The 72089-nt window shown below is 39.7% G+C and overlaps 2 long non-coding RNA genes across 2 annotated transcripts; both read left to right on the forward strand.

The window, feature by feature from the left end:
• The first annotated feature begins 23834 nt into the window (after window positions 1–23834).
• On the forward strand, window positions 23835–32338 carry LOC139604211 (uncharacterized). The gene is made up of 3 exons (XR_011683912.1): window positions 23835–24335; window positions 31751–31856; window positions 32237–32338. It is a non-coding gene; the product is annotated as an uncharacterized lncRNA (long non-coding RNA).
• Window positions 32339–33810: 1472 nt separating this feature from the next.
• On the forward strand, window positions 33811–43798 carry LOC139604204 (uncharacterized). The gene is made up of 2 exons (XR_011683911.1): window positions 33811–34825; window positions 39449–43798. It is a non-coding gene; the product is annotated as an uncharacterized lncRNA (long non-coding RNA).
• The last annotated feature ends 28291 nt before the right edge of the window (window positions 43799–72089 follow it).

The raw sequence follows: 72089 nt of genomic DNA on the forward strand, positions 1-72089 counted from the left end.
TTTTGGTGTTGGTTTTTTTTTTTTTTTTTTTTTGTTCAGTTGTTCTTTTCCCCATGCTGCCATTGGACTAAATTTTGCTGCCTAAGGAAAAGTTGCAAGCTCAAAGTAGGAGACACTGCACAGAAGACTGTAAACAGCTCAACATGAACACAAGCTCTTTGGTATTATGGACCACTTTCATGGCCTCTTTATAACAGATTACCATTTTTTTCTTGATCTTTGTACCATTCACATTGTTAAGAAAGAGTACTCTGGGTGCTGTAGCATGTCACATGCAATTTTAATCTATCTTAAGAAAGCTTCATTAAAACCTGAGAAAGAGGGAGGAAAACACATCTCTTCTGATTTGCCTTCTAATTTGACAATTTCTTCCTTGACAGCTTTTGCAAACTCTGCTGGGAGAACAAAAAGAAGTGTACTGAATAATTCAGCCTTGAGAGTGAATTGAGCTTGAGGAGAATTGTTGCATTCCCAAGTCTGTGGTTTGTGGTTTCTGTTATTGACTGCTCACATGGATTGAAAGTCTTGTCTCTGCAGTCAGTAGTTTTTATCTCCCCTTCAGATTCTGCAATTTTGTCTGGCTTTTCATCCCTGAACACCAACTCTCTGTTCTTGCAAATAAACACACAAGAACCATTGAAGGACCTTTCTGCTTCCAAGGGGAGCCATAAATAGCCTGCTACACTAATAAATCAGAATTTAACTTTGGACCTGAATGTTGAAGATAGTCCAATGAAAGTTGATGAAGCCATCATGCTGAGTGTGAGGCACTCTTCCTACTATCCTCCCCTCAGGTGCTGGAATATCCAAATTCTCAAGGAAGGTGAAAGTTTGATGTCAGAAAAGAACCTCCTGAGAATGGGATATCTTAACTCACCCTGAAATTTGTTATTTATATTAACATGCTGATGGAAGCCAGACAATAACAATAGGAGCTGGTCCTGCATTTTATGCATTGGCAGCCAATAAATAAAAAACCCCAAGTTAATATCATTTAAGAATTTGTAAATGCATAAAATATAGAGCTCATTTTCTGCAAGGTGAAATACCTATCATGGAAAGTAGCTTGCCCAGAAAAATGTTATAATTCTGAGAATCTAGCCAGTATTCAGGACTCTATATAAAACCTGAACCATGCTCATCATTTCTTAAAGCCACTGAATAAAGTAAATGTTATTACCTCTAAAGCATTTTTTACCTAGTTCAAAAAGCAGAATCACATGCAGAAAAAAAATAAAATATATAGCCTGAAAATTGTTATCACGCTGTCTAGTAGAACTTTTATTTAATTAACTCTTATTGACAATCTCACTGAGTAGTATAGTTCATATAAGTAACTGTCTGAGCTCAGCCATAATGTGGACTGCAGGAAAACTCTGCTAATGTATTTCCACTCGGCTGCTTGCAGCTATAAATTAACATTTCCTAACCAAAAGAAAGAAATTAAAATGTTTGGTGGTTTTATGATGAATTTTTAAGAGAATGCTAAGGAAGTAACTTTCAGTGAGGAGGATATGGTCCCTTATCCTTGAACTTTAAGAGATAACAGAACCTTAACCTAAAAAAGGAAAAAACCCAAACCAAACCGAAGCTCAAACCAAATTCTTACTATCCAAGAAAAAAACCCTCATTTTTGATTCATAGTAAATTAATGCTTTACAGATATCACTAGAGTTTCTGTAGTCATGGACTTCTTTGAAAGATAGCTAAATCTAGAAAACTTTTCAAAGTAAGTGACAGGTAGATGGGATCTGCTTGCGAGTGAAACAAATCCACAAGTCTCCTTGTGGAAGGGGAAAGTTTTTATTCCTTTTAGATCTATCTTTAGTTCTGATTAACTTATAATAAAATAAACTGGAGTCCATCCAGAAGGCAGTTTTGGTTAGAAATAGCCAGTTAACTGCATCAAGAATATGCTTTCTGCAAGGTATTCTTGAGGTAGGAAATGTAGAAATAGTGTCTCTTCTGGGCTAAAAATCCTTTTTGCCACAAGCAGGAATTCAAATCAGAGTTGTAGCACATGCACACTGTTTTAAGTGCCCGAACTCTTCTGGTTTTAGTTAGAGGGAACAACCCATGCCCCGAAAGGCAGGTGCTTCCCAGTGTGAATCAGAGCTGCCCCTGGAGGTGTAGGGAGATAGAACATAAGTAAATAAAGGTAGTATAGAAAGTAATCTTACCCTCTAAAGAGTTGCAGCTGAGCCAATTATTAAGGATTAGGAGAGGCCTGATGTTAACAGGCTGCAGCTGTAGCCAATCAGAAGAGTGTTATAAAAGAGTGGATTGGTTGGCCAAGGGCGAACTGGAGTCAGTTGGCTGCTGTGAGGACAAGGAAGAGTCAGTGCCTGGAGGCGCTGCCTACAAGAACCCTCGAGGAGGTACAAAACTCTGGTAATATGGAACCCTTGCAATGTAGTGACAACACGGAGGAGTCCTGGAATGCTGCTGTAAGGATCCTGAGGCAGAATTCTTTCCTCAAATCACTGGCTAAGGGTGAAAAACTTACCTTTAAGCTGCCCAGCTTTTATAACAGCTGACTTAGGCACAGCCTTGTTTCTGGGCAAGGGAATGACAGGAATAACAAATCCCTCTCATCCAGGTGAAGGAGGAGAGGAAGGAATCCCAGGGGAACAATTAACAAATCCCTCTCATCCAGGTGAAGGAGGAGAGGAAGGAATCCCAGGGGAGCAGGGTGCTTTGGCCACACTGTAACTCATGGTACCTCGGTGCAATGTGTGCCAGCCTCCCGTTCCCCTGTTCCCGTGTACAGCCACAGCACCCAGGGCTGGGCATCAATCTGCACAGGACAGGGAGAATTTTATGGGCTCTTGGGCATCTCCTTTCCCAACAGACTAGCAAGTGACTCCTCTGCCCTATTGCAGTTGAAACACTGGGGGAATAAATGAACTTTACTTTTGAGGGAGAACCAGGTAAGCTGTTTCTTTGGCAGAGGCATAATTTAAACTTGTGACTGAGTCCCTTGTGTAAATGAGTTTTTTTCAACACACTATAAACACTTCCATCAGCAGAATTGTGTTTTTTAGAAATACATCTCTTCATGATTCTGAGGCGAAAGACACGGCAGTTTGCTTTATTTGTTGTAATAATTATAACCTATACCTTAGAACAGTTTTTTCTTCCACCCTGTGATCACCTCCCCAAACAGCTAGGAGCTATTTTTCCTTCTCTGTGGATGTTCTGATGAAGCTGATGCTGTGTGGTAGGTCCTGGCCACCTGCTTTACTTGGTCATGTGAATGTTTTCCTGAGTCATACTCCCAAAATACATTGTTGCCTAAATCTAGGGAAAACTGACAATTGGTAGCAGTTGAACTTTCATATTACAGCAGAATTTGTGTTAAAAATAAATTCTCACAAACGGTTACTTTCTGGAATACATGAGTTGCTTGCTAAGAAACTAGGTAAGCACCTAGTTCACCGTGTGAGAAGGGTTTCTCTTGCCATTAATTACTCCAAGAACTAAAGTCCACACCAAAACACTACATAGGAAATTGAGATTAATGTTCCATATTTTTCTGGCCATATATTGTAGCTGTCAAAGAAATGTTCTCCAGCCTATGTCAGCTGCTGTTAGTGCCTAAAGAAGAATGAGCTCTGAAAGCTGAGTTTTTCAGCTCTTTTCAACCCAGGAATATCTCTGCAGCCAGAAGAGTTAAGGTTGCTTTAGCAAGGCAGAGGGCACAGGCCTCATCTATAAGTTGTTCTCTGAGCCAGAACCTGTGGGGAAGAAATATTTTCTGTGATGAAATTCCTCCTGGCCTCACCTTTTCCAGTGTGATCTATGTGAGGTGCTGTTTTATTGAAATCCTGCTGTTCTGGCTACTATGGATTTTGATTTTGGAACAGTGCCTGCTTTTGGGAGAGGATTCTGAACAGTATTCCAGGTGGCTGCTGGAGCCCACCTTTGAGTCTGGAGGAAAGAGGGGAAATGTAAAGTGTGGTGTTGGTCCCAGTATTCTCTAGGGCTGTCTCTGCAGTGTTGCTTGGAGTGGGTTGATGCCAGCAATCTCCTTGGTCAGTGACAGCTAGTTTGAATTTTGCTGAGGTGTGTGCCTGACTCCATGGATTTTGTGTGAAAATCAGTGGCCTCTTTCCCTCATATTAGAAAATAAAAGGTGAAGAATGCATAATCCACCCTGTACTTGTGCTGGCTGGAGCAGGGTTTGGAACACAAACTTAGGCTCATGGGGAGAAACAAACAGAGTGAGTTGACAATGTGAAGCTATTGCAAAAAGAGATAAATGTGACTCTGCAGTTTATGGTGAGGAATATTGCATGAAAGACAAAGAACATAATTGTTCTGATTTGAAATTGCTGATGCTTCATCTAACACAAGTTTTGGATGCTGCAATTTCAGATATAGATGAGTTAAAGAGTCTCTGGAAAAAAAAAACAAAAAACAATCTTACAAAACAATGATTTGTACTCATTTCCTGTTAGAAAAAGCTAAGAGAAATAGGTTTTGTAAGCTGTTCTAGAAGAGAATGATGTTATGACTGTGGAAAAAAATAAAAAAATTGTTGATTTTGTAGCCAGGTTTTCTGGCCTCTTCAAATAGAAATTGAGTATGATTACACAGAAAAATGGGGCAAAATATAATCAACACAACATATAGGAAAGTAAATGCAGTTTTCTGTTTAATAAAAGGTGGTCTAACCAAATAAGAAAAGAATTTAAGTGAGAAGGCATTTTTGTCTCAAATGAAAATTGTGCAAAAGTATTTTACATTAATGTCTTCAAAGTGGTTTAGTTTAGCAAAACTTTATTTTTATTCAGAATATTTTTCTTGAGTGAATAAGCATGCCTTGCTGTTGAATGTGTATTGAGTTCAGAAAAAACATAAAGGGTTGTCTTAATTGTTCCAAATGCGGCCCATCTCAGGTCATTCAATATCCAGTGCAGCTCCCACCAAATTCCTTGGGAAGATTTGTGATGATTTTTTCCACACTGTAAAACAGTCTTTACTCCCGAAGTTGAGTAAAAGCAAAGGGATCTGTGAGGGTGCCTGTGTTTGGGGTATTTCAGTACATGGCAGCAGCCAGCTCTGAGATTTGTTTGTCTGTGTGGGGTCTGGGGATTTTAGTTCAAGGTGGATCTCATCTTGTCATCTGCATCTTAAGTTCCCTCTGTAAATTGTGGGCTCACTTCAGCACTGCAGTGTTGCATAGAACCAAGGGATTAGAAGATGAAACCTTTACAATTCTGTCTTCTGAATCACACAGTGGACTTAACTTTTCACACTTTCTCTTTTTTCACTTTTACTCCAAAAATGTGAAATGATTAAACCAGACAGGTGTGTCTACTTCTCAGTGTATACTTTATCAAAGCACAGATGTGAGCAAACTAAGGAATGTGTGATAGGATTTTTTTATTGATAGTTCTCCTTACTGAACTGTCAATGGTCACTTACATTTCTCTACGCTACATAACAGAGATGTTATTGGTAATAACTTTGCTCTTCCTTGGCAGATATGCCAAATATCAAGGGTACAGAAATTTAATCACATTATCAATAGCAACTAGACATTTTTAAGATATCCATCAAAAAGATCTTTGAACTTTTTGTTCTGTCCAACAACTTTAGACTCCAAAAACAAGGAGAAATTGTAATGAAATATGATCACCGTGTTTTTCCAAATGCTCATCTGTCTCTCACAGGAGATTTTAACCTTTGATCAAAGTATCTAAAACTACGCAGTAAAGACCTTGATAATTAACAAGTCAAGATTACACTCAGTTATGTCTCACAACATAAGCCATATTTGTGTGAATGTAGAAATAGTCTCTTCTGACTGGATTTTCTGCTTTTCACATTGAAACCAACATTGATTAATAAATTTTAATTAACTTGCTGTAGCCTTACATAATCAGAGGGTAATTTCTTAAGCTGAGAGTTTCTGACTTGAAAGTTATATTTACCATTTGTATCTAAATTTAAACTTTCCTTTTGTTCATTAACATGCACCCAGAGATTAATGAGAAGCATCTCTCCTATTATTTGAAATTTGGAGGACTTTTATGATAGCTCCTGTTATAGCATGGGCAGAAAACAAGCTTTTTTCAGAGTATTTTGGAGTTTTCGGTTTTGCTGATGAATGTGGAACTGCCTTCATTGAACCAAAGACTGTCATCTTGGGAAGAGAGCACCCTGAAGCAAATTCCTGATACCTCTTTCTGTATGAATTTCCTCCCATTGCCATATCCAGCTGGGAGGAAGGAACGAAGACTCACCTTTTAAATTCTTTTCTCCTTGACTCTTTCAGAAAATTTATTTTTCATATTAGCATTCCTGAACCAAATGAAGACACTGGGATTTGCTTACAGAAACCTGTTCAGTTTAAGCCTTCCTGGCAGTTTGTGTTGCTGTCTCTCGAAGGCTTTGGCAGAGCAAGCGGGGAGTGGGACTTCTCTATTTTAGTCCCAGCATCTGGATTAGGATTGGCTAACAGGAAGAATCCTTCTTCCTCCCTTGAGACCTCAGATGTCTTCCCATTTCTCTGTATCTTTTCTAATTGTTTTTTTTTTCCCTGTGGTTGTTTTTTTTTTATTTTTCTGTGGTTGTTTATTTTTTGTCTTGTGTAGCTCATAAAGTCTTTACTCACAGACATGAGGGATTGGATTACCTGCTTTCCCCAGGAGTCTGAGCTCTTCAGTCCAGACTCCTTGTTGCCATTAGGTCAGCAGAGTGGTACCTGCCTGCTTACTGCAGATTGCCCTCACCTAGTGCAGCCAGCTATTTTTCCCTCAAACCATGTGGAAAAGGAGAAATGATCCATAGCCAGCCACAGTCTTTGTTTTTTCCCTGCTGTTCTGTTTCTGTTCATGTGCAGGCTTTTCAATTTCATGAAGCAGCTTTACATGAAAGCTGAAATGTAATTGCATCCTCCTGAGTAAAATGGGCAATTTCTGTGCTAACCATGTTTTTAAAGAATAAGATGACAGCATTCACTCTGCTGCATGCTTTCTCTGCAAGTGAATCCCTTTGCTGATGTAAAGGGATTAAATATTCTAAGACACCAGCCAGACCAATTCTTCATAATTCCATAAGTGTGAAGAAGATCACCTTCATTATTTTTGTCAGGGGAAGAAAGAAAACATAACAGGGAGGCCTCTTTCAATACACCTTGCTTTACTCTAGCAAATACAAGTGAGGATTCATTTCAGCCTACATCTTGCTTGTTGTAGCCCTCAGCTCTCCATGTTAACTCACACTAATTTCCTTGAGGAGTTTTTGGCTTTCTGATATGCCTTTTAGAGCTAAGGCAACAAAATAAATATTGTGCAGTTTTCAGGTTTTGCTTCTTTGTTTTAAACTGAAGCCCTGGAGTATGATAACATTTCTTATCCTAGGGAAAAAAAAAGAAGGGTGCAGGGTTGCAAATGGAACAATTTGAAAAATCTCTTTATGCCCTACTTTTATAGTTTCTAGTACTCTTTGTCTTGCTCATAATATCTTTATATGGCTGTAGGAAACAGGTGGTTTTCAGTATTTTGTCTTTCATTGATTGCACTTGGTAAGATTTCCAGGCTCTACTCATGCATTTTATGTTTGACTATGGGCAGCCATAAAATAGTTTCCTTATAGTTATGTTGTGAGCATAACATTGGCATTGTATCTCGCTGTCTTGGAATAATGGATGGACTTCTCTTCTCCCTGCCAGATGATGTTGCAGACTTACCAGAAAGAATACTTGATATCAAGATTATGCAGTGTAGTTCTTGTTACCAAAATTTGGCTTCCCCATCTCAAATCTGCAGCATCCTGCCCTTAACATTTATTCTCTCAAAGCCATCTCTGATATCTTTCAGAGTGGTGCCAACAGCTTAATGAGGAGAGGTTAGGAAAAATAGCTCTCTGGCTGTTTTAGAAGAGGTTGTATTTGCAAAGGTGGGAGAAGTTCCTAACCTCAGAACAGCCTGAACTCAAGAGAGGCTGGGCTGTCTGGGGCAATACAGTTTCACTTTGGACACAGCAAAGATAATGGGAGGTATGGTTAAATTGTTATGTCTTGTAGCCTCTCTCCTTCTGGGAGTTGCTGGAAGGCTAATTCCCATTGATGTACAGTCCAGCAGATTCAGCAGATGTTCTCTGTCATGGGGTGAAGGGGGTGACAAGCTCTTTTCCTCTGGTTATTGTCATCCCTCCTTGGTGCTGATTGCAGCTGCTGCAGGACAGACTCTGTGGTACCACATCAGTGACTTTGGGAGCACTGTGTGCTCATCTCAGACAAACAGCAATAGCCAGGCAAACCCTAGGGAGCCATTAGAGCCTATGCCTATAAAATAAGATTATGTTCTGAAAGATGCTGAGCATCAACTGAATAAAACCAGTAAGAACGGAGAGTGTGCAGGGTGATACAGAGAAATACAGAGGAGGCCCTGTGAGTCTTAGAGTATTGGAACTATGAAAGAAACTGTTATGGAATTAAAAACAGTGAGATGTATTTGACTACAGTGCAGCAGATTGAGTTATAAACCAATGAAAACACTGCTACTTAGGGGCTTGGGAGAAGAGAATTTGGGTGGATCATCAGAAGAACTGGAAATGCCAAGAGAAAGAACTAAAACATCCTAATACCAGAATATCCTCATGTGATGTCAGATTAATGAGTGAAACTTTAGGATGGGTTTGTCATCATTGTGTGTCTGCTTCTGTATGTGGCAATCTAAAGGGTTCTGTAATTCCTTCTTTTTAAGGAAATTCTGTAATTCCTTCTTTTTCTCCATGAATGATCGTATAAATTTTCTTTCTGAAATGCAAGGTGCTACAAATGCCATGTTTTTTTTTCTTTCTCATTGCAAAGCACAAAAAAAAGTCTGCATTTTCAGAGAACAGCTGGCTGTTACTGTGTACTTACTTACTGTTAACCTTACTAAATCATGAGAGAGGTAACCGTGACTAACCTAATTTTAGCCAAATTGAAAGTAACTTACTCTTCAGTCTCTAACTGAACAAAAGCATGCATCAATCATCCTCATGAGTTCACAGAGTCTTAAGATTACAGGCAACTCTGGTGTTGTGTAACCAATGCCAGACATCCTTTAACAGTGGCCCCTGCCTAAAACAAAAATGGTTCAAAGCTGTTGTATTTTCTGTTTTCCTTTCCAAGGCAAGCAGTTCCCTTCTTTCTTCTTAGTACAAGCCTGTAACTACTTCAACCTCACATGGTCTGCCCTTCAAGAGATTCTTAAAAATTCCAGAGAGGTATTACTTGAAACCTGAAGCCAATGATTTTCCACCACCTGCACTTCTTCTGATGTATGAAGACCTCTGTTAGATGTTAAAAAGAAGAGTGCTTTATTGGAGACTCCTGGTGATTACTTGCTCCTTTAGGAAGCACTGATTTTGTGTGATATTTATGTGGAGCATTACTCGAGTCTAAAGTTTAGTCTTTGATGGCAGATATTACTGTCAGGCCTTTAGACCTTTCCCATTGTACTTGATTTTTGAGAAGGTAGAGCCTGTGCTGTTGGACAAATGCAAACTGAATTGGCTGTGCTCAGCACTCAAAGAGCAATAGCAGCCTTCTGGGGGCTCTTATTTCTAAATCCAGCCTTTTTTTGCTGCCATAAATTGGTATCTGTCTTAAACAGAATGATAGATAAATCCCCTCTCCTCCCTCCAGTCTTCATTTTTTTCCGTGTGAGGTTTTAAACAATCACCATCAATTTCAGCTTTCCAGCTCTGCATTCCTAACTTTAAACCAGCCTAACCTCTCCTTTGGATTATTGCCAAAGGCTCTGTACTTGCTGTAGCAGGAGTGGTAATTCCTCTGTGGTTTCATTCCTGTGTCTTCATTTCCCATTTTTGACAGTCCATGGCTGTTTTCACGTCTGGATTTTTTCTGTGCCTGACCAGCCACAGCCCAAGCTGCACCTACGAGTCTCACACCAGCTTTAGAAGGAGTGACATGACATTGCTTCCTGCTTCTTCAAGCTCTTATTTTAGCTGTGTGAGCATGTCAGGCTCTATCACTCAGCTGCATATACTGTGCTTTTCCAAGCTCTATCCTTAACCTAAATTCCATCTTTCAGCCTGGCAGTGGGACTTGCTTGCTTATACCTCTGTCCACCGTCCCCAGGTCACCTGGAAGGCTCTCAGCCTGCAGCACTCATATCACTCCTGCTTCTCTGCTCTCCTGAAGCTGCCTCCCAGTGCAGTTGTAGGGCTGACTTGCCTGAATTGGAGTGACAGCTCATTTAGCCCTGCTTCCTCCAACTCTCATTTCAGGAGCATCTGCCAGGCCGGAAGCAGGGCTGAGTCCTGAAGGGTTGGTAGGAATGAAGTGAGTGCTGTGGGCAGGACAGGAAGGCACAGCCCATTCTGCAGGGGTTGGGAGAGGCTCAAGTGCCTGCTGGATTATTAAGACCCACAGAGCTAAAATGAGGCAGGTACAAGTCATATTTCAGGTTCCACCTTATATATTTTTAACATAGTTTTACTTGTGGTCTTGCTTGTCACAGACATCTTTTATGAAAAATCCTTTCCTTAGGCTTTTTCCTCCTGAGAAGCTGAGAGGCCTCAGGAACAAAATGTAAACAAGGATTATCTGCTGCTGTGGAATGCAACAGGTGCATCTGGGATTGGCCCATGTTAGATGTTTCTAATTAATGGCCAATCACAGCCCTGCTGGCTCGGACGGAGAGTCCGAGCCCGAGCCTTTGTTATCATCTTTCATTTTCTATTCTCAGCTAGCCTTCTGATGAAATCCTTTCTTCTATTCTTTTAGTATAGTTTTAATGTAATATAGATCATAAAATAATAAATCAGCCTTCTGAAACATGGAGTCAGATCCTCGTCTCTTCCCTCATCCTAAGACCCCTGTGAACACCACCACACTTGCTTGTCTTTTATGATTTAATGCCTGTTTCAGCTTCATGGGCTCTCAATTCTTGAACCATCCCTGCCTACAGTCTCAGCTGTGACCATTTGTCTTCCCATGATCTAGTCCTGAAGTTTTTTTTTTCAAGCGTCATCTTAGAGCTTTAGCCCCTGCTTTCCAGATCCCTGTTCATAGTCTGAGCCTTATTCCAAGTAACAAACCTAGCCAAGTGATGCCAGCCTGATTCTCTAGGCAGCCAGTCAAGTAATTTTTGTCCAAAATAGAGGTCTAATCCAAAAACAGTTCTAGGTTTACAGGCCTTCCTGTGGTGATCCTTAGTACGATTTGGTCCACCTGCTCTTCTTCCCAGCCTTCAGGCAGCTGTGTATGGATTACTGAATTTATTTCTTTATTCTGTTTCCTAGACTTCAGACTTTCTGCTTGACACCTCTAGCTTAGAAATGTATAACTGTTAATTTCTATGCTGTGTTTACTTTGGTAGATAAACTGAGTTTATACCTAAGCAGGAGAAATCATAACTAAAATTTTGATTGAAAGCTTGTTGAATAATGCATTTACATGAGCAACTCAGTATACATATACACATTTTCACTCCCAGAGATGGCTATTCTCCTACAGAAAGCTATCCTATTCACTAATAGCACTAGCACTGTTTATGTGTAGCCTTTTCCTTTGCAATTAAATTACATGTAGAGAGTGTAAGGAGAAAGGTTCAAGCTCCCCACCTGCCCCCAGCCTTCCCTTTTGGGCGAGATTTTTCCAAGGAGAGCCTCTCTCTAGGAGAAGCACAGGGAGTACTTTGTGTGCTGTGCTCTCTTGAAAAATGTGTCAACCTGCTATGATCTCTCCCTGGCTGCAGATCTCTTGGAAAGCCTGGCTCCCATCCAGGTGAGCCAGCATGGATGTGTGTGGTGAAGCCTTCCTCACCATGAGACTATCAAAAAAGCTGTACTCGTGATTCTTCAGATTGATTAAATTCAGTCCAAGCAGATTTTCACTGCTGGACTCTGATGCTTCTCAGGAAGGGATGTCTCTAGGCAGCTGCCAAAGTGTGTTTCTTCAACCATTTGAATGGTAGAATTTTTAAAATATTTATCCCTTTTGATGATTAAGAATATTTATAAAAGATATTCTCTCTTGAAAAAATGAAATTTATCAATTTACAAAGGAATCACTGTGAATTTAATGCAATATCCTACCTGTAAATAGCAGAATGTTGGAAGGTTGATGTTGTCAAAGCAGACTGGGAGAAGAAAACCCAGATTAGAATGAATTTTTAAACACTATTTGCTAATACAACATCAGTAATGGAAAAAATCAGTTTTCAGGTCTTGAATTTTCAGAATCAGTTTTAAGATCTTGAGTTTTCAGACTGAATGAGATCTTATCAGAATTGAATGAAAACTGTTTTTTTTTTTATTTGTTTTATTAAGAGATTTCAGGAAATGCTTTCTATCAAGGCTAACTGCATGCACATAGTTTTTGTCAGCTTTAAGCTCTTTTTCCAAAGGGTATGAGGAGAAGAGTAAAAGAAGGCTGGCAACACATAAGATTCCTGGAGTGCTCCAGATGTTCTGAGTGCTGAGGCCTTGCTGGCATCCTGCTGCCTGGAAAGATCAGCAAGCTGGTGGTTGAAGACAATGATGTTCAGTGATGTTAAGCTAAGTGCTTACACCCAGCAGCTGTGAGCCACTGGAAGACTTCCTGCTGCAGGCACCCTGTGCTCTCCTGTGATAAATTACAGATAGAATAGCCAATTCCATAATAAGCTTACATTGTGGCAGGTGAAGTAGATCCTTTACTTCCCTCAAATTAAGATTGAGCAACAGCAAATAAAAATCACCTGTTTATTGATAAATCACAAAGGGCACAGACCTGAAGGGCTTTGATTGTAGTAAAAAAATATGAAACTCGTACACTCAGCCAAATTATACTGCAGCTTTTTGATTTCCAGCTCTTTGACATACTTGTGGTTTTGAATCTGTTACTTTGCTTTTAGTTAAGGACTTTTGAACAGTCCAATGCTTTGTTGTTCGCCAGCGGGAGAGAGAAGACCTTTTGTAAAAGCAGCAGTTTTAGTGAGAATTCCATGGCTAAGGTTCATAATAGTCAGACCTTTCTTTAAATTGTAAGCAGCAGTCTTTTTTTTTTTATTTCTGATAAAAAGAGAAGATTTGCTAACCCTGCTTAGCCTTTCTCCATGCTATGTGATTTACTTTAATAAAACACCACTTTGCCTTGGGCTTTCTGCTGACTGCACTGTAAGACTTGTACCCCAAAATGTCTTTGTCACTCACTGTCACATCTTTTTCTTATCTACCTTCATCTCTCTGTCTATTTATGTAACCTTCTGTATCATCAAATGCTTTTCAGCACAGGAATTCTGGAAAACACCCTGCCACAGAGCTCCCAGTGTGGGAGGCCTGTGTTTTCCATCTTGCTTCTGAAAGGATGCTGCGCACCTGTGTCACATTGTACCACACAGCTGGGAGTGCTGAGGGCCTTGTAATTAGGTGAGGAGAGGGAGGAGCAAGCACAGGACTGTGAGTGCTCAACACTTGATTTCTGATTAATTTTCTTTTCTCTTCCTGGAATGAGAGCTGGCAGCACCAGGAAGATGCTCTATGAATGAGCTATGCAAATTTCTCAGAGAACCTCTGAGATGGGGAAGCTCAAAAGTGTAACTTCAGCACTTTTTCCTCTAAAAATAAGTTTCTGTGTGTACTGACTCTATTTGTCCCATACAAAGTGAAAGCCCATCCTTTATGTAAACAGGGAATTACAAACCAAATGAGTGTAAGACATGCTTGACTGGTCAAGGGGTAGAATATGATAGAGCAGTGTGTATATGGCAACAAAAGGATGTGAAAATGTGTAAATATGTAGGAGAAAGAAGCCTGGATTACAGCTGATTGCCTGTAAAACTCATCACAAATAGGAGTGAGTAAATAACCTGAGTGACAATTCTGCTGTTGAGTTGGTAGTGGATTAAAGCCCTGCACCTGAGCATTCACCAGGCCCTTGCCATGTGGGTTTTCCTCTGTTGCTTTCTCTTCTGTGTATTTTGTCAACTGCAGGATCCAGGGGAATACAACAACTAGATCAATTCTCCAGCAAGGTACCGTTAGCATTGTGCATGTTGGAATTTTCTTTGGTGTTGGGATTTTGCTGGTTTTAAACCTTTTTCCTTGTTTTTTTTCTCTTATCACCAACTGTGCTCAATATCTGGTCTCTTAGTCTTCTCTGAAGATTAAGCAAAACAGGTATTGAACAGGTGTTTGGGGAGTTTTGCATTTGCAATTTGTCTTATTGGAGAAATCCTGGACTTGTATTTGTCTAGGTCTAGTTTTTTATGTTTCTTATTGCTATTTGTGTCTTTCCACAAATCCATTTCACACTGCAGCCCCCAATTCTGGCATTAAATGGTGATGTTTTTTCCCCATGTTTGTTGGCATCTGATGCACCTGTGAGTTTGACCTGGAGCTGTCTTGCTCCTGTTCAGCTTTTCTCACTTCTTATTTTCTGCAACATCATTGGCGCTGTCTCTCATGATCTCATTCAAAACACCTTCACACATTTTTATTCCCAAGCGCTTCATTAGTCAGGCCTAAAATAACAGTTTCTTCCACCTGATTGATTTTTTTTTTCTGTCTCCTGAATCAAAACTTTTCCCTCATTTTTCCTGAGTTCTTGGTTAGTCTGTGCCCAGGTAGATGTTTAGGATGCAGGAACTTGCCATCAACACTTGTGAATCTCTCAAGGGCACTTTCCCAGCCCTACCCCACAAGTAATACAAGGCTCTAAAGCTGATCTTGGAATTACCACAGAGAACCCATTAATCTGCTGCACAATTACAATGTAGAACTGCTGTCTAGGGTTTTCATATATTTTAGTGATTTTATTTTTTTTACCTCTTTTTATTGCTGTCAGCTGAGCTAGATCAGGACAGGCTGAAATGAGTCATAAGTTTCCCCAGGCATGCTCTTTGCTCCCAGCAGCACCCTGAGGTCCTGCAGCTCACCATCTCCATTTCAGCTCTACAGCATTCTGCCTGAAGTGAATACATCAGCAACAGCAGGAAAATGAGGGTGAGCCACACAAGGAAACCAAAATATGTGCAGGTACTTGGGGATGGATAGATGGTAAACTTTAACTGGAGGAAACTTGAAGCAATTTCTCCAAGAAAAAGCTGGTTCAGTGTTTCTCTAGTGTGTTCAGAATGTGTGAGTGACAATAGGGACATGGGGAAAGACAGGGAATCTCTTTAACTGTGCACTTTGCCAAAACAAATCTGCTTTTTGTAGATTAGGAAGGCATTGAAAATGTGATTATACATCCTGTGGGCTCCAGTAGGTTTCCTGAGCTTCTCTGAGGAAGAAAGCAGAATCCTCCAGAGATTCTGGAGTACTAAAATAGAGAATTGCTGACACAACATAAATGTTCGCTTCAAGGCGTTGCTGATGGGCTGTGAAAGGATGGATTTTGGAAGGAAAGGTGTGCCCCATGAGTGCTATAAAGTTAGATTATTGCCCCTGTTGTAATATACTCTCTGTGTATATAATAGGTTGTAATATACTCTCTGTGCTGCCATGTTGGAGCCTTTCCTGCCTGTTATTTTGCCTTGAAGTAAAGGCTGGCAATACCTGTCACAGAGAGTGCTCTGTTAAAAAGGAATCTCAGCAAGTGACACCAACAGCGAAGCAAACTACCCAAGCTGTTAAACTTCAGGTTTGAGCAGCAGATTTTCTCTGCATTGAGCTACTTTCTTATGGCTTTCATGGCTTTACTTGCTTTGATATGACTTTGATGCACTTGTTAGGAGAAGTCTATAGAGGTCACTTGTCTCCTTGGAAACCAGAAGATAAAATTACTCCAGTTGTATCTGTATTTTGATATAAATAAGCTTTTTCTTCTCCAAAGGATAGCTACCTAGACACTGAAGCATTAACGATTTTGTAATGATTTTCTGTCTTTTGCAAGGTTGAGGGGGGCTTACAGTAGAAGAACAATCACAGCACTCTTAATTGACCATCTCAGTTGTACTATTTGCTTCAAGGATCTTGCATTCTAATTAGAAATCAAAGCATTGCAAGATGTTCCCTTCACCTCTTGCTCCTGATAGTTTTTGGAGTTTCTCTGTCTTTTGGTGCAGTCTTCAGTGCAAGGTTATTTCTATGCAAATGCTTTAAATAAAAACTTTGTAGAATATGTTCTTTCTATAAAACTTAGACTTCTGTTGGTAAAGAGATCCTTTCCAATCCATGTCACTGAAGCAACTGTTATTATGGAGTTACTAGTGCTGCCCTGCAAGGAGGAGGAACCTGGGAAGGTGCTAAGAATCCACTAACTGTGGGTCAGAAACACTTTTAGCAGATAAAACAGAAGTAGTATATTTGCTTTAAAAGATAGATATAGTGTGACAAGTGATTTTTTACCTAAGGGAGTTGTGGTAAAAAGCAGCAACTAGACAGATGTGCTCTTAGGAGATTTAGTCTCAGCATTTTATTTACTGGACTATTTCTTGTACATTGCAGTGCTTAATGCAGGGAAAAATGACCACCTGCAGGGAGCTTAATTGATCTGTAGCACAACTGTTGACCTTATGATTTGGCTTCAGGCATTAGAAAGATGACAGTGTAATAGGAACTTTCTTCAGTACAGTATGTAGATATACATACAGTGTAATGCATGTACTCTAAGGCAGAGAATTGCTCCTGCTGTGCCAAAAATTCACTTTTTGATCCTGTGATGCATCTCTGATTCCTCTCCACGTGAATCTTCTGGGGTGTCACATGGGTTACAGCAAAAGCCTGAGCTTCTCAACTCCTCATTTCCTCTAAGCCTTACTTTCCTTATAGAGGGGAAACCACAAGGTTTGCTTCTGTACTTGGCTATTGCAACAACTAGAACAAATCCATTTTTGGGACTGAGCAGAGCAGTGCATTGGGTATGGATTTTGACCTGAGAAGATTCCAGGTGACCAAAAATCTAGTATCAAATTAATCTGCTCAGAGAAATCACACGCTAAGACAGCCTGAAAATCCTCCTGTTGAGCAAACTCACACAGAACCTGTGAATCTCTGTGGGAAAGGATATATTTTCTTTTTTTCTTCAGATGCATTGCTGAATGTTTTCTCTAGTAACAGCCAGTTTAATTGCCAGGAGTGTGTTGCACCATTCCAGAACAGCAGCTATGTTTTTGCTGTCCCATGTGCCTCCAGAGCTGACTCTTTCACACATTGCACTTTATTGTGGGCTTAGGCTGTCCAACTGGCAGATTATTTCTCCACTACTAATAACAGTTTTGTAATTACAGTAACATGCAATCCACATTGTCTCTTGTGGAAAATTCAGTCTCCAAGGCTGCTCTGTTCTGCTAAATTTCTGAGCTGCTAAAAATTAGGAAGAATTGCCTGCCTGGTACAGTGTGTGTTCCCTTTCTGGTCTTGTTGTGTGCCCTTATTTTCACTGGGCTCTTGGTGGTGAGGTTGTTGGTGATGACAGAGTTGGAGACACACTGCTCCCAGCAGCATTCTGATTCTCTTCTCCTGATTTTTCCCTGGTCAACAGACTTTCTCCTGTCCCCATGATCACCAACAGCAGTTCATCATCAAACATCTTGTGGCTGTGTCTGCTGAATTTCAGAGGTTCTGTTGTGCTCTGTTTGGGGCAGGTTGCTGTAGAGCTAGAAGTGATTTGATCGAAAACTGGATCTGAAAGTGAATTTGGGTAATGGTGAAGTTTGGCACATGTTAGATGGCAAGATGGTTTTGGCATTGGAATAGTTTTCAGATGTGTTCTTTCTCTGACTTCACAGCTCAGGAACTCATTTTTGGTAACCTATATGTGTCCTGATGAACAATGGCTGGAGCCCAACTTTCAGTGCTACATTGATTCTCCTGAAGGGAAGCTTTTTGTAATCTGAAACAAAAATAGGAAATAACTTCTTTGTGTCTTTTTGTGCAAAGCAAAGCTTGTTAAGGGATTTCTGTGTGTTCAGGTAAAATTATCTATGGAGAAATAGACATGAGTTTCTATTAGCATTTTAGGTTCTGCAGTATTTTTCTGTGGTTAACCATTAGTGAGTTTCAAATGGGCATGATAATTAAATTATGCACGGGGTGGTCTTTTATCATTTATATGAAAAAGTTACTACTTTTCCTGACTTATAACAAGGGATAACAAATTGAGTAGCACTATATGTAGAAAGATATGCCTGTCTAAAACGTTTCTCAATTTTTATTCTCACAGAATATTCTGAGTTGGAAGAGACCTACAAGTATCTCCAAAGAACAACTCCTGGCCCTGTGACCGTGTTCACAGGGTTCTGAGGATGAGGGAAGAGACGAGGATCTGACTCCATGTTTCAGAAGGCTTGATTTATTATTTTATGATATATATTATATTAAAACTATACTAAAAGAATAGAAGAAAGAATGATAACAAAAACTTGTGTCTCAGACTCTCTGTCTGAGCCAGCTGACTGTGATTGGCCATTCATTAGAAACAACCACATGAGACCAATCCCAGATGCACCTGTTGCATTCCACAGCAGCAGATAACCATTGTTTATTTTGTTCCTGAGGCCTCTCAACTTCTCATGAGGAAAAATCCTAGAGAAAGGATTTTTCATAAAAGATGTCTGTGACATGGCCCTGCACAGAACACCCCAAGAGTCACACCCTGTGCCTGAGAGCATTGTCCAAACACTTCCTGAGCTCTGTCAGGCTGGTGCTGTGACCACTGCCCTGGGGAGCTGTTCCAGTGCCCAACCACCCTCTAGGGGAAGAACCTTTTCCTGATACCCAACCTAAACCTCCTATGACACAACTTCAGGTTGTTCCCATGGCTCCTGTCCCCTGTGACAGAGCAGAGATCAGTGCCTGCCCCTCCTCTTCCACTTACAAGAAGTTGTGACTGTGGTGAGCTCTGACTTCAGTCTCCTCTTCTCCAAGATGAGCAGACCCAGTGTCCTCAGCTGCTCCTCACACAGCTTCCCCTCCAAAACCATCCCCATTCTCAAGGCCTCCTCTGGATCTTCTCCAGTACCTTTATATCTTTTTTCCATTGTGGCACCCAAAACTGCCCCAGCACTCAAGGTGGGGCTGTCCCAGCTCAGAGCAGAGTGGGACAATCCCCTCCCTTGCCCTGCTGTGATGCTGTGCCTGATGTCCCCAGCACAGGGATGTCCCTTCTGGCTCCAGGGCACTGCTGGCTCACATTCAGCTTGCCAAGGACCCCCAGGTCCCCTTCCCTGGTGCTGCTTTCCATCCCCTCATTCCCCAGTCTGTCTGTACATCCAGGGTTGCCCACCCTAGAATCCAGCACTTGTCCTTGTAAAAATTCACTCAGTTGGGGGTTGCCCAGGCCTCTAATTTATCAAGGTCTCTATGCAGGGTCCCTCTGGCTCAAAGGAGGCAATAGCTCCTCCCAATTTTTTATCAGCTAACTTAGTATCTACCAAAATCCTGTGTCCAAGTCACTCAGGATGTTGCAGAGCACAGGGCCAAGGATGGAGCTCTGGGGATCCCCATTAGGGGCAGGTAATGTGGTGTTTGTAGATTTTTAGATCATGTTTTGGTGCTCAACTCTGAGAAACTGTTGGGGAGATATTTTCAAAAGTAATGGATCTGAAGATAGCTAAGTGCATGGCTGCCGGAAAATGGTATTGAAGCTTACAATGAAAAAGCAATAATAAAGCAAAAGACTGCATGTAAATTGTACATGGTCCAAATAGAGTTTAAACCTCCACAGATGAAGTCTTATGTGCAGAATTTACAAGGCCAAGATAGAGACTTATCTTTTTAGGCTACTCTGGAAAAGAAGATCAAAAGCCCAAATTTTTTCACTAAATGCTTCCCAAAATAAAAAAGAAAAAAATCTCTACAAACTACTATCATGGCACCTAGATGCCTGTATCAGTTGGATTTTTCTCTATGGAAACTGGAAAAGACTGTTGTAGGAAGTGGGGATTAGAGAATTTTTTTCTTTAAAAAGCACACAGCATTGACTTGTTGTTGCCCTTTTTGAACTAGACACATAACTCCATGTAATTTAATTTAGCTTGCATGGAAAGCAATTGCGAATTGTCTCACTCTTTCCCAGTCAGTACAAAAGTGTTTTAATGGTTCAGGATTGATCTAATGAGCCCTGGAATAACTTATATCAAAGTGATTTGGTAAAGACTAATTTAATTTTTCTGACTAATACTGTCAGGATTTTAGCCTATTGGGAATAATCCTGAAAGCTGAACGGGTGCACTCAGTGGAGCTGAGATGGGCTAATAAAGCCTTTACTGGCTGTAGGTGGTGTGATGCTCCTTCACTTCCACATAAAACTCTAGTTTTATGCTTCTAAGTTTTTCAGCAAAATTTCCAGTTTGTTTCCATGGTTCTGATGTGAGTATTCAACAGCAGAAAGAAAGCAGCATCAATAACAGAATTAAAAAGTGTTCTGTACTGGAAGAGTGTTGAAATGATAATTTGAATTTCAGCTGAAGGTAAAATTTGTGCTGCTCCGCTTTCAGTTTGAAGTCAGCACTTTATGACTGGTGATAGATGTTTGCTTTGTGGAGGATCTCTACAGCTAGATGTATTTTAATGAATCTGTTTGTCTTTGGTGTGCACAGTTATATTAGTAACTAACTGCAGCCTGGCTTGAATTATTTTTATCCCACCCAGAGGGAACTGGGAAAAGAAGCTGAAAAATAAAAGCAAACATTTTGTTCTAATACTAATGCACAGTTTTCTTTGGAGTTTATAAAAGCCCTGGAACTTTTAAATTATTTCCTGCTTAATGCTGTGAATTATTGACATGAGTCAAGTTTACACGAAAAACTTATCAGTAAGGTGGAATTTTCAACATGAAACATTTTTGAATAGTTGGGATGCTTTGGGTGTTTTATTTGATTTGCCTAACACTTAGGTTTTGAGAGATTTTTCATATCTCTGAAAAGGCTTTCCAGGAGATTGCAAGTGAGCTCGCTTTCCAAAATGCTTGAGGTGGATACCGTTGAAATTAATTAGAATGTAAAATGTGATGCAGAACTTCTCAGGTTTCCTATGTAATAGATATAATGTGCAGGAAAGGCAGATTAGGAAGCCCTTGTTCTCTGGAAAGGTTTTTACTCTGTTGAAACTTGGTGACTTTGACAAACTATTCATAGATGAAAGGTGTCTTGAGCATATGTGCATTTTTAATATGACCCTAAGGGATACATATGAAGTTTTAATATTGTCTGAAAGAAATATATTTATGTTATTTCAGTCATCCCCTCTTACTGAATTTCATCACTTGATGCTGTAGAGTCTGTTAAACAAATTCTAAAACGAGCAGTTGGTTCCAAAACTTCTGGTTTTTTAAAACAATGTCTTTGTACAAATAGTATTTTCTTAGATTACTGGGGAAACCAGGACTCCATTGGGGTGGTTTTCCAAACAAAGCAATTAATTTCATAATTCTTTCAGTTTATTTGTTGTGGCTACTGTAGTACCAGAAGGTAATTTACTAACTGTTGCATATCCTGTTGACCTATTGATTCTGGAGGTTTTACAGAAACTTAGAAAATATTCTAGTTATTAGAAATATTAGATTTATCTTTCTCATTGGTTTGAAAAGAGAAGTAAGAATGTTGGCTGCATTAGGATATTGGGGCTGATTGCTGGAATCCATTTTTGGGTAATAAAAGTGCTAGATTAAGTTGCTATGTAAGAGGCAATGGAAGTGCTGATTCTACTGACAGTTTTTAGGGGAAAGATACAACAGATGTTCAAGAGGATGTTGGGAAACAGCCAGTGCATTAACATAGCATCCACTTTCTTCATTTGCCTTGCCATGTGAAAATAAATGTAGCAACAAGTACAGCTATTTTTGCTGCTTAACACAAATCTCCTAGAATAAGTTTGTTTGTGAGTTTTTATAATTTATCATGACTAGTCAGGAATCATCACATGAGAAATGTTAGTTGGGTAATATTATTTGGGTTTTACTTAGACCAAATCTGAGCAGTGCATTCCTGGAACATGATAGAAGACCTGCAGTAGAGCTGTTACATGCACATAGACCACCATTAGGCAAACATAAATATGAAAAGTAATTAAATATTAGAGCATTTGCTGAAGAGTCAGGAGAAATATCTAAAATACTTGGACAATGTCCTGGTTTTTAATGAATAAAAAAAAGACCTTCCTAAGGTACACTGTAAAATCAAGATCAAACCTCCCCATGCAAGCAGTTGAGTGCAGTGTGCAGTAAAGACCTAGCAAAAGTTGAAAGTCATCAGAATAAAGTGCTGCTCTTCATACAATGAAATTAGCCTCTTTTTTTCTTGTTCTATTTTTTTCCCATTTCTTGAAGGCAATTTCTGAATTAAACAGAAGTGGTTGCTCCCAGACATTCAGAAAGCAGGAATTAAAACATAGAATACGATAGCTATGTTGACTTCAAAGCAGACAATAGTCCTTGGAAAAATTTCATCTTGCCCAACTCCCTCTTGAGCTGTTGGCACCAGCTGTGTGGGATGCAAGCTGAAAAACTCTTCTGGGAGATAACTACTCAATGCTGACTGATTTTTTTTTTTGTTTGTTTCTTTATTTTTGTTTCTTAATTCTATCATTTTTAATATGTACAGCAATATGTTGAGCCATAGAATGAGGAGCATTGCAAGGGTCCTTAAAAGTTTTTTGTGTGAAAGGGTTTTTTTTAATACATCAGTGAACTGTCCTGGATGCTTATGGTGTGTGTTTCAGAAATATTCATCATTTAAGTGCATGTGGGAAAAAATATAATTAAAATTGAAAAAGACCATAACTTTTTTTGGCTCTAGCTACAAGACTTCTATCTCTGGAGTTAATAACTGGAGTTTTTTGTCTTCTGCGCAAGGCTATGCTGAAGTAGTTCTGTATAGATGTGCAGTGTAAATGTGGAACATAACCAAGCTTTGCCAGAATTCAGTGTCTGGACTTCTCTTAGTCTTGTTTTCAGTTTTCAGTCATCCTGAGAGCAGCAGGGACTTGGGCTTGGTGATCCTTGTAGGACCCTTCTAATCTGAGATGTTCTATGTTTATTTATGATATTTTTTATTTTTGTTTGGCAATGCTGCTTTTCCTGGGGCTTTGATATGAAATTCCTGGGCAATACCATTGCCACAAAAATTTTGAGCTCTTGAGGACGTTTTGTTTTGGTTTTCCTCTGAAATAGTTAGAGAAATGAGATTTACTTTTGCAGGATGCAATAGGGAACAAAACTAAGAGTTCAGAAAGAAAATTTGATAGAGCTATGGAGAAAAAATCCCCAGGATGATGTTCAAGAGGCTTCAAAACAGCAGATTGCCAGAAGCAAATTATCTTAGACAAGAAAACCCACCTTGGTTTTTGTAATTTGTTTCTTTGGGTTTTTTTTCTCAAAGATGCTCTTGGTCTCTGTTGGAGAGCATATGATGAAAATATAGAAGTCTGTGCTGAGGCCATCCTTAGCTGGACTGCCTGGCCGTTTCTAAACATCATTTTTTCATACCTTAATCTTTTTAACACTTACTGGATTTGGATGTAGAAGGTGTAAAAACAAAAGGATGGTGGGGGGAAGGAAATAGTGGTCACATGCCACACCTCCCAAGGCTGTCCTCTCCAGATGAAGCCATGGATCTGGCAGGCTCCAGACATCCTGCATCCTGCCATCTGCCGCAACTGGTTGAGTTAGAACAGTTTGTCCATTGCTCTGTCTTATTTTGAAACATACTGATGTGTTTACGGGATAATTTGCATAAAGTGACACCCGTGTGCAAAACCTGGTAACTCTGAGCCAGATGCTTTTCAAAATTATTTACATATCTGCTGAATAATTTTGGCAAGGGAAATACTGTATGACCTGCTTGTAAATAACTCATGACAGTATTTCTCATTGCAAATTTGAACTACCTGGATTAGAAAGAAATAAAATTGTGCGGCTCTCCTCCTTGATGGGATGAGGCATAACTCTTCACAATAGCAAGCAAATGATGCTGTTGGTTCTTTCTGCCACCATTTTAAGGCTGTTCCTTGCAGATGTGTGCAGCATCTCTGTCTTGTCAGTGGTGAATTCATGATTCCACATCCCTGACTTCAAAAATGCAGTGATAATAATGTTAATAATTCATCTTGGGAAAGAACACTGCAATAGCTATGGAAACGTATTTTGCAATGTACTGCTTTTGTAATTTTGTTATCACTCTAAATACCTACATTTTTTCTGAGTAAATATAATTAGAAGTATGTAATGGAGTCTTCTCAGGAAAAAAAAAACACTGTTTTTTTTTTCCTTCTATTCTGCATTGAAAGCTTCTCTCTCTTCTTACCCCTCACTATTTTCTCTTCCATGTGCAAGAAAGATTTAGAAATGTATGCCTTTGGGGCTGACTTGCACAGGAATCTTCAGTGTCTTTAGAGTCCAACAGTGACCTGCTGGACCACCAGAAACCATCAAAACATGCCTGCAGGTGAGCAATGCTTTATAAAGTGACTAGGAATAATTCAGTAATTCATATTTTCTGTACATTTTTATTTGGCTTGTGAGCAGCCCATTTATGGTACTGAAACTGGTGAGGACACTGGGCCCATGTGTCTCTAAAATATGAGTTTGTTGTGGTGGGGCAGAATGTTTTAATGGTCAGAAAATACCAAATGTTGTTAAACCACATTCTACACTGCTTCTGTCTTAAGGCAGTAAAATTTCTTCTGAGGTGTGTGTGAATTCCCATTAGGTTGGATAAGCATTGCAAAAATCTACTATTGTTTCAAACCTCTTTGATTCAGTGTAAGAACATAAATCTGTTACCTGTGTTAACACAGGCAGGGATTTCAATAGGGGAGGTGAGAGAATAATGCACAGAGCATCTTGTTCCAGTCCTTGCAGCTCAAGGCTTATAAAGGCATCTGTTAAATGCTGGATGGAGATATGAATGCTTGGGAAATGCTCTTTTTTTTTCATTTTCCAGACACCATCATGCTAAATTTCCTGGAGACATGTTCTCTTTGTCCTGATAGCAGAATTTCAAAGAATGATTGACTGATTCTCTTATTAAAGACTATGCCCAAGAGGAAAAAGCTGCTCAGTCTTTTGTCTGTCAGACTTTTTTCATTGCCTTCTATGTGTTTTTGTTAGTGTAACTGCTCATATTAATTACAAACTGTAGCTTTATTTCAAATAATGTGTTTTTGAAGGTTTAGCAATGATGAGTATTTGTAATGTAGTACAAATGTAGGGTCCTAATGTATGTTCTATTTTCTTCCTGCTGTTCAGCTGTGACCTGGGCTGTGTTAACCAGAGGGAAGCTGGCACCCTTCCCACCCCCTCCCCTCTGTTCAGGGCTTGCAAGATGTGGAGCACAGTTTCCAGTTTGGGGCTGAGGAGTGGGATTGAGCCAGGGGAGTGTAGAAATCAGTCCCTGTGACAAGGCTGAGCCTTCAGCCTAGAGAAGAGCAGGCTCTGGGGGTACCTAATTGTGGCCTTTCAGTACCTGAGGGGCAGCTGGAAGGTGGGCACAGACATTTTAGGATTGCATGCTGTGATGGGGCAAGGGATGATGGTTTCAGACTGAAAGAGGTCAATTCAAATGAGATATAAAGAAGTTTTGTGCAATGAGAGTGGTGAAACACAGGAGCAAGGAGATCTAGGTCTGAGCAAGCTGGTCTAGCTGAAGACATCCCTGAAGACAACCACTCCACAATAAATCATGGGTTTGGGACTCTCACTCTACAAACTGCTCTGAAATATTTTAGCTCCAAAATCTAAACACAACCCAAAACCCTGCTAACAAGGATAGTTGGCATTTGCTGCCTTTCTTTTCTGGATGGCATGGAGCAGGATAGCTGATAGTGCTTTCCAGCTGAATATTAGCCTGAACTTGGGGCATCTTAGAGTGCTTTGAGGCATAGGAGAGCTGTCAGAATCATGCTAAGTGTGCACTTTAGTCTGTTAAACTCTGTGCCCTGGGGACTTCAATCAGCTGAGTTGAGTCAGACAAGGCCTTGTGACTGGCCCAAAACATTGGGAAGAAATGACAAACCCATTGCAAATCTTTCTTGTGGTTTTGGTTTTTTGTTTGGTTTTTTTAACCATTCTCATGCATTTACCTGGTTAATTGGGGCCACTGCTTTGACAGCAGATTTGTTTTATTAGAATGAATTAAATAATACACTTGCTTGTTGCTCTGTTTAAAAGAGTCTGATTTATAGAAATGGAAGAATCATTTCTAAGCCTGGATAGCTTAAAAATAGGTGTGGGTGACTGATTCTCTTGTAGCAATATAATGTCAAAACATGAGTTGAAGAAAGGACAAATAATGTAAAGTGTTGACTGCATCTTGTAAAACTCTTTTGGTGAAGCCCCGGTGTCCTTTTCAGTGCAAGCTTAGTTTAGCTTAATGTTCTGTGCTCTGAAAGGCAAAGATGTTCAAGATGACTAACTTACTAAATAGCACATCCTGTTGTGCTGGATCTGCCAGGAAAGAGTCAAGCATGGCAAAAACATTCACCAGCAGTCTTGCAAAAGAAGTTTAGAGAATTAGATGTGCAGGCAACTTCTGAAATCTCCCAGAAAGAATATCTACAACATAAATAAACTCACTAAGTTGCTAACAGCTACTTCTGAAAGATGTAGCTGGTAGCAATTGGGTACTTTGAAGAGGGTACATCAAAGTTTCATGAAGCAAAATAAGTTTATAAAGAGGAATGTTGAAATATTCCAGTCCTTTCAAATCTTCATTCATGTGTTTGGTAGCTGCTTTGAAAATTCTGTAGCTAGTAAAGGAGAATAGCCATTAAACTCCAAACAAAGCTGTGTTATTTCAATTCCTGTTTCTATAAATAGCAAACCTACAGTGCAACTGAAAGAGTTCAAACTTAAATGATTCACAAAATGTTAGTAAATGCACCTTGAATTGTACATTTTCAAGAATGCTTTATATACTATTAATTATGCAGTAAAGCTTTGTAAGGCAATCTATGTCTGCTGATTAATTACTAAAATAAACCTCAACAGTTTGGGGGGAAATACTGTCTAATAATAAGCCATAACTTTTAGAACATAAATATTCATTTCTTGCTTTTTAACACAACACTTTGTCTACTACATATATGGTATCTGTAGAGGCTCAAAGAAAATTCAAGAGCCTGTGGAAAATTGCTCAGTTAGTGAAAGGTAAATGAAAGCAATGCTTTGGAAAACAAGCTATGTTTGGTCTGGAGAGAACTGTCCTGGGAGAGACTGGAAATAAGATTGTTTTAAAATTTTCTGTGCATACCATCTGCTTAAGCACAAAAAAAAATTCCCTTTGCTTAATTTTGAAAAACATTTCTTTAGTTTCCCCAGCTCCTGCTCTTAATAGGCAGCAGTGTACATCATCAGGGATGGGCCTGTTACATTAATATCCTGTGGCACTGTGTGGATTTAAAAGATGGGAGTACATTGTTAACTGCTTAGAAGTTTCTCTCAAAGGACAGATTTTGCTTCAAGTTATTGTACCAGTTGTAAGGAAGTTAGGTGAAAGTGAAGAACTAGCAAGGAGAGTAAATTTTCTACCCACACTCCAGCAGCTTTCATGCTTTTTTTATTATTTATATCCCATGAATATTCTAATGGAAGTAAAGCATGCTTATGAGCATCTGGGTGGGAAAGGGAGATGTTAGAGAAAACATTATTTTATACTCTGTCTTGCCACTATAACTATTCAAAGAACAGTGTTTCCACCTAGAATAGGTTTCAATAAAAATTTAAAACTAAGCCAAATAATAAGTAAAAAACTAATACAGAGGTAACAATCAGATGGCAAATAAATCCTGATGACTTCTTTTTTTTGTGAAAAAGGACCAAAAAGGAGTTTGAAGATGTGATCAGGGTGTCTGGTCTAACATTTTCCAGCAGCATGGTTGACATAGTTTCCATCAGGAGCATTTGTTTACTGCGGAAAAGCTGTACAAAAATAAATCCTTGGGAAGAGCAGATATTTTTGCTGGATGTGCTGCGAGTGCAGTGTGGCTGTGTTGGTGTTGAACTGGGGACAGGCACAGTTTATCTCATCAGCCCCTTCTCAGCTCTCCCTTTCTGGGTCAGAGCCCGCGTGCCGATGCGCGGCGCCCGCTCACCCGGGGAGGATGAGCTGCTGGAAATGTCACAGACACATCTTCTGAAAAATCCTTTCCTTAGGATTTTTCCTCCTGAGAAGCTGAGAGGCCTCAGGAACAAAATGTAAACAATGGTTATCTGCTGCTGTGGAATGCAACAGCTGCATCTGGGATTGGTCTTATAGAATTGTTTTGAATTAATGGCCAATCACAGTCAGCTGGCTCAGACTCTCTGTCCAAGACACAAGCCTTTGTTATCATTCTTCTTTCTTTTTCTATTCTTAGCTAGGCTTCTGATGAAATCCTTTCTTCTATTCTTTTAGTATAGTTTTAATATAATATTTATCATAAAGTAATAAATCAGCCTTCTGAAATATGGAGTCAGATCCTCGTCTCTTCCCTCATCCTTGGACCCCTGTAAACCCTGTCACACCCGAGGTGGCCCAGCCAAAGGGAAGCCCAGGGGAAAGCTGAGCCCTTGCTGCCCTGAGGTACAGCTGGGGCATTTCAAATCAGGGCATTCAAGACTTTTAGAAGTGCTGGGTGATGCAGTCTGTGTGAGCAAAATGTCAGCTGTTCTCCACATCCTGTTTGTGTAAGGGCCAGAGCTGCTGTGACTAGTGCCACATGAAATGAATCCACTTTTGGGGTTGGAAATCATATGCCTTTAAACCCACGTTTGAGACTTGTGCACATCATTGTTTCCGGTCCTGCAAAAGATATGGTTAGACTGATAATACTGCTCCAGGGTCCTGATTTACAGACTTTTGTTTGCTTGGAATTAAGGGATTTAATCAGATAAAGCCTAAATGGTCCCTTTCAACCTTAAAATTATTCTCTGATTTTTGCTGTTGGTTGGATATGTTAACTGGAGGAAATGCTGGCTGTAATAATCTGTAACATTTCAGGGACTTATATGCTTTCTGAGAGGCATTTAACATCTATCAGCAAGCACAAATGACTTACCAGGGCCTTTTATCCACTAATGCAAAACATTTCTTTGAGAATTCTAAAGCGAATTCAAAACAAACTCAAACCAGTTCTGCCATGGATCATCATCTCAGATCATTAGCTTGCTTAATTATGGGCTTCACTCAGAACTCTGCAGCTCTCTGTAATGCTTTTGCACTACCTGTGAGCCTCCAGAAGTTACTCGTGAATGATTGTTCATCCAGCAGCCAGGCAGATTTGGAAAAGGGCTTTTTCAAACTGGTTGTGTCCTTTGTTTGGGGACAGAAAGAGGCATATGGCTTTCTGCATTCTTCTGCACTGCACAGTTTTACTCTGTGTGTCAGATGAGTCTGGGAGGGCTGTCATGAGCAGCTGTGCTGTGCCAGGCAGTCCCTCACGGAGCTGCTCTGGGGTGCCAGGGCAGTGCTTGGGAACGAGCTGTGCTGCTTGCTCCTCTCTGTGCTGGGCAGCAGAGCCTCTGCCTTCACCCAGTGCCTCATCCTGCTGGCTCTGGGACTGAAGCTGCCCTGGGGAATCCTCCAGGAGGAATGTCTGGTCATGGTTTCCACAGCTGGGGCTTCTCCCTGGTGCTGCAGTGCAGCAAAGTTTTCAATAATGTTTGCACAACACTGCAAGTGACAGTCCTTGGTGTGAGGAGGAGAAATGACCAACAAAGAAGAGAACAGGTAATCCTCTGCTGAGCTGTCATTTGGCTGTTGCAAAGCATGCTGAAACTTAGATATCTTTAGGAGACACTGTGAAAACAGGTAATGCTATAAAATCCTTTAGATGAAGTGGAAGAAAATACCCTACATTTGAAATCTCTTGGCACCCCCAAGGGTATCAAGCACAGTGACGGTGTTCACAGGGGTCTTAGGATGAGGGAAGAGACGAGGATCTGACTCCATGTTTCAGAAGGCTTGATTTATTATTTTATGATCTATATTACAATAAAACTATACTAAAAGAATAGAAGAAAAGGTTTAATCAGAAGGCTGGCTAAGAATAGAAAGGAATGAATAACAAAGGCTTGTGGCTCGGGCTCTGTGTCCAAGCCACCTCACTGTGATTGGCCATTAATTACAAACAACCACACGAGACCATGCACCTGTTGCACTCCACAGCAGCAGATAATCATTGTTTACATTTTGTTCCTGAGGTCTCTCAGCTTCTCAGGAGGAAAAATCCTAAGGAAAGGATTTTTCCCAAAAGATGTCCGTGACAAAGCACTCCTTCTGTATTTATGATCTGAAAAAGAACATGCTTTTAGGTGTTGTTAAGGTTTGCTTCTCTCTTTAGGAAGTTGATATTCAAAAGTAGGAAAAAATATTCCAGCTGCACCATGGTTTTATACTGGATAAGTAGTTTAGTGCTGTAGGCAAGAAAGAATACAGGTAAAATAACTTAGGTTTTAATGGTTAGTTGTTTTGTGTCACTTCTGCCAAGGAAAACCATTCAGTATAAACCTTGGGAAGCAGCTCCTGTCTTGGAGAAAGAGAGGTCTAATTGTTATCTGACATTGTTCCAAAAAGAAGAAAGAAATTGGCCCTGGTGAAATGCTGATTGCATAGGTTCCTCCTGAGTGACATGTGGGGTGTGCAACTTTTTGTAAACGTTGTTCAGATGCCTGATGAAAATAGAATGTATGTGCAGCCATTCTAGAAAAAGAAAGCATTTGTGAATTAAGTTTATTGTTGTGTAATGACTTCTCGCTGGTTGTGAAATCCCTGTGCATTACATTATAAGCAACAGCTGAATGTTCTTCCTCAGCAGAACTGTTGCTTTAGGGGATGGTTTAGAGGTGAAAAGGGCCATAAGTATGCTTGCTTCATGGAGCTGGGTCTGTGGGAGCCCTGTGTTTGTGCCACAGCTCATATTTCTCTGTGTTACTTGCCCTGTTCTCAGTTAAATGGCTCCACCTCAGCCAGATCTTTCCCTGGCTGCACTGCCTGCCTTAAATCCCAGACCAAGTGGATTTCTGCATCCCTACCCTTAATTCTTCCAGTTTCATATTTGCTCCAGAAGAAAGATGGTGGCAGATTTTTGATTTTTCTTTTTGCGTGCAATTTTTAAATTGGTGCAGCTGAAACGACTTCTGTTGTAAGCAACCAATTGTGCCCACCACAATGTTATTTTTGGAGACATTCCTCCAGGAGGGAGCTCTGCCTTGAGCTGTGTTGCTTGCACAGCTGGGACACCTCCTCCCAGTGCTGGAATTTGCAGTTTTCCTGGTAGGGAACACCTGGCAGTGGAACAATGAACACCTGGAGGGATTCAGAACCAGAAACTGCTTCTCAAATCGTGTGCATGGACATTAGGTGCTATTGTAGAAGATACTGCAGTGATTTAACTTTGAGGTTATATTTTCTCCTTCTCTCTTTCATCTGGTGGTGTTAACCTCGTGTAACTTCTTCCTCCCGTCACTTGGTTGCTGTCTAGAGAAGCTTCAGCCTTTGCAGTAGCCACAGATCCTATTCCTACAGCTCACAGAGAATCTTTATTACATTCTCAGGAGGTGGTGTAATGATTAGGCAGCTTTACAGGGAGATTTTGCAGCCCTTTCAGCTCTGCTGTATCTGATCACTGGGTCAGGACCGTGCCCTGTGTGTGTTTAGAGGATGCAATAATGCATGCAGTAAATAGAATATTTTGAGAGAATTGAAAAATCCAGTATGCAGCAGTAACAATGAACCCCAACTGCAGGTTAAAAGCCTCTTCAAAACACAATACCTTAAGGAGTTTGAGTGAAAAGAGAAAAAAATGTGACACAATTCTCCTCTTGTTGATCATGAAACTTCAAGGAAGCTTTTTATATACACTACCATTTTCCTTGGTTTAGCTGCAAAACAGGTGGAAATGCAGAAGTCCATGTTAGAAATGATGTTTAACTGCAAGGGTGCCAAGATTGTTTGCACAGTGGGGAAATTCTGTCAAGACATTACAAGGTAATTTTTCTTAATCCTAATAAACTTATGGATGTAACTTAAAGGGTTGTAATTGCTCACCTGGAATAATTGTTGTGGGAAAATAGCTGCAGTATGTAGAATGTTTTTCTCTACATGGTGTATGTAGAATGTTTTTCTCCACATTTTCTCCACATCGTTGTCTAAACCAACAGTTTTCCAGTCAGTTAATCAACTCAAAAATCAATGTATGCTCTTAACCATTATTAGCAAACAGATGTCATCTTTTTGTTTGTATATGAGACTCAACCCCTTGGGAGTACTGTGGGTAATTATCTATGGATCAAAAATTGTCTTCTAACATGAAATGCTTTCATCTATTTCAAAGAGTACTTGGTAAAAACTGTTCTCTCAATTCACAGGATATTTAAAAGCACTCTGCAGCCTGAGAGACAAAACCGGAATCACAGTGTGGATCCTGGGGACAGAAATTACTGGAAAAAGTCCTGAAATAATGCTTTTTTCCAGGCAAGATGTTAATCCCATATCCTAAAATACTCCTCATTATGTCAGATTAGCATTACATGTTTTCCTTTCCTGAAACACTCGACACTAAAACATTTATTTAAAGTAAATATTTACCATATGCTATTAAATCCATGCATTTTCTCATTTAATAATTAATATTTTTATGACCAGCAGTGTAATTTCAGGAGTATTTAACAGTGCCAACTTTATGATGTTGATACACACACACATAATGTGCTGTGGATGGTTTGCCTAATTCCATTGTGGTATAACCTCAAAGGTGTGGGTCAGTCTTTGAAATATGAAGAAATCCAGGATGATATTTATAGAATTAAGGAGTTATTAGCAACTGTTTATCTTCACAAGTGGATTAGAGAAAGCAGTTTTAGTGGGGCCTTTATTGTAAGGCTGTTTAATTTTGTGAAGAAGCAGATCTGTGTGTGAGAGCATCATTAAAATTCATGCTCCTTCAGTGGCTTTTGGGGTAGACTGAATGATGTTTCAGACTGTGGATTGCTCTTCTCTGAGGAATTTTCTTTGTTCTGTCTGATGTACCGGACCCCATAGTGTAAAACAAGACCCAAGGTTATATTTGTAAGGACTTTTCTTTGGTGGGAGGTGAGCAGGCTCCTTGGCAAGCCCTGGCTTTGGGGCACACTGGGAGAGCCTCCTTCTCCCCAGAACATTTGGGTGGTAGTGGCAGGATGAACATTTCAACTTTGTTTTTAGGTTTCCTGGTTTAATAAAACCTTACAATGCTTCCTAACTTTTTGGCAAGAGTTTGCAGTGCTTTGCTCTGTTTGAAGTTGCAAATAGCCAAATGGTATTTTGGGTCCTGTAGCAAGTGCTATCTTGGTACCCCTAGTTTACTATGGGTGACATTTTAAAAGATTTTACAGTGAACAGCCAGATGAGAAACTGAAAGGATTGAATTCTTAGCCATTATGTACCATGAAATAAGAGAAAAAATCTAACTGACAAGTGCAGTTGTGTTTAGACTTCAAGTGGGGATATTTCAAAGCAAATCTCTGCTCAGCTATGCATTTAACTGTGATTTTTATTTTGTTTTCTTTCAACACTTCAGCCTTTCATATAGAGAGATATATGTCACAACACAGTGATTAACAGCTGAGTTGTGGAAGTTATGGCAAGGATTAGGAGTGATTTTGTTCCCAGTGCTGAGAAGTAACATCTCTTCAGAATGGCAGCACTGCTTTGATTGATATTGAAGGTATTTTCTGAAAATATTCATTGACATCCAAAAATTTATAATTTAATATGTACCTTAAGTCATCAAAAAAGCTTCTCTTTGTACTTTGCTTAAAGCCATAACTCACTGTAATCTCAAATATATATTATCTTTAAAGACACTTCTGAGGCTTGCTATTGAATTTTGGCTCTATTGGAGCTGGAAACACATTTCACATGACTGCACACTGCAATTCCAATCTCAGGTTATTTACAACATTCTTCATGCCCATTTGACTGGCAGGCTTTCTCATGTCCCTGCAGCCTGGCTTTTGAGCATGGCAGACAAACATTCTTTCATTTATTATTTTATTTTCATTTTTCTTTTATTTATTCATTTTTTTCTTTTATTATTTCTATTTCTTTGATTATTTTTCTTATTCTTCCAGCCTCCTGTGATTCTCCTGTGTCCTGGGAGAAGCTAATCAGGATTTGGCTACTTGGGTTTTCAAGTCACAGAGAGGTTTTCAACATCCCCCAAAAGAATATCAGGTGCAATGGCAGAGCACTCTCATTGTGCTGTGACATTTTTGTAATCTCTGTAAGAGGGAAGAGCCTTGAAACAGGGTGTTTTTTGATGTCAAAGACTGTAATCTCGCTTCTCCAGACACTGATGATCTTCAGGGGATCTCTGTTTCAGGTCTGCAGTCTCTCAGGAGTCATTTAGAGAGAGGAGGAGAATGAAAGAAAAGTGATGGGATAGCTGATAAAAGGGTCAGGCTGCATCACAGAAAGGAAAAAGGAATTAGACTAGAGAGAAAATCAGTAGATTCGAGGATGAAAAGATAAACTCCATGATAAAAGAGATAATGTAAGCATCTGGGGGAAGAGTAGATTCAGAGATGTGTTATTAGTATGAAAATGAAGAGAATATAAAGCAGAAATCAAATTAAATCAAATGGAGGATGTTTAAAGAAATCACCTGAAAACTGGGAAAAGAAAGCTAAAGAAAGGTGGTACTGTTAGGCACCAAAATGAGCTGTAGGAACTAGCTTAAAACAAGGGAATTAATTTTAAAAAATCCTCAGATGTGTATAAAACTTTGAAAAATTGATATCTTGCAGCTCTGTCTGCCTGTTCTCTGGAGCCAGCGGTCTTGATGAGTTGAGAACAGAGGCTAGACAGAATTAAAGAATTAAGTAGGGATTTATTAAAAGGCCTTCAAAGGACACACCTGGGGCAGCTCACGAGCCTGGCTGGGGCTACACCCAAGATGGACCCAAGATGGATGACAGGTGATGAGTTTTCACACTTTTGTAAGTTTTGGTCAATTTCCATGTTGGGGTTAATTGTCCAAAGTCATGAAATCCCATCCTTTCAATTTGCTCTCCTCAACTCATTTTTTTTTATACTTTTTGGGCCTGAAGCTGCAATGGTGTCCTTGGGCTGGAAAAGGATTGTTTTGTCTAACTAGACTGTGAAGAGAACTTGCTAACACTTTATATGAAGTTCAGAATTACATAATAAAGCAGTACAAAATCTGGAAAATGTGAAAATTAAAACTTCAGGCATCAGTCTCATTCCTTGTAAGCTCTGCTTCCTGCTCCCCTGTCTGCCACTCACTCCAGCAAGGATGACCTCTGTTCTTCCACATTGCATGTGTTCTTGTGAGTTGGAGCTGCAGCTTTTCCCCTTGTCAGTTTGTTCCTTTTGGCTTCTAAATATAGCTTTTATTCCTTTGAACATGCATTATTGGCCTCACGCACTGCCAATGGCAAGAAATAGATTGGTACATAAAGAAACTGTGGAGGATTACAAAACCACTAATGTTTTCTCAGGTTAATTGTGTGAGAGTGAGCAAAATACAGTGTCTAGGCTTAAAGGAATGCTGCTAGGAATACATTTTTTTATTTGTATTCTGAACAACTCTGCAGTGAATGTTCCTGGCTTCAGATATATTGGAATTTTATTTTTTCTGTATTAAGCCATTGACTCTTTGCTGCTGCACAAATATTTTTTTTAATTAAATGGACAAAAAGGTAAATTTTATTTCTTTGAGTTTAATCAATTCATAAGAAATTTTAACCATTTAAATGTATTTATTTGCACTCTGTCATTTTTAGTATTTTTATAGATGACCCCCAAGTTTTATTTATTAACTAAATATTGGTTAACATCTAGAACTGCTGCTGGCATGGGCAAAGCTCTTAAGTGTTTGAAGTTAATGCCTCAGACTTCCTCTATTTCTGTGCTAGGCTACTTAAGAACAAAAACAAGTTTTTGTGGGCAGCTTTACCCTGGGGTGAGTTTGTGGTACAGGAATATTTGATTATTTGGGGTTTAATGTGCCTTATCCCAAACCTGTGGATGCAGAGCTGTCATCCTGAGCATTTCTGGGCAACCAGAAATCAGGAGAAGTTTGTAAACATTATTAATAAACTTGAATATTGATACTGATAGCTCTAGGAGGCAGATTTGCATTAAGATAGAGGTTTTAGTCTCTATTACAATATAAGACATTATATGGGAATATTATAAAAAGTGTGATTCTTATAGGCCCCATTATGCTCACAGCTAGAACTGTTTACTCTGAAGTCTGTTCCTTACTGGTTGGAATGGAAAAAAACACTTTGAAAATCTCAATATGGATGTTAAATTCCTTTTCCAAAGACATTTTGGCTTGGGACAGCATTTTCTGGGGGAAAAATGACCATGCTGGATGTCACTTTGCTGCCTTCTTTGAGTTAAGGCTGCAGTGTGCAGCAGAGGAGGTTTGATAGCAGGGGCTACAAGCAGCAGCATCATGTTTGGGCTCAGATATCTGAATCCTGAGAGGCCAATGTGAACTGGGCTTCTCCTCTAGTAAGCATCCATGAATTAGCATGTTCTGCAATTAAAGCAAATTTAAAGAGCTGCTTTATCAGTTCTGATGGGTTTTGTCCTCATTTTCCCATTTTATGTTTGTGTTGGTATTGTGTGCGCATATGAGAACACATATTTCTTCCTCTGGCTCTTGAGGGCAAACTGGAGGGATTTTTATTTGTACAGTCTGTGACAGAATGTGTTAACCCTACTCAAAGATACATTTGAAGAAAAATTACTCTTTCAGTATTGGAGTTCTGGTTACTGAGAATTTCAGACTTTCTGTGCTGGCAGGCACTGACCAAGAGAACACTGCGTTTGACCTGAGGCTGTGGAGAAGGCTTGCAAAATGGAATGACAGAACTGGGATTGTGGGTGTGGAGTTTGAGTAGAAGGGTGTAATATCACAGGGTGGGAAACTTAGAGTTTAAGGTTTTAGAATATAACAATATATATAAAGCAAGATGGAGGTTTTAGGGTGGAGGCTGGTCCCTCTTCTTCACCTTCTTCTCCATGGGTTGGGTGGGTTTGTGTAATTGGATAAAAAGTCCACATTTTGGGCATGGGTGGTTGGTTATTGGGTTAAAAGTAAAAATAATTTAGGTGCCATTTCTTAATCGGACAGTTTATCCTTAAAAGGCCTTGTGGAGAGAGAGAGAGAGATACAGCTCCATTTTACCTTGTTAGAGTGAAGTGCTGTAGAACTCAGGGTTTGTGAGACTGTACCATACATAAGAACTAATAAACATCTGAGTCCCAACAAGAAATTCCATCTCACACATTTAATCCCAACCCTGGCAAAAAGAAGTTAAGACTCCACATTTCAGTTACATTCTTTAAAAAAAAATAGTAAAGAAACTCCTTGGTGAAGAGTGCATCCAGGTGTTTATGAGCTACACTGTCATTTTCATTGCAGTGATGATTTGGACATGGGTAGGTCCCTGGATGCCTGATTCAACTAAACATTTATTTTCTTCCAATTGTGATGAAATTGCATCCAATGTCAGTGCTGCTCTGCTGTTCAAGTTTTGGCTTGGGCTGTTTGCAAAGGTGCAGGGGTGAACCTTCCTATGAAGTAGCACTGAAACACATCCAGTGCTCATGGATTGGGGTGGATGAGGAGCGTGGGAGGCAAAAGTCTTCTGGTTGTCCAGAAAGCACATGGTGGATGCTGTTCTTGGTGTCCAGGTACAATTCTGATCCGCAGAGTTTAACAAAACTGAGAGTTTATTTGGGTCACATTTGCACCCTGCAGCTTTGAAAGGAAATTGTTGATGTTTCCCATTTAATTGAGGACAGAAATGTGCAATCTGAGAGCTGAACTGAAGTAATGAGTGCTGCTCAGGTAGTCAGCCAGAATGCTTTTGGATAGCTGCTTCCAGGAAATACCTGGAATTAATAATGAAGACTGCATTTCACTTGCTCTCTGAGTGGTAAAACATGTGATGTTCCCTAAGCCCTCATCTGGTGATGAAACTTTTTAGGGTCAGAAAGTTTAAAAACACAATTTACTTCTTAATAGGTGGAATTTATTGTCTGAAAATGAAACTCCTGTTTTTGTTCCGGTAGAGCAAGTTCATTCTGCAGCCTTCCCTGCCATCACTGGGGACTGCAAAGGCCTCTCTCCCTGAACATGTGATGGAGTTTATAAACACTTCCAATACCTGGGGATTTTTACATCTCCATTGCATTCAAGGAAAAATTGCAGATGGATTTATGAGTAATGCAGTTTCAATGCATAAATCCCATTTCCTTAAAAGATCTGGCTAAGAAAGAATTTTGGCTGTGCCTTAAGAGCAAAAAGTTAAATGAGAAAAACATTTTCATTTGTAACACTTTAATAGAAAGCACAGCTGAGCCTGATCCATTTAAATGGCAGCAGCAATTATTGTCACTGCAACAAATCCTGCTGCTCAGGTAAAGCCTCATTTGTTTAAAACTGTCCAAATGTTTTTGCTTTAATCAGAAATGTAAAAGTAGCCACTTTGTTAATCAATGTGTAATGAAGGCAGGAACAGGGGAATGTGGAACATTTGGGAAGGACTGTGCTGGTCTGTATTGAGGTACTGGGGTTTAATTCAAGTAATATTTGTCCTTTATCTATTTGGTGATAGTGGTCATTTGGGGATTTCTTTTGGGCAGTTTAGGAATACTTTTAGGAATATCAACAAAGCTTATTTGGTGAATTTTTATTTTAAATTAATTTAAGAATTGTTCTGTGTTGTGGTGTGTTTTATGCTTGTTCAGTTTTCCCTCCATTGTTCTCTCAGAAAGTCCTGTCCTGTTACCAGTTTGTGTCAATCCCCAAACCCCTCCCCAGTTGTCTTGGTTATCTTTCTTGTTCCCCACCCCTGGCAGCCTGCCTGTCACTCGACACCCCTGCCTCTTTTTCTAGAGAGTTCGGGCCAGGGTGTCGAGTGATTGGGTTAGGGGCCAGGGTCCCTCCCGCAACTGTGTTTGATGGGTTCTCCGATCATGCCAATCCTTAATGTATCCCTCTCTGATTTGCTATCTTTCACCCCTCCCACCCTCTGTAAAACCGAGGCTTTTTCCCTGCCTCGGGGCTCTCAGCTTCTTCCACCGAACCTGCACGTTTCCCTACCAATAAAACCACCCTCCCGAAGAAACTGAGGGTCGCCTCTTCATTTCATCCTGCGACTTCGGAGCTCTTTACTGCGGCCACACGTCCGCAAGGCTTGACATCGCCTTGGGCACAAAGCCCTGACTCCGGGTTGGGGAAGTGCCTTACTGGCTGGAGGTTGGCTGGACACTTATCTAGCCTGGGCGTTTCACTTTTCACCGGCCACTGCTCCAGTTCTGAACACAATTTTCCCTTTAAGAATGTCATCTGAAATGGAACATTAAATTAAAATACAGTTATTCCAATTCCTGTACCCATAGACTATAACTAAATTAACTAAATTATGTCTTTTCTAAAAAGAATTCCTAGAGATTTCTGCTGGAAGTGCTATATGTCTTTGTGATCCTCAAAATGCTGGATTTATAGAAGGCTGTTGTGATTCTCTATATGACTTTTTCTTCTCTAATTGTAACAGGCAGCATAATTCAGTTAATGAAAGGTCATTATTACAGAAGAAACCTCTCTCTTAACAAATCCCCAGCATCTGACACGAGAGACAAAATTGTCTGACGACAACATTTTTCTGTTGAGACACGAGAAGAAGTTCAGTTAATTTGGACCACTGGAGAGACGGACTCAGAGCTTTTGGGAAAATCAGTTCAGCACCACAGACAGCTCTGCTGCTTTTAACTCCACCCTGGGGCTGGGAGAGCCGAGCAGAGCTTGTGGAAAGTGCCTGCGGGTTTTCTTCTGGAAGACAGGAATGCTCTGTTATTAGATTGCTGAATCTCTGTTTGCATTGATTTTTTCAAAGCAAAGACCACTCTAAATGTAGAGTATTGGAGTGGTCTCTGAACATGAGAGCTGCTGACTGCTTCTCTCTCATAAACAGCACCTTTTTAATTTGGGCTTTTTAAAAATCCCCCCAGTTTTGCCCATATGCTCTCAGATTCTCCCTAAAATGTTAAGAGCTTTGTATGCTTGTCTCTTTTCCTTCTGTGGTGACATTTTTGGCCTGAGATTGAGCTTTTAAAGAATACTCTTTTGAAGGACTAAGCCTTGGTGCCTTGCCAAGATTTTTTAATTAAAGCTCTCTTCATCAGATATCTGCATTTTATTTGAAAAAATAATAATCTGCCAGAACGATGATTTCAAAACTATATTGGTGGAGTGTGCTTTAAATGTATGATTAGTTTGTAGGCACTTGAAATTTAATTTTACAGTTTTCTCCTACCCCATGAGTTCCCTGCTGTGGCTTAATTGTTACTGGCAGTGAAAATCTGCAATAATCTCAAAGACATCTGGTTCCCTTAGTTTTATTAACTTGAAGCAGACAGGAGCAGATATATTACAGCATACCTATGCCTCAAATACTTGCAATCTTCAAGAATCTTAATTATGTCTCATAAAAATGGCTCAACCTTTTGTTCACACACTGTTTATCTTTCTTAATGTTGGGTAAAAAGCATTTAAACCTTGTTTCTGGTCTGAGCTGTGAAAATAACCTGATATTAAAGTCACGTGGAGTTGGAGAGCTACAGAGGGAGAAGGTGAAGGTCCAGGAGGAATCTTTATTTTTGATTTCTGTAAGGTAATAAGAAAAGAGGAGTCTCTGGTGCCCTCTGGCAGAAGGAGGTGTGTGACTTTTCACAGGGGTTCTTGGTTGAGGGAAGAGACAAGAATGTTGACTCCATGTTTCAGAAGGCTTGATTTATTATTTTATGATATATATTACATTAAAACTGTACTAAAAGAAGAAAAGGTTTCATAGAAGGCTAGCTAAGTTGAGAATAGAAAGGAATAATAACAAAGCTTCTGTTTCAGAGAGTCCGAGCCAGCTGGGCTGTGATTAGCCATTAATTACAAACAAACCAACATGGGCCAATCCCAGATGCACCTGTTGCATTCCACAGCAGCAGATAATCATTGTTTACATTTTGTTCCCGAGGCTTCTCAGCTTCTCAGAAGGAAAAATCCTAAGGAAAGGATTTTTCAGAAGATGTGTCTGTGACAGAGCTGGACTCCAGCAGAGCCACTCTGAATGTGGAGGGGGGGAAATAAATTGCAAGAATATTTGATTGTTGAGTGCAACATGAACAGGATTTTCTGTTAGATTTGTACATTCTATCAGGAATTCAAGGTTCTCTAAAGGTGCTTTCAGAGGGATGTTTGACCCCTGTGATTGCTCATCACCTCCTGGAACAAGGCACCACTTCACTCAACATTCCCAAGCTTGGGGAGAGCTCAGGTGGCCTAAACCAGTCTGTGTGCAAGGATAAGCTGCTGAAATTAAGGAAGAATGTGGCAGCTGCTTTGTTTGCCAAACCTTGCTAACTTGAGTTGAGGCCTCACAAAGGTTTTTTGGGAATTTTTCCCCTGCAGACCCATCAAGAAATGAAAAACAGATTGTCAAGAAGATCTGCACTGAACCACTTGCATTCTCTTAAGTTGGCATAACCCTTCTTTTCTTCATCCTTAGCACTCTTTTGCAAAATCCATCTAATTTCACCCTCCTGTAGCTGCATTTTGTCTGCAATGCCACTACGTGTTGATATTTTCTGTAAATAAATAAAATACTTGCAGAAGTGACTGAATATCTAATGGAGACAGTTATGGTGAGCAAAACACGTCATTTCTTAACCACCTTTTAAGCATAGACACATATCATCATATAAAAATGTTTTGGCTTCCTGAGTTGTTGTTGTTATTGTTATTATTATTATTATTATGTAATTATTGTTAAATAATTGTGGGCTTCTCTTGCTGGAAGTTTTGGAGTGGTTAAATAGAAATACATATTGAAAGGAGCATCACATTTATATATATTTTTTTAAAAACTCAATTTTTTTTTTCCTAAGTGCATTGTAAAGCTCTTTAGACTAATAAAGCATTTTAAAGTTGTTCCACATTAGGAAAGCTAAATTTGTTATTTAAAATGAACAAATAATATTGAATGGCAGCAGAGAGTTGTATTTAGTCTATAAAATGCTGTGTTAATGAGGACTGTTGTTAGCACTCATGATGAAAACAAGCCTGTTTACTTGAGGTGTGAATCAGAAAAATAGGCAAAAAATGTCCTGAATTAAGACAGACTCAAAATTATTTGATTTACAGGGGGAACAGGACGCTTCTTCAGGAAAAAATTCCAAACAAGAAAGTAGGCTCATCATCAAGGCAAGTGGGTTAACAGCTCAAAGATTACTCTTTTGTTCTAACTTAGGATGAAATACCAGATTCCTTATTTCTGCAGTGCATTTTGCTGTACATGATCTCCTCTTTGCTTTTTTTGGTGTTTCAACTTGTATTTATTTATTGCTGAATCCTAGAAAGCCATAGAGCACAAGCTCTGCAGGAGCCATTTGGCTCTAGCACAGCATCTACTTGTGTTTCCTTTATGTTCTTTTAATGTTTTTTGAGAGCTGCCTAAGAAAATTTTAGGAAGCAGAAATTCTTTGAGCACTGTGGAAGCCCTTTTGAGTTTAGAATATTTTAAATTCTTTCTGTATTATGGGCATTATTCCCTGAAACCAAGTCAGGAATGGGAGAATTTAATCTGACTGTGCAAGTAGGGAGGTTTTGATGACTGCCCAGGTGTCCAGCTCCCAGCTTTGCCCTGATAGGACCCCAGAGATTCCCAGTCATGTCTTCCAGGACACTGCAATGGGAGGAAAGGTGGTTAGTAACATTTGTGCTTGAAAAAACAAGGTAAATCTCATGATAGTAAGAAATATGCACCAGTGCTGTGAAACTCATGGGAGGATGGAGGGAAAGGCATTGCTGTGCACAGGTTCAGCATAATTTAATGGTTTGGAAATCTGGAGCAACCACTGTAATAATTTGCTCAAGTTTGACAGGAATAAAGCTTAGGCAGGAAGTGTTACTGGCATTGCTCCTACTTGTGTCCACTAACTCAGGCCTTTAAATCAGAGCAAAATAAATAAAGTATAAAATACAATAGGATAAGAGCAGCAAAGCACAGTTCTGCCTACTCAGCTACTTGTTGCTGTAATAAAGCAGATGGAGAGGACAACTTGAATATTGAATTACTTTGTGTGCAGAGACTCTGATGCATTTCCCCCCATTTTTTCCTTTGTGTGGGTTTTTTTTTTGATAGTGCTACCTCACAATTGCCATTTCAGTATCTACCAAATGTTGCGTTTGGCTGGGAGAATTTACTCCAATTCTAATCCAATCACTGCTCACACATTGGATGTACCATAAGAGACTTTCTAAACATTAAATCAAAATCAATGAGAGCCCAAACTTTTCTTCCATCTTTTTCTTCATTTGATGTTGTAATGATTGCTTCAGGAAAGCACATTTGAAATGAATGTGAAAACAGCTCTGTTCAAAGCAGCAGGATGAGTTTGGGATGAGGAACAGCTGAATCAGCACGATGTCTATTACATAAATATATTATATAAGGGTATTATTATATTACAGTGTATTAATAATATAGTACATAATATACGATAATATTATACTATAATACATTATAGTATATTAATAATAAATACCCTATTATGCTATATTATATTATATTATACTATATATTATTGATATGGTATATTAACAATATACTATATTAGTACTATTATTATAGTATATTATTATATAAGTATAAGGATGCACTGTGTGTTTTTAGAGTTTTAAAGAAATTCAGAGCAATATTTTTAATAATGATCTGCTTCTGTGAAAGTGATGGTAAAGCCTCTGTTTTGAAACAAATGGAAGATTGCTTAATATTTATTAACATGGGGCTTAATTTTATTATTTATTATTTGCCATTGTGCTCCGTGCTGATTAAACTCCGGCATGAACTGTAGTTCAGAGTGCGATTTTTTTCTAATAGGCATCAAACTGCTCTTTACTCTGTTTTAGTTTCTTTTTTTCCCCATAAAACTGGTAGGTTGAGATTTGGCAGTGTCATATTTGGTGGACTACAACTCATTAGCAGTCCTTTGAGATAAATCTCCAGAAGCTCTTGTGGCTTGGTGGTTGGAAATAAAAAAGGATTAAGATTTGCTTCCAAAGGCAGGCAAAAATTGGCAATAACAGGTCACAACTCTTGGTGTCATGGCTTGAACAAACTCACCCAAATTATGCTACTTCTGCACTGGGGACGTTAATCTGGGATTATCCTGTATAATCAAGGGCCACTTGAGGGTTGAAATGAGATTTTCATGCTGTACTTGGCTTTTTTTCTGCAGCATTTAGCCTGTGGTTCCCTTTGGAGGCAAACACAGGTAAGGAGATGGAGCAGGAAAGATTCCATGTGCAGCTGGGAATGTGGGAGAGAGCCCATGGGGGTGAGGGTGTGTCATGGTTTGACACTGGCACAATGCCAGTGCCCCCATGAAGATACCCTCTCCCTGGTAGCTGCTGTGAGATGTGACCAGGAATAAGCAAAGCAGGCTCCTACTTAGGGAAGAAAGAAAACAAAACTTTATTAACTACACTACAACTACAAATAAAAAGGAACACACACACAGGGAAAATGAAAACCTTACAAATACATTTCCTCCTCCCCACACCAAATTTCCAACACAATACATCTATTCCTCAAATCACCAACTCTCGGTCCAGCACCACCCTTCAGACAATCAATCCTCAGTTCATCAAGAGGAGAGGAGTCCTTCTTGTACCATGGGCTTCTCCTGGAAACACAGCTGAAGCCTCGTGTGTTTCCGTGTCACTCGTGGCACCGCCCGGAGAACATCTGCCGTCGTGACCTCTTCCTTTTCGTGTCCAGTGCTCTCACCACTGAACATGGACCAGAGCTGCTTCTAGGGTTGTCTTTTTAAGGATGCTCTGTCCCGATCCAAAAAAGGCACAGTCTCTCCTTTGGGACACCTGTCCCCACAATCTCTCCTTTGGGACACTTGTTCCCCCCCATATTTTTTCACCCCTGGGGCCGAGGAGCACCAACACTGAACCCTCTTGGTTCTGTGGCCATTGCCTCCCCCTAGAATGCAGTCTCTGTGTCACAAGGAACATGGTTCTGTCTATGGCTATACAAAAAGAGTCCAGCAAAAGCCACTCCATCATCTCTTCCCACTAGGATTCTTCTCTACTCTTCTATTATCTCTCGCTTGCCCAGACCTCTCTCACACTTGCACATTTCCTTCCTCATCTTCCACTCTATCTTCTAGGAGAGGTCAATGATCTGTAAAGTTCTCATTCTCCGAAAAGGGGTTAAAAGCTCCTACAAGTGGCCGGCTGCACCGCCCCCCCCCCTTCTTCTCCTTCCCAGCCGTGCTGCCGGCACAGGCCCATGTTTATCCAGTCTCAAGGTTACAGTCCCAGGCAGCGGCTCTCTCTCTCTCTGTCTCTCTCTGTCTCTCTCAGGAGGGGCTGCCCGATGGCTCCCGGTGTCTCTCTCTCTCTCTCTCTTGCACCCTTCCACCCCTGGGCTCAGGCCTACCTCTCTCGGCCACATGGCTTTTCCCCTCCCCCTGCCCAGCCAGCAGCTGGGCCGGGGGAGAGACCTGAACTCTTTCCCTCCGGAAACCCAAAAGGACCCTCCCAGAGGAGATCTCTGCTTTTAACCCCGTGTTCTCAGAGGTGTGTCTAATGTCCCAATAGCCAGGTTAAATGCCAATATTAAAGCCTGAATATCCATTGGCCCAAAACACAGCATCCCAGAAAACACATTTCCTGTCAAACCACCACAGGGTGACAATTTCATCAAGGTTAAAGAACTCTCTGGAGGAGTGGAAGTCTACTCAGGGGAGGGACAGGCTTATCTGAATTCAAAAAGGTGATTAAAATGATGACACTTAAAATGATGTGGAATTGTTTTTAAACCTACGTAAATATCTTGCAGGCAGAATGGGGACCATCCAAGGATGCTGAACCAGAAAAACAGGGTTAACCTACTTATCAAAATGTTTTGAAAAGCAAACTCCAGAAATAAAGTGTCATTTTTAAAGAGCAGAACAAGGGAGCTGCAAGAAGCAGGAAAATACCCTGCCAAGAGTTGAATCTGTGCTCAAAGAGGAAGATACAATGGCTGGTGACTCCAGCAGGTTAAAGATAAAAGAACAAGAGAGGGAAGGGGGAGAAAGGTGAATAATAAACCCATATTTTTCAAATAAAGCAGAATTAAGAAGCTAGAGAGTAAGGCTGATAGATGATCAAGGTGTAGAAAGAACACTCAGAGAAAATAAGCCCGCAGTAGAAACCTAATCTTCATTTTTACTTCTGTGTTCTTCACCCAATGTTATCAGGCAGTGGAAACCTTTCCAATAAGATGGCATAAATTCTGAAAGCTTACACAGCTTTCAAGAGCAGCTCAAAGAAATGAATGGGCGAGGAACTCTCTTAGGGCTGATAAATACAAAGATGTTCTCTGCCTCGAAATTTGCCTGAGCTGCACATCACAGGATGCTGGGAGAACGTGTCACATTTATCTTATTTACATTTCCTGAAAATTTCCTTGAGCCCCCTCTTATTGCCTTTTCTCCTCTGCTTTGCCTGGAAAGCTTTGCTGAGGGACTTGGCTCCATCAGGATCTCAGGACACTGGTGCAATGGCAGGATCTGAAGTGTCAGAGTGTGGTATTCACATTCTCTGAACAGAGAGAGACATAATTCTCTCTCCCAGGATTTCTCCTAGGGAAAAGCAGTGAGAAGCTCGGAGAAGAAGAGAAAACAATTCTTATCTCTATTCGCTGCTTCTGTTTTGCACATGTGGAATGTGTTATGGAGATTGTTTACCCAAAGTGATTTGGTTATTGGACACTGGTGAAGGTTGTTTTGTTTCCTTGGTCAGTTGGGTCAAAGCTGTGTCCTGGCTGTCTCCAGACAGTCACAGCATTTTTATTTAGTATTCTTTAGTGTAGTATTTCTTTGGTATCGTGTGGCTGCCCTTCTTTTCTCAGATAAAAGCAAGGCACAACTTCCCAAGGATATTTTCTGGGAATCGCAGCAAGACATCTCTGAGAAAGAAAAAAACCAATTCTTATCTCATTTGCTGTTCCTGTGTTGTTCACGAGTGAAATGCATGGTGGAAGATTGTTTACCTGGAGGGTTTGGTGATTGGATTCTGGTGTGAGTGGTTTGGATTCATTGACCAATTGAATCCACATGTGTGCGTGTTGCGACTGTCGGCTGAGATTCTAGGCAGTTGAGTGCTTGTGCAGATTCAGTTTAGATATAGTGTATAGAAGTATAGAATATTAGAGGTATAGAATATTATAGAATAATATAATATAGTTCAATAGAGTAATTAATTAGCCTTCTGGTATCAGTGGACTCCTCCTTGTCATTTCTCTTTGCCACAAGGGTCGCTTTATATCCAATAGTATATTTTAGTATCTCTTTAATATAGTACAGTATGAGTGTAATGCAATATAGCTTAATAAGGCAGTAGTTCAGCATTCCTGAACCATGGAGTCAGAGCTCATTATTCCCTGGCTGGGGGATCACCTGTTTCTCGTCTCTCAGAGGTGTCCAGCAGCATCAGGCAGTTTGCTGTGTGCTCCTCTCCCAGGTGAGTGTTCCAGAGCTGCTGTGGTGGTCTGGGCTGCAGAGGGATGGCAGCAGCCACACTGGAAAGGAGCTATTCTGGGAAAAGGGGATTGCATTTGGGCTGCCTTGCAGCCCCCAAAGAAGTGGTCAGTTCTCAGCCAAAAAAAACCCTGAAAAATCCCAGGTGTTGGAATTTTGGGTATTGAGAGTTTTAGATTTTTTGTATTGATGGATGTTGATTTTTAAGAAAATATTGTATTTGATTTGAGGTTGTAGGAAAGATTTTCAGAATTAAAGGATAGAATTAAGATTAGGAGTCTGTAGTTTAAATAAAATGTGTAATATTATATGATAGAAAATCTAGAGTTTAAAAATTTTAGAATATAATAGTATGTATAATAAGATAAAAATTTTAAAGTAGTAATTAATCCTTCTTCTTCACTTTCTTCTTCATAAATTTTAGTATTATATAATTAAATAAAAAAATCCACATTACAAACCACAAGTAATTAGTTATTAAGTAAAAAGTAGAAATAATTTAAGTATCATTTCCTATTTAAAATATTTATCCTTAAAAAAACCATATTAAAAAATACAACTACATTTTTAACTTATTAAAATAAACTATTATAAAACTCACAACTTATATAAATATAAAGAAATAGTATGTATAATAACATATTTAAATATATAATATATAAATAATTATAAATAAAGTGTTTTATAAATAAAATATAAATAGTAATATATAAATAAAATTACTAAACATCTAAATCCAAACAAAAATACTATCTCACACATTTCATACCAACTCTAACTAAAAAAAAATATTAAATTCAAGGTTAAGTGGTATTTTGTGTGAGGATGAACTCATGACCTGGTACAGACTGGGTTGGGTACAGCATTTACCTGTGCCAGGTACAGCTCCTGCTCAGCAGCAGAGGGAGGGAGGAGCTGCTGCCTGCCCAGGGCTGCATCACACACTGACAAATGGAGGAGTTCTGCCACCACCTCTGCTGCAAACCTCTGATGGCAGTGTGAGATGTGGCCTGATGGAGCTAGAAAAAGTGACATTAGTTTCACTTAGTGATAAATGAGTAGAAAATTCTGGTGTAGAACTCGAGATTTGGCTTTTTTAAGCAGAATTTGGTATTTATTCTGACACTACTTAGTCTATTAGACTGCAAAGAAATTCACACATTTCATTGATTTCATGACAGATTACAGATGAACTATGGGACATTTCCTAGAGTTTACCTGTGGGAAATGGATTTGTAGAGAGTTCTCAGGGCCTGACAGAAGGCTCACACAGTGTGCATCCGTATGCAAACTTTGAGACAAGAAATGCTGACTTAGAAATGCCATGGAATAGGACAGATATTGTTGAGAGAGAAATGGAGCTAGAAACAAGTTTCAAAGGATGGCCTTGCAAATAAGACTGGATACTGTGGAGAAATAGAACTGTGAAAGATGCATTGTAGTTAGACCCACAATGAGTAATTTTAGATGATTGGCTTTAGGGCATTTACAACATGGTGTGGCAAAAGCTGACAGGCCAAGAAATGCTTATAGTGTATTGTAATTAAGAAATAATTGGCTTCTGATTGTGGTGGTGTGAATTACAACACCTGTATTGTCTCACTATTCACATGAGACTGAAAATGGAATAAAAGTTTTTAAAATGCCTCTCTGGGTTGCCCCATCTCTGGGTCAGAAAAGGGAATTGTCTGACATTTATCTATGTGCTAATAATTTTGGGCTGCTGTGGAAGACTTTGCAAAGACTGAGCAAGCAGCTCTACCCTCATGACTGTGTTTCCGAATAAACCTTGTGCTGCTCAGCACTAGGATCATTCTGCTTCAGAGTTTTACCTGCAGATAATCTCCACTAAAATCTGATTCCCTTGATCTTCATCCCTCACCACATTTGCCTATTTCATATTTTGTGTCTTAGATGAGAAGATTTGTGGGAGTCAGGGACCAGAGTATGTCAGAGGTGGTGAATCCATTGCTGCTCACTACATGCTGTTCAGAAAAAATATTTAATTTTCCTATTTTTATCTTAGTAATTCAGAGTACAGAAGTGGAAGAGGATGTTGAACTCTTGCTATCACCTTCTGCTCTCAGTTCTCTGAGAAGTGATGTAGAACATCCAGGCCAAAATCTACAGGCCAGATTTGTGATGTTTCACAAAGGGATGAATAGGAATTAAATGCGCATACTCAGATGCTTTTTGAAAGAAAATGTTTTTTATCTTGTGTACTCATTTACATATCTCAGCTAGTTTAGGGTTTATTATAGATGTACTTAAATTATTTTCTTGATCCAGTATTGATAGAAATCTTTTAGAGACAGAAAGTAAAAGAAGAAAATTGTTGTTATTGGTGGTTTTCCAATTTCAGCTTGCAGAAAGTGACTCTGAAATCACCAGCAAGTCCTTCCAACCCCAGACCATTCATTTGATGTGGATATTACAGGAATTTTTCTATGACATTTTAGTCAGGAGCACACAATTCATTTCTACTGATTGTTAATTTTGTAGAAAAGAGTTCATGAAATTGAACTGTTTGGCTTCTTGGGAATGAGGCATTTGTAGCTGATCACTAGAGTTTTTTTAAATTTTTTAAATGGAAATCAAAAAGGTTTAAGGTAATGCTTGATATTTGCTGAATAAGATGTACCTTCTCCTAACTTTTGGATGTCAATATTGTGATTCTTCTCCAACTTTGTGCCCATCAACTTTAATTGATTTCAGTGGCACTGCATTGGGTTTATGTCAGTGTAACTGCTTACAAGTCCAAAAACACATCTGCAAAGATATTCTCAGTTGCCTTTTATAATTGCCTTACAGTTGGGAGATAGCAGCATTTGAAATGTTAAAACTTAAACAATTTGTTATTAAGCAGGCTGGTTTTGAGATTTGTTATGTGTCTGTAGTACCAAAGTTTGAAGGCTGGGAATTGTAAATGAAATTCTGCTGCTGGGCTTTTTCCTGGTGTTTTCCTTGATTGCTGTAGGAAAGGGACTAAGTGAGGAAAATGTGCAATTTTAATCTGTTCATTTGACAGTTACCAGACAGTTATCTGGTATTTGAACTGCAGTTACAAGCAAATGAATGGAAATATTTTTGATTTGTATGCTTTTATATATATATATTAAAATATTACATATAATATATATAGAATATATATATAAATAATATATATGTATATATATTATATATATGTGTATATAAATAATATATATGTGTGTATATATATGTATACATATACATATACTGAAACTAAAGGTGAAATTTTAATACTTATTTAACCCTAATAAAATGCTGGAAATTCTTAATTCACATTGACTTCTGTGCTTAATCCAATATGAATGTTGTGCATCACCTGCTAATGTAAGGAAATAATATTCTCTGTGTCACCAACAGTGCATAGAAGTCCAGGAGGACCTAAGGCAAAAACCTCTCAGTTATTTAGGGATCTGTGCAGGCCAGGGAATTTTCTGCCTGTTCTGATCCTGTTGACCAGGGAGCTCACACATCTCTCTCTTGCTTTGTTCAGGTTAATACTGTGGGTTTACTGATGCACATCTGCAGCTCATTGACTGCCTTTGCACCAGTCAATTCTTACATATTCACCTACTGCTAATTCCTTTCTAAAATCCATGTCCCACATTGTCTTCTACACCTCAGTAACTGCAAAGTGAGAAGAAATTATTGGCTTGAGTAAAACTAGTTTTTCAACTCCTTTGTTAGTTGCTGTCTGAGTGACCACTGTCAGTGCTTGCAAAGCAGCATCAAATAGATTAATATAAATTATTGCCTGTGCTGGTTCAGCCTGGCCTGGCTCAGCACAGAAATGCACCTGGGGCATTCATAAAACCAGCTCTGGTTAATGCAGTCATAAAAACTGTTCTGACTGCTCTTCAGCCATGAATTTCTGCAGGGTTTTCCATTGCTCTACTCAGTCTTCCAAGATGAAAATGGGAGAGAGGCTGCTTTCCTTCTACCCTGGGCTCTTGGGGGCTTCCAGATGAGGTCAGAGGGGCACCTATTGATTGCCAACATGAATGGGTGTTAAATCGATTGGGAAACTCGGGCACAATGAAGAGGTATAAAATGAAATCTTCCCCTGACTGAGTGAGCATGAATAGTGCTAAGTGCTCAAGCAGAGGTCATGAGTGACAGAACTATTCACCTATGCCAGCCACTGGGATAAATTATGTATTTTCCAATTAATATTTAATAAATGTCACTATTAAATATGGAATTCAAAACCACAGCTAAGAAAACAGTGCTATCCTCATCTTTGGGCCCATTTGGAAGGAATACATTATGAATGTTGGTTATGGAGTGGAGTTTTGAAAAATGAATTTTTCAGCAACCATACCAAATTTATGTAGGTCTAAATACCTCTGGAAGCAGAACTCTTGTCCAGAGTAACTCATCATTCTGAAGTTCCCTGCTTGGAAGTGAGATGATTGATGTTTTAATTGTATACAGGCACGAAAATGAAAAGAATAGAGGATTATTTAATCTGTTTGAATTTGAAGCTGGCTGGATTCCAGTGTCTGTGTTTGCCTCTTTTCCTCCAGCTACTCCTTTCCCACCCCTGCAGAGCCCTTGCCAAGGTGTGCCTATCTGCCTTCTCCTTGGACCACTCTGTCTTCTTTCCACCAAACTCTCCCTCTCTCCTCCCTTCACTCAGCAGCTCATCCCACACAATCTCAGTCCCTCTCCCTGCTCATCTGCCCTCTCTCTGCTCTCTGAAGAAGTTCCTGGGAAGGTTCTGCACCTGCTGCAGGAATACCCTGTTTGTGGGGAAAGCAGGGTGAGGGTAGTGCCAACAAATCCCCTGGAAACTCCATACCCTGCCCCCGCCAGCTCCAACTTCTTCTCTGAGGGAACAGATGGAACCTAACAGGGTGAAGGTGTATTCCTGCACACAATCTGATTGTGATTCAATTTTATGAATAAAATTGAAAAACTGAGTGTGCAGCTCCAATATATGTAATGGCATCTGATGCTATATTTGTTTTTGTTTGGGTTTGGCTCTGGGAGGAGAGTGATTTTAAACATTTTGGACTGCCACACAAATGCCATCTGTAGCTCTCTCTAGGTTTTCTAATCGTTTCCAGGTCACTGATCACTTTTGGTGGAGGAGGTCTAAGCTGAAGAAACTGCACAGAATTCATCTCACCCCTAAAACAGGATTAATGAAAAAGAGAGGAGCTATACCAGTGACAGATGCCAAATGCTCAATAAAAAGTTTGATTTGACAAAGGTTTTGTCAGGGCCTCACACAAAGTTCAGAAGAAGAAGGTTATTTCTTTTTTCAACAGAAAACAGGAGTAAGTGTAAGAATGTAAATTTTGTTTCATTCCAATTAATCTTTTCCTAAAGGGAATCCTGTAAAGTGGAGACAAGGCATGCACTTACTACTCTATAACAGCACTAGTATGTGACTTCTTAATGAGCAACCTGAGGGAGGTCTTGCCTATTGATGAATAGTTTATTCTTTTAAAATGTGTTAAGCACTTGACTTCTTGCTCCATGGGGAGTTTTACAGATGGCTGAACTTGCATCAGGGGAATACCCTGATGTTAATTTAGTCAAGAGATGCTACAATGACTAGGGATTTCTTTAAAGTACCCTGTATCCCAAATTAAAAAAAAAAAACAAAAAAACAAAAAAACAAAAAACCAAAACAAAACAACCTTCTGTTGAGATGTTTGCATTTGGGTCACAAGATGTTCTTCATAAACTCACAAGTCGTTTTCACTGCACAAATCAATCTTTAGTCCAGGAGAAGCACCGCCACCAGGTGGGCTCTTATGATAGTTTTACAGGAAGAAGAGAGTAACAAACAAGGGAAATTTTCTCCTTTGCTTTTCAAGAAGCAGCTCCTGAGTGGGATGCTGACCCTTTGCCCAGTTTCCCAGTGGGTGCAGTCCCAGTGCAGCTTGTGGCACTGCCTTGCCACTCATCTCTCTATGACCTGGTGGCTCTGCCTGAAGAGAACAGGGTTGTGATGACCAGAAGGCACCTGCAGTTCATAGCAGGGTACACCCTCAGAGGTCTGAAATCTAGAATCCAGTCCTCAGAGTCCTACAAGCACGTGTGAGTTAAGCTTGGGAGGTGAAACTGCTGTGAAACTGCTGCTCAGATTCTTCCTTTGGGCTTTTTAGCAAGGGCTTTACTTCTGGATAATGTTTGAAAGCCTAAATGCAGGGGGAAATGCCCAACTTTACCCTTGGGAAACGTTACATGGATGTGTATATATGGATTGTTTTCTTTGTTTCACTTTGTGATGAACAGTTTCAGAAGTTGAAGGAACCAATTTTCTCATGCTGAGCTTTGTTATGTAGTTACATAAACCATCCATCATGCAAATTCCAAATACATTAAGCTAAGTGTTTTGGGCTAATTGACAATGTTCCATTAATTTCCACTGCTGAATAGGATCTGGAACATTTCTAATGCAGTTATTTTTCCTTCCAACTCGTGCATCACAACAGCCCTCTTAGTGCTGCTTTTGGTCCATTCTTTTCCAATTTTAAGAAAGATATGTGATACAGCAGTAATTGATCAGGTTTTTAGCTACCTGCCTGTACTAAAACCTGGGGAGTTGAGTTTTGTCTGCTCACAACAGGATCTTAAATTATTTCTTTCATTACCCTACGTTAGTCTGTTGTCTTGAGATAATTATAGTAATAAAGAATATATAAGGATAGAGAAAATTGTCTGTAAGACAAACTTCTTCTGTTGGAAGAGGAAAGAGGAAAAGAGAGAATAGGGTCCAAACCAGCTGTTGTTAGTTTTGTAGTTTTGAGATTTTGCTTTGCCTGAAAATCACTGCCAGAGGAAAAGCTGCAGTGCTGAGAGGAAAATTATGGAGAAATGGCCTTGACATTTAGAAAGTAGGTCCCAAGCCTTTTAAGTGATAAGTGAGGATGTAACTTCTTAAGAATGATGAATAGCCATAAAGGATATCATTGATTTTTATTTATTTTAGTTTTTTTACTAGCATTTTTTGATGCTGATTTGTCAAAGACCATGAATTAGAAATATGTGCTGGTTAAATGTATCCTTTTCTTCTTTGTGAAAGTCCAAACAGCTGCCACAATATTTGCAAATTTGTACATTGCTGCAATACCAACTCTTTGAATTAGGGTAAGAAAAGTTGATTAAGATCAGCTACCATTCAAATCAGTTGGAGAGCCTCCAAAGGAATTTGATACTGTTGCTGAGAAAGTTAAAATTAATAGCAGTGTGTTAATGGAGACCATGTTCAAGTAGTTATAGTGCAATGCTCTGGCAGATCCCCATCAAGCTGAAGAAATGGGAAAAAAAACCCAGAAAAACACACTTAAAACATTTGATTTTGCTAAAGCTTTTGTTTTGCTTCTCTTTGAGATGCTAATGAAGGGCACAAAATAAGTAGCAGATCCTGATTTTCCTTTCCCTAACCCTGTTGAGTTGTGCCTTAACATACAATGGCCACATTGAAGTGGGCTGAAATCAGTTACAGAATAATACAGAATAATATATTACAGAATAATATATTGCCCTCAGTAAGAAAGGAGTTAAGCTACAGCTTTATTAGCAGCAGTAACAGCAGTGTGGAGTTTATTTTAGTAATGGATTTCTCTGAGACATCTGCTGTGCTGGGCTGATTGGGCCAAAGTCTGGAGCTGCAATCTCAGACAACTTTTTCACTCAGTCATAAGAGTGAACAAATTCCCTGTTTGAATTGTGTACAAATACCTGAACAGTCACCTTTCTAGAAGAGAATAAATCCTTTCTGGGCAATGCCCAGCCATGTTTCTCAAGGTTAGAATGGTTCTCTTGGATAGTGCTTTCTCTTTGCAGTACTGGAAAGGTGAAAAACCAAAGACAAGGCTGTGAAGACAAAGTTTTGTAACATATTGGTCATGCTAATATTACCTGGTAAAGGAAGGTACTTACAGGCCACTGTGAAAGTTTATTTGCATTCTTTAGCAATGGTTTACAAAGAAACTTTCCTTAAATCCTTTTAGGCTTTCAAAATGGTATGGATTTTGTGAAACTTCAGGTAAACAAGCTGAAAAGAATATTTTGCAGCTTGTCTTGTATGAAGGCGGGTATGGGATAAGATAAAGCAAACAAGATTGGCAGAGCTTTTGTACTCTTTCTCTTCAAAAACCTTTAAAAAAGAAAAAAAAAAAAGGAAGCTGAGTGACTGAGTCATATTCAGTAGACCAGAAAGAAAATTTAATCTCCTTTGTACTCAAGTGCAAGGATCAGTTACAATGGGCACTTGAGCAGGCTTGTGGGCTGGGGCAGAGCCAGACTTGCCCATCACTGGCAGCAGTAGAATATCCTCATTGCTAGAGTTCTTCTGCAGCCCTTGGGAGTTCAGCTATCCCTCTCTGCTGCAAGGGAATTCCCCCCCTGAAAACCAGGGTGAAACTTGTAACTTTCTGTTCAGATATTCAGGTAATGCTTCCAGAAGTGCTGAGTTCCAGGTTCAAATGACCAGGAGCTGCATTTAATTTCAGCAAGGCACCACTGGTTTTATCTCCTCATGTGAATGCAGGTGAACTCTAATTACCTTCATAAAAACCAATTTTGTGTACAAAAATAATATAGCATTCAGAGGAGGGTAACAAAATTAATGCTTGTGTTGCATAATAAACTAAATGCCTAGTTATAAACATAATAAATGAAGCATAATAACAAATAAGCATAAAGCATAACAAACAAATATGCCTAAATATAGGCATGTTTGTGTGTGTGTGTAGCATAATACAGATGTAATAGAAACAAAAGTGAAACTTGTGTTCCACAGCTGGGCTGGCAAGAGCCCCGACCTGTATCACAATGTACTCCCATAATACTTTGTGATTTCTCTAGGCCCATCAGCACTGTCCAAAGTTCTGGATAATTATTTCTGTGCTTCTAAAGAAATACATTATTTTCGCGCAGGCATGTATGTATCGAAGTATTTTAAGCAGGAGTTAGGGGCTGAGAGAAGGTGACAAGCCCTCAAACTTATGGAGTAGTAATATCCCTTCTGGAATATAGTTCAAAAGCTTCTCAACATGTTTGGAATCTGGCATGTTGGCCTGTTTCTGTGCTAGACACTTCAGTTACCATAACCCTTTGGCTAAGTGGGTATATGCCCTGTGATATGTAACACCACTCACTTTCCCTTTTATTCTATGTAGAGAAGAAAAAGCTTTCTTAAAAATTCCACCCTGATCTCTAGCCTAATTCATTCTCCTAAATGTGTTTCAGAACATTCCTGTGTAAATTATTCAGGAGGCTGTATTCTCCGGCCCTGAATTTTGAAGATAAATCCTTAAATTTCAGATAATTCTTCCTCCTTCCCTCACTGGAGCCTGGTGTGTCCACAAACCAACTCAAACCCACTCTGCTTGCTGGTAAGAGGCTCTGTCCTCCTTGGCAGCTCTGGGGACTTGTAGCCACATTTCTCTTCACAGAGAAAAGCAAGGCACAATTCTTCCCAAGAATATTTCTGAATATTCACATCCTCTGAACCTCAGAGAAAGGAAAAACAATTCTTATCTCATTTGCTGTGCCTGTGTTGTGCCAAAGCAGAATGCAACATGGAGATTGTTTACCCAAAGTGATGGTGTTTTGTTCCCTTGGCCTGTCAGGGCCAGGTGTGTGTGTGTGTGTGTGTGTCAGGACTGTTGGCTGTCTTTTCTTTTTATATTAAAAACTATGTGTACTTTATTTACAGTATATATTTCTTTTTATATTAAAAACTATGTGTACTTTATTTACAGTATATACCTATTGCCTATGTTAGACAGTGTGTTCCTACTCTAAACCAATTCAAAAGTGCCACCATCACCCAGAAGATGGAGGCCAAGAAGAAGGAAAAAGGCCAAGGCATGCCCAAATTCCTCCACCTTGGGACCCCAAGCCCCCATTCTAAAAAACCCAAAATTCCACTTTTCACCCTGTGACAAACTTAACTATCATTCTACTTAAACTTTCATGGCTTGGAAATCCTCATATAAAGGTCAGTAATTTTTTCCATGGGTCAAAATCAAAGGCACAGGAGTCTTGGGCTCTGTGCCAAGGTCTCTGAGCCCCCTGGCAGTTGCTGGAGCCATCCAGGGCAGCCAAAGGGATGTCCTGGGTTCTGACATTACATTACATCTGAACTGAACCTGCCAAGCACTCAACCCTGCACACAACTGCACTGCACCACACTGAAGGCTAATTAATCACTTTATCAGAAGGCTAATTAATTACTATATTATTCTATACTATATTGCACTACATTACATTACACCTAAACTGAATCTTCCAAGCACTCAACTCTGCTCACACTGCCCAGAATCTTGTGGCTGTCACCCACAGTCCTGACACACACACACACACACACACACACCTGGCCCTGACAGGCCAAGGGAACAAAACACCATCACTTTGGGTAAACAATCTCCAGGTTGCATTCTGCTTTGGCACAACACAGGCACAGCAAATGAGATAAGAATTGTTTTTCCTTTCTCTGAGGTTCAGAGGATGTGAATATTCAGAAATATTCTTGGGAAGAATTGTGCCTTGCTTTTCTCTGTGAAGAGAAATGTGGCTACAAGTCCCCAGAGCTGCCAAGGAGGACAGAGCCTCTTACCAGCAAGCAGAGTGGGTTTGAGTTGGTTTGTGGACACACCAGGCTCCAGTGAGGGAAGGAGGAAGAATTATCTGAAATTTAAGGATTTATCTTCAAAATTCAGGGCCGGAGAATACAGCCTCCTGAATAATTTACACAGGAATGTTCTGAAACACATTTAGGAGAATGAATTAGGCTAGAGATCAGGGTGGAATTTTTAAGAAAGCTTTTTCTTCTCTACATAGAATAAAAGGGAAAGTGAGTGGTGTTACATATCACAGGGCATATACCCACTTAGCCAAAGGGTTATGGTAACTGAAGTGTCTAGCACAGAAACAGGCCAACATGCCAGATTCCAAACATGTTGAGAAGCTTTTGAACTATATTCCAGAAGGGATATTACTACTCCATAAGTTTGAGGGCTTGTCATCTACTCCATGATTCAGAAGACTGAATAATTGTTTTATTAAAGCTATACTATATTACACTAAAACTATACTAAATTAGATACTAAAGAATATTAAAGAAAAACTCATGACTTTCCAAGATAGCCAGGATTCAGCTTTGAGTGACTGGCTAAGCACTCAAAACAACTTTCACCCATGTCTAATTACCCAAATCACTTTCAGTAAACAATCTCCATAACACATTCCACACGTGCAACAACAGGAGCAGTGAATAGAGAGAAGAATTGCTTTCTCTTCTTCTTCTCTGAGCTTCTCACTGCCTTCCCCAGGAAAAGTCTTTGGGAAACTTGTGCCTGCTGCTCTTTGTGAAGGGAGCTGAGGGCACAGGCCACCCCCAGGTAGCACTTATGTCCCTGCAGCTCCCAGGAGATGGGATTGCTCTGTGCTGCCTGCCCAGCAGTGTTGTGCAGTTTTTGAGATATCCCATCAGCAGAGAGGGGAATGAGTAAAATCATTCACGGCTGTGAAAGCACAGTGTTAAAAACTGGAACTGAATATTCATGCTGGGAATGCTACTATCATCCAGGCTTTTAGGGGACTGCCTGAATGGGTGAAATGAATTCTTTTTCCATTTAACTCCGTGGCCAAATTTACTTGCTTTAGTGGGAATAGGATTAAAGTCTTTGATAACAGAATTTCCTGAGGAAGGAAAGTATAGCGTGGCCATGGACAAATCTAATAATTTTTCTGCTCTAATCATCTTATGCCTCAAAGAGGAACTTAAACCCCAGGGGGGCTAGTATTTACATAATTGTGATTTATTCGGTAAAGATTTTCCTAATGCAAAGGAACATCAAAGTGTTTGTCAAGTTCCAGAACAATTTTGAAGTTCACATGGAAACCAAAGGTAAAGGAAAATATTCCTTTTAGACCAATTAGACAGAAATGGCATGCAATATTTGAAATCATATAGGCTGTTAGAGTATTTTTAATGGAATGCAATTAGCATTTTGTGATGAGCACTTATCAGTGCTGTCTCTGGGTATAACGTACATAGCTGAGGGGGTGGTTTGCTGGAGAATCTGATTAAAATAATTGGTGATGTGTTTGAATGGGGTGTTTGTGCTAACTTTACAGATAAGGCAGTGGTGGTGCAAAAATGAGCTTTTCCTAGCATTAAAGTTCTCTCCAAAGAACAGCATTGGGTATTGTAATTTCAGCAATTCTACTAGAGTATATCTGTTTAGTTGAAATACTGATTGTTTATCTGTTACCTCAGGCTGCAATAACTCTATCTGTGCTGCTTTTTAGTATTAAATTGTGGTGTTGTTTACCTGATATTTTCACACATCTTCCCTTAAAATATAATCCAAGTAACTTAACCTAGCAGTGCAGCTCAGCTTGCTGTACAACAATCTTGAGATGTTTTAAAACCATAAATTACTCAAGCTTAATTGATTTAGCTTCCCAAAGATCTGGGAACTACTTTGCTGTTTCTGCAGGCAGAAAAAAGAAGCAATGGAAGGAAAAGAAGCAATGTCTTAGGAAATGGTGCAAGATAGGTTCTCAAATTCAGCCACAGCATCTGGCATTCAGGTTTTGCCACAGCTCGTGAGTTTTCACTGTTGAGAACATCAGAAGGACCTGGTGTTTGGCTGTAAGGAGAGGAAGGAGGGCTGTTGTGGCCACAGCGTTCTTCACAGAGAACAGCAGGCACAGCTTCCCAAGGATTTTTCCTGGGAAAGGCAGTGAGAAGCTCAGAGAGAAGAAGAGAAAACAATTCTTGTCTCTATTCACTGCTCCTGTTGTTTTGCACCTGTGGAATGCCTTATGGAGATTGTTTACCCAAAGTGATTTGGTTAATTGGACATGGGTGAAAGTTGTTTTGAGTGATTAGCCAATTACTTAAAGCTGTGTCCTGGCTGTCTCAGGCAGTCGTGGGTTTTTCTTTAGTATAGTATAGTATTAATGTAATATAGTATATCTTAATAAAGCATTTGTTCAGCCTTTCTGAATCCTGGAGTCAGAGCCCATTATTCCCAGTGTCAGGGGCTCCTGGCAATGATAGGCTTAGGCTGTTGGGAGAAATCTTTTATTTTTATGAGGAAGGGTAGCAAAGAGCTCAAGCAGCAGATGCAGGTGGTACAGAGGAGCTGGGAGCAGCTCCTGGAGGAGCCAGGAGCAGCTGCCCAAAGGCTCTCAGCCTGAAGTGGATTCCCTTCTGTGAACCCTCAGGAGGTGATCTCAGCTGTCCCCCAGCTCCAAGGAGGAGGCTGGAAGATTTGAAATGTAAGATTTAGACTTTTACCTTTTTTTTCCATTTGAATGAGAGAGTTGAGTGTGACCCCCATTTTTCTATGGATTTAATACACAACATAACAACTGTATTGTATTTAATGCATAGCATAACAATAGCCTAGGAGGCTTGAACTTCCTGTGCCACAAAAGCAAGTAGCAAAAACCCACATAAGGTGCAGTGTTTTGTTAAGCTAGTTGAAATGGAAATAAGTTTGTTTCAACATATTCTTATGTGATGGCACTTATTCAACACTTCGGTGTCAGAAAATCTCATAGAAAAATAACTTTTTGGCTTGTACATTCACCCCTAATGGGGGTGGCTTTTAAATTTGCTTTATACTGGCATTTGCCCTAGGGACTTCACTGTGGAATTTTTTCTTTTCTAACTAAGGTGCAGAAACATTGCTATTGATTGGTTTATACTCCAACCAGGCCAGAGCCCTGCACATTCAAATATTGAAGGGAGAGCTTTACATAAAAGAGATGCTATACAATCTCAGAATCTGAAATAACAGGGAAAAAAAAAATCTATTTTCTCTTATTTTGAGAGAAGAAAATGCCAGCCTTAGTTTAATAGTTAATTAATTGCAAACCCAAACTTTCTGTTGATAAGGTATTGTTCCCAAAAGCTTTTCCCAAGTTTAAGCACCCATGCCATTTAGGATGGAGCTGTTTTGTTAAAAACAGAAAAATTTTCTGTTTTTAATGGATAATTTATGGCTAATCATCTACTGTACTCCATGAGTTACCAAGTAGAAGTAAAAAGTTCTACATTTTCCTCTCAGGCAAGGGTTTTGTAATTTTTGCTGCATTTTTTTATTTGTTTGCTTGAGCTGTGATTTTTTTTGTTTGTTTTCTGTAACTTTTCTCTAACTCAAGTAAGTTTTTGTTGTTTTTTTTCCATCTCACTGCTTTAATTATGGGCAATTCAAAACAGATAAAAATAAAACAGGAGAAAAGGGAATGCAAAAATTAGTAGTAAAGCTGTTGGAAGCAGCAAAGTAATGGTTCTCCTTTTACTTTGCTGCCTCCCCATAAAAAGGATTAGCATTTTCTAATGAGCACCTTGGAAGGAAGATCATGACTCAAGGACTCCTGGACCTTGGGACTGCACCAGATCCCATCCCTGGGTAGATGTGGGGGTTTCCAGAACAAAAATTTAACAGAGGTTCACAGTCTGCCCCAGCTCAAAAGGTTCAAGCTGCTCCTGGATCCAGTAGATCTATTGAGATTTGCTACAGAAAATTAATTAGCATTCATGAGAAGTACTGCAGGGATATTTTTTTTCAGAGTTTAAAAGTAGCTGGATGATTGGGATAATTTCTCAAACAGTGTATTTTCTCTCTAGTCTTGTTTATTAACAGAAATAATACAGTGGAGAGAAATTCACTCCCTCAAACATTGTGCTAACATGTTTGCTTTGTTTTGTTATTAATCCTCTCCATGAAATTCCTGCTTTATGTCTCAATAGTGGCACCAGTAATTGCTGTACCCAGTTTTATTTTCTCAAAAGTTCAGAGTTAGTAACAAGTTTTCAGTGTTTTTTCAAGGATTTTGTTGATTGGAACTTCTCAATTACCTCATATATAAAATACAGAACTTGAATTTTCCTGTTGCAGTTTTTTCTAGTGGAAGATTTGAAAAGAAATGTCTGGCAGAAATAACTCCACAAGGCTTTGGTTTGAGCCTTGATCAATCACATACTCTAATCAATAGCTTTCTTTCTATGAATGAGGCAGGGTTTTAAATGGACTCTTTTAAATGGCTGTTTTGTCAGATATTTATTTCCACACCTTCCACTTGATTTTACTGCAAGAGGAGGTTCAGGAGAACAGTCTTTGGGTTTCATGATAAATTTTTGGAGAAAGAGTTTTATCCTTTAACATAAATAGCGCAGATGTTCAGGTGGTGCCGCACTAAGGAATGCCTTGCTTTGATTTGTACTAGAAATGCCCCTGGGAGGTTTGCATGCTGTTGGTAAATGTTTTGCTTGGACATAGTAGCATTTTCTTAGCCTTGACAAATCCTCAAATTTGTGATGCTTGAAGTCTGATTTTGCCCTTGTGCCTTCAGCCAGCTCTGACCCTTGTGCTGCTTCAGTCCTGCTACATGAGATATTGACTTTTAAATGATTGTCTTCACTGGCAGAATCTTGATGTGACATTTCTGCAAAATTTTGTGTTTCCTCTGTATGACTGAATTATGTCCAGGGAAAGCTGGTTGTGGCTAGAATAAAGGAAGGATTCCCTTGAAAAAAGACCTGGGATTTCTTGCTTTTCCACTACGCTCTGTGTACCAGTGGCAAAATGTCCTTTGGACTGGCTCTTCATGATGTGATGCCTCAGGTTTTAGCTTTCATGTTTTTCAGATTCTGTGCTGCTTTAGTGTGTGGGTCTCGGCTTCACATGAGGGGATGGTGAGCTCTGTGCACAGAGCAGGGAGACAAAACAATTCCTGCTCCAGCTGGGCACCAAGGACAAATGATCCCAATCTCAGCCCAAGAGCACAAACCCCGTGGGCTGGAGAGAGAAAAACAAGCAGGGTGGGACTGCAGGGGCTAAAGCTGGAATGGGACAATGAACTGCAGGATGCAAATGGAGCAGAACTGATCCAAGGGAGAGAGCCTGGGAGCGCTGGTGCATTTTGGGGCCATTTTGGTTCATCTTGGGTGCAGCCCTGGCTGGGCTCTGGTGCTGCCCAAGGTGCATCCATGGAGGAGATGCTTTGAATCAATCCCTGCTTGATTCTTTAGCTCTGTCCAGCCTCTGCTCTAGGGCAGCCTGCACAAGCCATCAGATGCAATTGCTTGTAAGTAAGGAGATTGCAGGGAAAAGGGCATAAGAAGTATGCAGGATTCCCTATTTGCTCATTATTGATGGAATTATTGTTTGGAGGTTACTTTGGTTTTGCCTTCTAGCATTTATTTTAGTGATACATTAATAATCGCTTATGTCTATGTATTCTGACTTATTTCACTTTCGCAAATCTCTAATTAACATGCTTTTTTTTAATTAAATATCAAAGTGCAGCCCTTTTTTCTTCCAAACCCTGCGTTATTTTCTTTCCTCTGCCCTCTGTCTGTACTTTGTGTGTGTCCCTTCTGGAAGGGCGTTTTCAGCAGGCCCCTGGTGGGATGCACAGCTGCCATGGATACCAGCAGCACAAGATGAGTAGGAAATTATTAGATACTGGAAGCAACAGCAATAATGGGTGAATGTCCAACCTTGTACAAGTGTAAATTGTCATCCTGCAGCTTAGGTAAACTGTGAGTGTATCAGAAATTAATTTTCTGCCTCCTCCAGGAGCAAGTTTGTATTTATGTACTTTTAAATAACCTTGGGTTTTATTTGTAGGAAGAACAGGTTTTTTTCATGTAATGACTCCCTTTGATATTAGATTTCTTCAGAAATTGCAAACCCAGTGGTAGTTGCTTAGGTTTAAGCCTATAAATCAGCAGGAGGAGCTAGTCAGTGAATTGGAGACTTAAGTGATGATCCAGAACTCTGATGTGTTTGCCTACTCAGATGCTGAGAAGTGAATGAGTGGGGAGTTGGAGACACAGCCAAAGTGGGATATAAAAGCACAGTAAATATTCAGAGTTTGAGATGGCAGCACTGATGTGCACACACAGCAAACCATGTGAGCAGCATGCTCAGTGGTGGGGAAAGCAGAAACTCAAAACTTGAATCAGGGGTGATGATGTTTTTGCAGAGTTGTGTCATTTTATAACCACAGTAACATGCCTAATTTCCCTTACAAACTTGAGTAGGAGGGCAGCTCTGCTACAGGTGAAGGTAGTAGACAAGAGCAAGATATTTCTGAAGGAATTGTTGGGACAGGTCATTTCAGCTCAGAATGAGATAAAACTGTCTCATTTACCTCAGCCCATTTTGTAAAGAGAGAAAAAAACCCCTATTTTCTGGGTAGGTTTCATCATATTTATTTGTGTGGTAGCTTCTTTCACAGCAGGTCTCCAAACAGGCTGTAATTCAGTGTGCCTTTACATTTTTCTGGTATTTCTTTCTCAGAGGTTGTGGGGTTTAGGAAGCAAGGAAGCAGATTTAATGCTTGTTTGTTGTGGGACTCAGCTTTGTCTGATAATATATAGGCAATTTACATTGCATTTGTTTCCGTCAGCCTCTGTGTCCAGTGGGATAAATTACTTCATTTTTTCCATAGTGGGATTTTGCTGCCCTTAAAAACAGAAATGTGGATTAAATGTCCCACAATACCATTGAGTGAGTGGTTTTACCCCAGTGGAAGTGGTTTAACTGCCTCAGGTCCTGAGGAATGAAAAAAGAAAACAAACATGGACCTTCAGTTTCCTCAACTTTGCACTCTGGGTCTGAAACAAGTGGAAACATGATGCCTTGTGCAGGCTGCCCGAGAGCAGAGGCTGGACAGAGCCAAAGAATCAAGCAGGGATTGATTCAAAGCATCTCCTCCATGGATGCACCTTGGGCAGCACCAGAGCCCAGCCAGGGCTGCACCCAAGATGAACCAAAATGGCCCCAAAATGCACCAGCGCTCCCAGGCTCTCTCCCTTGGATCAGTTCTGCTCCATTTGCATCCTGCAGTTCATTGTCCCATTCCAGCTTTAGCCCCTGCAGTCCCACCCTGCTTGTTTTTCTCTCTCCAGCCCACGGGGTTTGTGCTCTTGGGCTGAGATTGGGATCATTTGTCCTTGGTGCCCAGCTGGAGCAGGAATTGTTTTGTCTCCCTGCTCTGTGCACAGAGCTCACCATCCCCTCATGTGAAGCTCAGACCCACACACTAAAGCAGCACAGAATGGGAAAAATAGAAATACTAAAACCTGAGGCATCAAGCAGGGAGGATTTGGCAGGCTCCATCCTTCTGCTCACAGAGGGACTCTGATATGTGCTGAACCTTAGGTTTTCCACACCTGCAGAACCTGTCACTGGTGAGAGTTAAAAGGGGTGGATGCAGCACCAAGACAGTGGCTCTGAGGGCCCTCAAGCTCTGCAGAAATCTCTGAGATGTGATTTAAAGCAGCTTCACTCTCTGCTGTATCTCATTGCTCAGTGCACAGGCAGGACCAAATTTGGTAAAAGGTACTGGCTCATGAGTCAAAAGATGTGTTTTGAGCTTAAAGCAAGACTTTGGAACTTCATTTTTTGTTTTTCTCTTCTGTTTCTTCCTCTCACTCCATTAGCGTGGTGTGCTCTGAGGGCCAGGCAGGAGTGTCCAGCTCAGCCTGGCAGGGTCTCTGGGTACAGCTGGGATGTGGAGAATGTCCCCATCAGCACAGCAACATTTTTTTTAGCCACATTTAATATTGCTCAAGCCAGGCCAAAGTGCCCGTGAGAGATTCCAAGAGCAGCTAATGTGCAGTGAGGATTGAGTCACTGTGAGGCTGTAAAGTCTCATGGAATGGCTGCAAGGGTGCTTTCAGAAGCAATAAAGCTCAGCATATGTCAGCATGCTTGGAAAAAAAGAAACAATCCAAGCATCATCTCATACTTTTTGAATCTCCAGAAATCGAGTCCAGTCTGAGTGCACACGAATGATGCCCTTTGTTAGCCCTTCTCATCCTCTCACACCTTCCATAGAGAGGGAGCAGGGGAGTTTCTTTCACTTTTATTATTTTATTTTATTTATTTTATTTATTCTGGCAACAATTTAGTCTAAAATGTGCAGCATAGGGAGCATGTTTTCATAAGTCTACATGGAGTAATTCCAGCTGGTAGATGACCAGAATGATTTGGTGCCATTCACAGTAAATGTGTATAAAATTTCAAGCCCTTTGTCCCTCTAGCATGAGCAAGCTGACTTTTAGCAGCATGATCTCCTGAGAAGGTTGTGTATACAGGCAGCTAATTAGGAGATCAGAATATTGAACATGTGAATTAAAAAGAGTGACAATGGCCTCAAAGATTGAAGCACATCCTTTCAGTTTATTACCTTACAGCTGTCCTCTGTCTTTGCCTCGTGGTTTCTCCAGTCAACCTGGAGAGACAGCTACAAAGGCGTAGGTTCAATGTGTGTGGTAAATGAGATGTGCAGTCATTTTTTGGCTAGCAAACTGAAGTCTGATGGCCACATGAGAGAGATGAAAGGCTGTCATTTGCTGTTCATAGCATTTTCAGTGAGAACACAGCTTCATTATATGGAAGCAGGAACTGGTAGACACAGGAAGGTAAAAGGGCTGGAACTGGAGTCTAAGAATTTTGAAAAAATATTGCTTACTAAATATGATAAACCCTGAAATGGTTTAGAAAAGGGAGAACAGTTATTTAAAGCAAATGTGTCAGATCCTCAGTGAATAGCTGGTATAGCTCTAAATAACTTCTGTTTCAGAAGTGTTTCATTTTTCAAGAAGGACTGTCTAATGTGACAGTCACTGGAATAAGGCTGAAATTGAGGATGTCAGGGAGGAGACTGTGTGTATGTTGGAAGTGTTGCTGATGATGCAGTGAAGAGACAGCTGAAATAACACAGAAAATGATCACAGGGTGGCTCAGGCTGGAAGGGCCCACAGTGCACACCTGGTCCAGCCTCCCTGTCCCATCCCAGAGCATGTGGCACAGGACTGTGGCCAGATGGGTCTGGAACATCTCACTGAGGGAGACTCCACAGCCTCTCTGGGCGATCTGTTCAGAGTGTGATCACTGCACAGTGGAGAAGTTCTTCCTCATGTTCAGGTGGAACCTTCTGTGGATCAGTTTCTGCCCATTTTTGTCCCATTGCTGGGCAGCACCCAGCATTGCTGGTCCACCCCCGGACCCCTCCCTGCAGACACTGACAGGCAGGGATGGTGTCCCCTTTCTGCTGTCTCTTTTTACAGGCTGAACAGGCCCAGCTCCCTCAGCCTTTCCTGATAAAAGGTCCTCCTGTCCCTTCATGCTCTTTGTTACCCTCCCCTAGACCCATCATCCCTCTGGTCCCGAGGAGATGTGAGCTGGACCCAAGCACCCCAAATGTGCCTCACAGGGCTGAGCAGAGGGGCAGGGCCACTCCCTGACCTGCTGGCAATGCCCTCCCTGAAGCACCCCAGGAGACCATTGGCCTCCTTGGCCTCCAGCACACTGATAATAATTTGCAAAGAAGTTACTGATGGTACACGACAAGGCTAAGGCACGGAACAGATCTTTGCCTGATTTAAATCAGCATAGCTCCAGGAAAGTCAAGAGAGGAATACTAATTTGTGCCACAGCTGGTAGTTTATTTCGTTGAACATGTATTTTACTTCTTTATTTTCCATGCAGGATCAGAGTTACTCATCTGTTCATCACTGTACTCCAGCCAGGATTCCCTCAGTTTGATAATCCTTCATTTTTGTGTAATGTCTTAATCACTTCTGATGCAATTGCTTAGGATGTTGTGGCTATGCAGAGGACTGTAATTTGAAGTGAGAAGCAAAGCAGCTGGAACAGAGGAATTCATAGTAGTGATACTGAATTTTTCACTGTTTTTCATCTCAGATGCTTCATTACTTTGGTGATAGCAATAGAGAATATGGAGTGTGGAGAGTGAGGCTTCTGTCATGGTGAAATGGCAACCTGTGGTAAAGCATCAGCAGAATTATGACAGAAATAATTGGGTTTGAAATTTTGAAATTTAATGGGGCTATTTCTCCTAAGGTTTTTTATTTTTTTATTTTTTTTTAATCTGGTATATTCCAAGCAAATGCCTCCAGACATAGTTACTGTGGAATTAAAATCTCTTTCCATAGTAACTGTTAAATATGTAAAATGCTGTTGTAGTCTTGACAGGGAAGCACATTCAAAGCAGGCACTGGACAGGTCATAAAGTGGCTGCTCTCAGACCCTTTAACACAATAGAGTTATTTACAGACATTTGTTCCTCTGAGGAAACACTTTAGACCTCAGTCCTCTGATGTCAGACTGGGTTAGTAACATTTGGTCTATCACAAATCTCTGAGGTCTTTTATGACTGGTGCAATAATAGATGCTTCATGTTATGGCACAGGATGGTTTAAAAAAAATGGCTAAGTACTGAAAATATAGTAGAAAGTGTTGTATTTTTATGATGTGATTCTACTGGGACGGGCAGAGGATGGTAATTTGGAGCTTTACATAGCACAGAAGTGCCCTGGGACTATGGCTAGATCTATATAGATAGATAGATAGATAGATATACATACATATATGCATATAATATATTATATATAAATCCATATATTATATTTATATATATTTCTATATATATAATATATTATATATACTATATATATATAATATATATATGTGTGTGTATATAAATTCCCATTTATTTTGGATAAATAGTTAATTAAACAAGGTATGCTTTAGGTCATCACCAAAAAGCCATTGCTATTAAACCAAAATTATTCATTAATGGGGGTCAAAGATGTAAATTTTTTTTCCCTTTTGAGTTGTGCTTCATTTTTAGAACTCCCAAAATTAGGCTTTAAAGGTGAAAAGAGGCATTTATTAAATGAAATGAGATTTCCAGAAACAAATTCTATTTGTTTCTATCAATTTATTTCAGCTGGAGCAGAGCTTTCTGTTGGTAACAGACACAGGTGCTGCCGATGGCAGGAGATGGGAGTGGGGAGTGTTTCAAATTTCAGTTTGCAGGCGTTTTCCAAAGTGCTTCATCCTCCAGGTGCTTTTAGCTGCTACCGGATTCTCCTGGGGGATTCTGTGACAGCTCAAGGGCTCTGCCTGCCCAGGTGACGGGAGAGGGACCTGGCAGTGCCTGCTCAGCCCTTTGTCTGCCCACATTGCCCTCTGAGATCACACACTGAGCCATCCTAAAGCAGAATTTCTCTTCAGCCCAATTCCTGCTGCTGTTCTCCATCCCGATAACAAGGTACTGTGAGCTCTGTGTAAACTGATTATCTGCCCCTCGGGCCCCTCTGTTGTTTGTGCTCTGTAAGCCCTTACCAGAGGCTTTTGTTTCCTGCAGATGTCGATTGCATTGTGCTGCATCAAAAGGAAATGATCTCTGCCCAAGCTGGCTTTGAACGTGCTTTTACACCTATCCATACAATGATTGTTCTTTATTCCAGTGTCAGCATTCAGGAACACATAATCACTGAATGATTATATGCAGGTGCTTTTATTAAGAGTTCTGGGTGTCAGGGGTGCACAGACCCAAATCTGACCTTCCATGGTTTCGGGCCAAACATGTTTTATATTCTATCTTTATATAACTTACATATTGATTATTAAACTTTGTTCTATTGTATGCATTGATTTCATCCAAGCATGGATTTCTTGTGATCCCCCTCAAACCCCTAATATAGTTTCTCATGATTCTTTAAACAACAATTATATCTAATCACTATCTAAGAATGATATCATTTATCATATACTAACTACACAGGTGCAGTTTCACATGATCTAGCAAATATAAGGTCTAACATTTCCCTACCTTTAACATTTTCCCAGGGCCTACTAAGCCTAACTTTCTTTCCAAGTCCCCAAATTTTCTATCATTTTAAAATCTTTTACTATCACCAGGAGAGAAAAATTAAGGTATATAGAGCCAGACACCTTTATGTTCAGCTGTCTGAGCATGAGCATGTAGTGTAATACTTCTTTGGACTTTCAGTGAAAACAGATTCAATTTCTTTTTTTTCTTTTGCCAGGAAAAGAAATTGCAGGGAGTTATGTCCCGAAGAGCTTTAATTCCTTTGATTGATCTGAAAAGCAGCATAAATTTCTAGATGACAGATGGCAAAGGGATGCCCAGACAACAGTGGATGGTTCAAACAGCTCTACCGCATGATTCCATCACACCCCCAGGTTCCCCCTCAGAAATGGAGATAGTGACAGGGGTGGATGGTTGGAGAGACAGAACTGCCAAAACAAGGTGGCTGAACCCTGGGGGGGTTACAAAAACAGAACTGCAGACTAAATGAAGGAGAATATGTAAAGATCTTAAATGCACTTCATTTTCATCAAAAATTCCCGTATTTTTTCCAGCTCCTTGCCTGGCAGCACTGAAAGCAGCTAAGCCTTGGAGGGCTTCTCAACCCTCCAGAAGAGCAATGCAATTGCATTTATTGGTTTGCTTCTCAGATGAAATCACTAATTGTGTGCTGTATTGTGCAAAATGGATTTGTAGACAGTTTTTAGGGTGGTTTTAGGTTTAGGTTTTTTACATAGTTTGTATCTGTAAATTTTGAGAGAAGAAATGTTGATTGAGAAATGTTATGGAATAGGATAGGTAGTGTTGAGAGAGAAATGCAGTTAGAAAAAAGTTTTAAAGGATGGTTTTAGAAATAAGACTAGATATTTTGGAGAAATAGAATTATGAAAGATGTAGTGAGATTTGTGAGGGGTACTTTTATATGATTAGTTTTAAACTATATAGTAAGGTGTGGTAAAAAAAGGATAGGTTAGGAAATGTTTATAGTGTATTGTAATTAAGAAACAGCTTCTGATTATGATAGTGTGAATTATAATATATGTATTGTTTCATTTTTTTAGTAAGATCAAAGAGAATAGAAGTTTTTAAAATGTTTCATAGTTACTTTAAAATATTATCCAACATTGTATAGTAAAAAGTTGATCGGATAAAAATGTTTATATTGTAATGTAATTAAGAAATAGTTAGCTTCTGATAACGATAGTGTGAATTATAATATATATATTGTTTTATTTTTAAATAAGATTAAAAATAGAATAATATACTGCAAAATGGGGAAAAATAAAGAATAATTATTAAGAATTTTATACTGAAACATTAATAATAATAATATATGGATACGAATACCTATATATGTAATAATAATATGTGGATATGGATAAATATGTATATGGATTAATGGACTGCAAAATGAGGAAAAATAAAGAATAATTAAGAATTTTATATTGAAACATAATAGTATACGGATACGAATATCCATATATATATGTAATTATAATATGTGGATAAATATATAAATGGATTAATATACTGCAAAATGGGGAAAAATAAAGAATAATTATTAAGAATTTTATACTGAAACATTAATAATAATAATATATATATTAATATATATCCATATTATATATGGATATTATATAATTAATATATAATAATATCCATATATACATATGTAATAATAATAATATATGGATAAAATATATATGATTAATAGACTGCAAAATTGGGGAAAATAAAGGCTAATTAAGAATTTTACATTGAAACATTAATAATAATAATATATGGATATGAATATCCATATATATATGTAATAATGTGGATATGGATAAGTATATATATATGGATTAATAGACTGCAAAATGAGGAAAAATAAAAATCCAGGTTATCTTGAATTTAGTGTTGCAATACTTTTTTGCATTGATTGTAGAAGCACAT

Source organism: Agelaius tricolor, unplaced genomic scaffold (genome assembly GCF_023055355.1).
Source record: "Agelaius tricolor isolate 1412-34295 unplaced genomic scaffold, bAgeTri1.0.p SCAF_46, whole genome shotgun sequence".
NCBI lineage: Eukaryota > Metazoa > Chordata > Aves > Passeriformes > Icteridae > Agelaius > Agelaius tricolor.